This window comes from Adiantum capillus-veneris, chromosome 20 (genome assembly GCF_014529385.1).
Source record: "Adiantum capillus-veneris isolate H3 chromosome 20, ASM1452938v2, whole genome shotgun sequence".
NCBI classification, from domain to species: domain Eukaryota; kingdom Viridiplantae; phylum Streptophyta; class Polypodiopsida; order Polypodiales; family Pteridaceae; genus Adiantum; species Adiantum capillus-veneris.
Window position 1 is genome coordinate 33,970,354 of NC_140950.1, and position 72,089 is coordinate 34,042,442.

Genomic DNA, 72,089 nt, shown 5'->3' on the forward strand with positions numbered 1-72,089 from the left:
CTTTCATCCTTATAATTTTTAGGGAGACACAACATAGACTGGCCACCATACTTTTGTATGATATGCACTATATGCTCTCTAATTTGTATCATTTCCTCATTGTATGATGACAAGTCACATGGTTTTCAAAACGACGTTCTCTGCCTTGCACGCTCGGATGCAACTCACAAATAAAGGATTGCTCAAATATAAATTGATGATGACTGATTAGGTTGTGCACATGGCTCTCAGTTGGAGCATGGTACCCACCACCAAGATGAGCATGATGATCAACACATTTGTAGTCCACCGTCAAATTACAAGTATTGTTGAACGATTGCAACATCAACCTCACACATTGCAAAAGCAAGAACTATACAACTGATCAACCAGGATAAAGATGTGGAAGGCTTGGCAATAGCTCATGACAATGAAGAGCTAGAGCTAGTAGGACATCCATGTATGACTTACATGGTGCTCAAAATTGTGAAGGGTGGAGCCACATGTTCGACAACCATGACCGCACAAAAAATAAAGAACCTTACCTTTGAGCACATGCTTGACGAGGATCGACTTCATCCACAAGAAGATCGTTGCTGCTCAACAAGAATGAAAAAATGACACACCACCCAAAAGGTTGTAATTGAAGTTCTTGAATGACAAGAATTTTGAGCAAAATCAGGCAGTAAAAAATGTAAGGGGCTTGAAAGATGTCAGATTCAAATAATGTCATCAGGTTATTTTTGTCTTATAATCTGGCTGAGCAAAACTTGTATGTTGATGTGGTCTAAGCTGTTATACAAGGGTGATGGTACTATTCTTTCTCTAAACCAAAATTCCCTTCCACGTTCTTGAAGCAGGGGCTCTTTTGCACATTCACCACCACCACAACCAACAGAGGAAAAGGATCAAAGGTGTTTCTCTCGGGACTCCAAACTCTTGTTCCCGGCCACACAAATGCTGTTTTCTGGAACCTCATAAAGTCTACAAAGCAGGTCCTTCCTGCTGAAGAGCCATCGTATATGCTAATGTGCACATGATCAGATTGGAGGTGAGGCTCTCATGTAATGTCAGCAATAACTGAGTTGGCAAATAATCAACAAGCAGAGATTGCCATCTGGAATCAAGCAAAAAGGCTCGGGCTCTGACTGATCTTTTGCATAATGATCTGCTGAGCAGCATATATGCACTCTGGGCTTCCACTGATGGTCACTTTGCTGGAAGTACATATTCAAATGTGCACATTGTTACTATAACCAAATCCTCTCATTACCATGAGAGTAAAATAACTTGGCTTAAAAGGCTTACCGATGAGTTGTGCCCGGTACAAAATCTCCTCGTTCCGATATTCTTATGTGGACTCCACTGCTCTGTTTAGATCAATCGACAGCAAAATGTGTTAAAACCGCAGTACTTCACGTGGAGGGGCATGTGCATTGATATGTGTTAAAAGACAAAACCTGTTGGATATCTAAAATTGTCTTCCCTCCACGGCCCAAAATTGCACCTATGCATTCATCAGGCACCGCTATCACTATAAAAGTGTTTGGAGTGTTTGTCGGGTAGAGAGGTAATGGCATGTGGAAAGGTGCATTGTGCATAACCATGTAAGGACCCATGACACCCTGAAGACTTCAAAGAAGAAATTAGTAAGAGTGCTGTTTAGCAGCTCTCTATAGCTAAAAACTAAGTTACATCTTAACCTGTTCTTGCTTACCTTGGTGTGATAGTCATTGTAAGGAATGGGTCCATAAGAATAAGGTGCCAAGGCAGGCGCAGATGTAAAGGGTCCTTGAAGCATCCCCTGCTGCATCCCCTGTTGAGCCATCCCTGTATGTTCCAATGAAAGCCAGGCTGTATTGTTAAAAGCAGAGCCATCATTATACATTATCGGAGTCAAGCAAACAGGAAAAAAGACTAAGAAGCAGCTAGCAAATTACTTATACAAATGGCAGGTGCAACTAAAGGACTGTAATATAAACCTCTCCCGGTTACCAGTGTGCAAGGAGCCAGATGCATACTGAAGATAGGTTGCATCCTCAGAGATCTTGTTTGTTATAAGGGACACCGCATGCAATTGCTCATCAAAACCTCCAGCTACTGAAACGATCCGATCTTGAAACCCTGGACCAGCCTGTTCTGGTGATGATAGTTTGATGGCTGCACCTGAGTTCTCCATAAACGTCCTATTGGATAAAGGTACATGATTCAAGATCTCAAAGATGTCGAATAGATGATTGTTATTGTAAAACCCAAGTAATGTCTCTCTTCATGCAGTGTTCATGCTTCAACACAAAATAACACTTCTGCTACATGTGTTGGAAAAATACAGTAATTAACAGCAAAAGATGGCACCACAACCGAGATCTCACAACTTGAATTGTTAGATTAGTAGTGTTAATAGAGCAATAAACGATTCAGAACATGAAACTGATTAATACTGTATTAAGATTCTACAAAACTGAAAAAGATACAAAACGAGAGTCCCTTTATATAGGGAGTACAAACAAGATCTCGTGGCCTCATTAACTCCTATATCTAGGGAGAGTACTTTTTGCCCTTTACAACAAGTACTAAAGCACTTACCTATATAAGAGTTACGAAAGTCATGATCAAATCCACGAGCATAATGGTCCCAAAAAGATAGGCTATTCTGTCCAAGAAAACATTAGAAGCTAGCTTCAAATAGAAGTATTTAAGACTACAAGTCTATCATAGGCTTCGTGTATGAAAAGGGTGCCTTTAACTCCTATAGAATCCTCAGATTTACAACAAAGATAGTGATGCCTTTCTCTATGGTGTTCAGAAGACAAAGAGTCATGTACAAGGGAGCCTATATTGTGCTTCCAGAGAAGAGTTATTTTAAGGAAGAATAGAGCAACCAAGGTAATTAACAGAAAATTGGTTGGTTGCAATACAATCTAAGTATGATGCTTTTATGAAGAAAGGTACGCGGTCTTTGAGTGACTTCCCTCCTAGCAAAAAGGCAATTGGCACCAAGTGACTTTTCAAGCTGAAACGTAAGCCTGATGGTAACGTTGATCACTATAAGGCTAGACTTGTGGCAAAAGGTAAGGGCATTGACTTTGATGAATTTTTTTCTCCCACTTATCGTATGACATATGAGTGGTTGTAGGAGTAATCTTTAAATTCTCATCATTGGACAGTTAATACCTTAGTAGCCTAGGTTGTCCGAATCATCTGGATTTCCAATAGCGGTTTGGAGATTCTCGCATGTGGTTTGTGACCAGAGGTACAGATTTCCAACTATTTTTTGGAAGGGAGAGTATTTGTGAGTTGGGAAATGATCTGGTTCCTGCAATTTATGCCATTGACCTCAGTTTTGATGCTCTCTTGGAGCGACAATTAAAGACTGCTCACTGCAGCTCACTAGGCCGTCTTCCTTTCCAGGAGCTGAGAGGGGGTGCTAGCATAGCATCTCTCTGGATTCATCAGGTCAGTCCAGTATCTCCCCGAGAGAGGAGATAGGGAGTGAGGGCTGTTTTAGGAATCTGATGGCCAAGTCAAGTACAAGTTTTCTCATGTCGGGTTATGTTTAGCCATGTGTAGCATGGGATTTCAGCACTCTCCGCCTATAGGGCACACCCTGTGCGCTGCCCTAGTAAGATGGGTGTTGGCAGCCCTACATGGAGGGCAGCCCCTAGAGTTTTTGGGGGGCAGCCCACCCTACTAGTGTTTTATGGGCAGGCTTTCAACCTCCCTAAAATGGCAACTATGGAGCGGCACTCTCTTGGTCAATGTGGAAAGGTACGTAGTGTATGGTATATAAGGTGCATAGTACTGAATGGTTTGAGGTATTACGTACCTAAAACTCGCATGATTTTTTGAAAAAAGAAGCCTACGATCTAGAATACTTTAGGAGATTTATGGTAGATTCATAAGTATCACTCCCAAAATGTTAAAACTCCAAACCAAGACTACCATAAAATATGAAGTTTGAGGCTTTCATACACTTGCAAAATACCGTAGCCGACTTGAGACATCCATAACTAAACAATTAGAATTGAAAATCAGATACAAAGCTTCAATTGACACTAACCTATTACATACAACAACAAACTCCAAAAACCAATGGACGTCAAACAAGACTCTATTCTCATCTATACCTTCATTTTGAAACCACCAAAAACAGTGAACACCAGAATCAACCATGAAAAGTGAAAAATACCTCATACGGCGTGAGACATAGATCAAAATGACAAAACCATAAAAACTAATACATCCAATGATCACAAATGACACCATACATGATCAATTTTTTAATATAAAAAAATCTTGATGTGAAGTATTACTTGAGTCAAATGACAATCTCCTATATATATGTACACACACACACACACACACACACAAGTCTATTAGGTCTGTTCTATAAGATCTTCCCTGATGGTCATTGCCTAATTTTCCAAGAGTTATTAACGATCACATACATGAATGATCAAGTGCAATGGGAAGGCACCACGTGCCAACTGAAAAGAATAGACTAGAACAAACTTTTAGCACGTCAAACAACTTGAATAGAGAGAGAGAGAGAGAGAGAGAGAGAGAGAGAGAGAGAGAGAGAGAGTGGTGGACTTCAACTCCTAGAGTGCATTGGCCCAAACCCTGGTGCCCCTTTCCGTATTTCTTTATATTGCTTCAACAAGGTACAATTACGGGGCTCTGCTCTGCTTCCCTTCAAGGTGGAATGCCATAGAGAGTGCTTTCCTTACATATTTGAAGGCCCTTGGCCTTGAAAAGCAACCTTTCCCAAAAGCACCTAGGCCTAAATCTAGCACTACCTGTGACAGGTTTTAGGGTTAGGGTTTTTGCGTCGACGTCATAGACGCATCTCATCCATGCGTTCCTTTGGCCAGTCTCACAGATTCACTCTCCCTACAAAGGTGGTCCATGCCAATCTCGTAGTCAAAGCGAGAATCCTCTGTGTTGTGAAAACAATTCTTTCTATGTGGTATTCGCATCCATGATCATCTACGTGGCACAAGGACATCTGAGTGACCTTCGGGTCATGGGCTAACTTGACTGTGTTTTGCAGATTTTGGCCGAGGGGCCTAAACCCTAGAGAAAAAATAAGTTGTTTTACAGGTGTTATCGAGGACAATTACTCTTCTTTGAGAGAGGGGTATGTGACAAGTCAATGACTCAGCCGCTGGATGGACGCCCAGATTTTGTGCCGATTGCTGACGTGGCAACCTATACAGAATTTCTGATTTTTGCGCTGGCTGAAATTGACAATTTTTAGCGCTAGATTTGTGGAGCAGTTGCTTTTGGGATAAGATGCTTTTAGACATCATGCTTTTGGGGCTTTGCAATTAGCATCCCTTGTACTCTTTGTTAAGTGCCCGAAGGGCCATTCTTTTAGGCATCTGGACGTAGAGCTCGAAGATTTGGACCCAACGGGAGTGTACTCTTTCAAATCAATAATAAAGAAATACGGAAAGGGACACCAATCTTTGGGGCCAACGTGTCTTGGTTCGAAAATGCGCAACTCTCTCTCTCTCTCTCTCTCTCTCTCTCTCTGTGTGTGTGTGTGTGTGTGTGTGTGTGTGTGTGTGTGTGTGTGGGAGAAAATCCGAACTGGGTAAAGGATTATGCGTAAAGACGTAGGCAAAAGAATAAAGATGGGTCCTAAGAAGCTTTTGATAAAAAGCAAGATACACTCTCAATGCAGACGGAAAAGCCATTGGATTGAGAGCTCCTCTTTCGGATTTCCCTAACAAGAAGGAAACGACCATCGAGTATAAGATCTAGAACAGAGAAGTTTTCTCCGGTTCTTATGCTTGTAAGATTCTCCCTGAACAAAGATTCTCTTTGAGGGGACGCAAGGGGAGGGTACAGTGGTATTAGAGCTCATTCACCTCTCTTTTTTGTTAAGGAGAACCATGATGAGTCAAGGGAGAAATGCTGAAGATGAACTTTAGCAAGTGCGAGTTCAACTCGGGAATTGGAGCAACTTCTCGCGTTGGCTGTCCATAAGATTTTGGATGGAATTAAGAAGCCGCAAGGATGGGCATCAGGAAACCCTACCAGTGGTAACCACCGGTAGAAGGAGAATCTGGAAAGAGGTGCCGAAGTGCACTAGGGATCTCCGCATCGGAACAAATGGCGTACAAAAGAGCAAAGGCCAAGAAAAAGAACTCTCTCTGCTGAATGAAAGTAAGAATGTCTCTATCTCTTCTCCATCATACTATCCTAATTATACTACTACTACTACTACTTATACATTATCTAAACCTTCTTCCAAGAAGAAAATGCCTACTACTTCCCTACATAACACTAAGGAGAAGCCCAAATTCAAGAAGGATAACCACATGCGTCACCACAACAGGTGCGTTTTCAAATCCGGTGACAATTGTCAAGTTTGACGGTTACACAGGACGGAGAGATATCTCCATGGCACTGTCTTTTATCAGAAGAGTAAAGTTGCTTTTGCCAACGAAAACTTTACTGAAAAATCCAAGTTGTGTCATGTTGGGATGTATCTCAAGGAGACTGCAAGCAACTAGTGGTTGGCCAAGATTCTCGAAGGTACTCAAGCCAGAACATGGACTCAGTTCAAAGCTGAATTTTATGAGCAATTCCTTCCGCCCAACTTTGAGGAGGACATCCAAAAGGAATGGGATTGGCTCGCCTAGAAGGACCATGAGAAAGTCACAGCTTATGTCAACAAGTATTGGTCGGTTCTTCTGAAAGTTACTCCTTTCATGAAGGTTTCCGACTAAGAAAAGATGAGGAAATTCGAAGCATTCCTTCAACCACCGCTTTGAAAGAGTATGAAGGTGTATCCCCATGATACCCTTCAGCGGATGATGGAATCATCGATCGTTGCCGAGGATCTATATTACACTAGTACCCCCAGAAGGATGGAAAAAAGCACGTCTCGTACGAGACAAAGAGCGGTCTGTCACAAACTGGTGACGTGGCAACCCTATAAGTTGTCCCAACCTATGGCCAAGTGACAAAGGGACCCAAGGGACACAAGAAAATAAAGCAAAGCGACTGCTGACGTGGCTAGCGTACGGATTTCTGCAAAATACGCTGACTGTACGAATCTCCGCAAAACGCACTTGACTGCCGTATGGATCTGCCGGAAATTACGCTAACTACTTTTTGCAGAATTTGGAAGACCAGTTTCTTTTAAAACTTATTGCTTTTGGAGTTTGAAGCTTTTGAGGGCTCTGCTTTTAGCAACCCTATGTAATCTTTATAAGTGGCCATAGGGGCTCACTTCTCAGAGCATCTGGACGCAGAGTCTGAGAGTGAGCACCCACGGGCCCTCTTTGTACTTTGCAGACAGATTAATATAAAAAGAAATATCGAAAGGGGTGCCAGTCTTTGGGGCCAATACCTCTGGGCACGGAACTACACATGGCCATGTTGTCTTTGTGGACTATTTTGAAGGAAATCTCTGTTGTGTCACGGTAGAATCTTGACTTGGGTGCCCAAGTTTGTTATAGTGGTATCAGAGCGCAGTCGATTTCTCTTCTACCGGGAAATCCGATCCTTTTCTTGCGATTCTTATGGATTCCAACAAGAATCAATCGATGTAGCAGGCTACAGTGTCACTTTCACAGGACAAGTTACAGTTGGCCGAGGTTGGTTCACACCGGACTGGACGGATTCTATTGGCTGGGCAGTGACACGTGGCAAGGGATACGGACGGTGGTCTAGTGGACATCGTGGCCAGGTCACCACCACTCAGTTATCAATTGGGGATAGATTTAGATGGCTGACATTTATGAGCCGTTGGTGGCTCTTTATGATTATACATATGGCTAGCAGCTGTTTGGTCATCATTATCTAAACGTAGTCGTCTAGAGTGAGTCTATACACAGAGCACGTCTTCACCATCCAGGCACATCTGAGCCTCGACACCCCCATTGTACCTGTGAGTCCTGGGCTGGAGCTGAGTGTGTTGCCACGCCAGAGTCTGTATCAGTTCTTTGAGATAGTCGAGTCATATGTTCTGGTCTGCTGTTGTGTCTTTGTGAGCTCAATTGATGTCTATTGTTTCCTTTCTTTTCAGTCTGTTTGAGTGAGATTGTCATGCACATTGCACTGAGGACCACCCACTGTAGAGAGCACGACACATTATGCACGCTACAGTCGACTTCTTCTGCATCTGCTAATGCGGAAGGAGATCACGAAGAAGATTTTGATGATCAAACGAAGGAAGAGTACGAGCCACCTCGACCTACTCAGTACGAACTTGAAGAGATGGAACGTCAACAGCAGGTTGACGAGTGCACAAAGCAGATGATTAAATTTGCAAAGGATCCGCAGTTTCCAAAAATTTTGTCTCAACAATCCATCGTACAAGTGCACACCCAGTGGCAAAAAGCCACAGAACCACCCATCAAACCGGCAATCAAGAAACCTCCTTCTCCGAGGATGCTTACAGAGCAAGAATTACAAGAGGTGGTTCAGACACAGATCAGTCGCCTTTTGGATGCAAACAACCAATCCAAAAAGCAAGAGAGAAGGAGACGGACTTCCCAAGTTATTTGGGTCGTCAATCTTCTTTTGCATCGACAAGAAAGCAGAAGAAGCGTGTACGATTTGAAGGACTACCCAATTCTTCTTCTTCTTCTAACAGTTCTTCGAGCTCTTCAAACACAGATTAGTCAGCTTTTGGACGCAAACAACCAATCCAAAAAGCAAGAGAAAAAGCACAAGAAGGGGACTGACTTCCCGCGTTATTTGGGTCGTCAATCTTCTTTTGAATCGACAAGAAATTAGAAGAAGCCTGTACGATTTGAAGGACTACCCAATTCTTCTTCTTCTTCTTCTTACAATTCTTCGAGCTCTTCTGACTCGAGTGAGGAGGACCAAAAAGGCAAAAAGCAAAGCTTCGGAAAGGGCAAGAAAAAGGCAAAGAAACCCAGATTTCGCCCAATTTCTAACAATTCTACAGAGGAGTCATCCTCTGACAGTTCGGACTCCAACGACCACATGTTTTATACAAAGAAGAAGCATTTTTACAGGGCCAACCAATATGACTTTCTCGAAGACAAAAGCAAGAAAGTAAAAGAATTCAAAGAAGGTGGATGGTCAATTAAATTCGAATCCTTTTCTGGGTTCCGAGATGCTCCGAGGGCTTTGGCCTTCATTTAGCAGTTTGACATAGCCTTCTCTGGAGGGCATAACTCACAGCACTCCAAGATTAGGAGGACTACATCTTTCTTCAAAGGAAATGCTCGAACATGGTGGTCCACACTTCTTCTGAGGAAGGAAGCTCCAGTTACATGGTTGAAATTCAAAGACTCTTTATTTCTTCTTGGCTGACTAGGAGTACGAACGAGGTATACAAACCGCTTGGAATCATCTTCGGATGACCAAGGGAGATTCTTTGGACGCTTATTGCGAGAGATTTTGAAACTCTTTCTTACCAACCTCTTCATTTAAGAAGGTCTCTTTTAAGGAACAGATTGAGCGGTTTTGCTGCAGACTCCCTACAGAGATCCGAGACTACTGCTTGGAACAAAAGTCAAATTCTATTCAAGAATTGATGGGTCATGCGAAACGAGGTTTTGCGATACATTCGGGAAAATTGACTTACCCCACTGATGAGATCTTGACTCAGAGAACCCAACAGACTCCTCACAATGAAAGTAGAAAGAGAAAGAGTTTCCAAGAAAAGAAAGACAAGGATACACGACCCCGGCTCACTCTTCGAGAGAGGGCCAATTACATCAAAGAAAAGAAGTGTTTTGGATGCGGGGAACATGGGCACGTCTCCACAAAGTGCCCCAAAAAGGCACAGCAAGAACAACATGAAGACAGGCCAGAGAGTTCAAGAGCAGCAGAGGAACGTGGCGCTGATTGATGAAAGTACAAAACTTTGCCGAGCTTGGGGCAAAGTGAAAGATCAAGAAGCCCTGATTTTCTTCGATGGAGGAGCCAAGGCCAACTTCACTTCACCCGAATTGGCGGCGCGGCTCGAGATTACACCCGATTGGATGGGACCACCAGCAGAGGCAGTTCTAGCGGCACCCGGACGGGACATAGCCATTACACCTATCATTGGCAAACTTCGGTTGCATTGTCAGGGGTATTTGGGGCACGAGGACTTTCACATAATGCCCTTGGAAGGTTGTGACGTCCTCCTAGGAGTCCCTTGGTACCATAAGAACAACGCCGTGGTCAATTATTGACAAATGAAAAGGGCCGGAAAATTGTACTTGATGTAAAACTGAAGGGCGAGTCTGTTTCTATTGTATCAGCTTCGGCCATTTTCAAATTAATGAAATCCAGTCTCTTTGTTTACTCAATCTACTTGAAAGAGTTAAATGATGAACACAGAACGAACACGTCTGAACTTGATAAAGAAAGCCAAGATTTTCTCCACACTCATGCCGATTGCTTCTCTGAGGGCCTGCCAGGCGAGTTGCCACCATCTCGTCTTGAGGATCACACTATTGATCTGATACCTAGAAGCACACCACCAAACCGGCCACCTCACCTGTCACGTGACACATCCAACCCTATGTGTCCGTGGACAAGCTACAGCATGACCACGGTTCAGTTCAGTCAAGTCAGTCTAGAATAGGAAGTGATCTGGCACTTTTGTGAGTCTGTTCGCAGACCGTGCATGTCCAGACAGTTAGATTAGATGCATATCCTCTGGTTGCACACAGCATGACCATCAGATTCCAATCAAAACCCATCAGTAGCATTTTTACAGTACATAGACCTACTTTCCCTATTTTTGACATTTTTCACTTATTATTTTTAAGTGACTTTTGTTGGAAACTAGGTAGGGCAATTTTGCTAAGTTTGTATATATAGAAACCTAGCGCTAGCACTTTCTCGCAGAAGAGGCAGCAGGAGCTTTGCTCAACACGCCAATCCTCAAGCAAGAACAAGGACCCCTTCAACCTGGCGTTTTTAACAAGGGAAAATCCAGCGTTTTAGTCCCAGCAGCTTGGCGTTTTTCAGCAACAACTCCAGCTCTTATCAGCCCCTATATTGGCGATTCTGCATCAACAAATTCCGCCCTGCACTTGGCGCTTCCATGAGCATTCCTACCAGCGTTTTTCAGCAGGGATTCCAGCGTTTTCAGCAGGGGATTTTCAGCAAGCAAGTGACCAGCAAGACAGCGTTTTTGCAGTGTTTTTGGACAGCAAATCAGCGACGGAAAGGAAACTGCAGGCAGCGTTTTCCATGAGCCATTAAGCCAACATTTCAAGCATCAGTTTCAGCATTAGACTCGTCCACACCGTCGACCTTGACATCGCAGTATTTAGACTCATTGCATCAGCCCTTGTATCAGATTGTGCAATCAATAGTAGACCACTCTCGCCATCGAGAGTGGGGCCCTTGGAGGAGGGTTTTACAACATCCCTAGTGTCGTATTCTCTTCTCTCTCTATCTCTAAGTCTCATGCACCTTCACGCATAGTATTCATTCACTTTGTTTGTGTCCATTGCACTCTCTCATTAAAGAACAGAAGGCTCTCCCTTCCCTAAGTAAAAGGAACCTTGAGCACAGTTCGGAGCACTCATCTTGAGCAAAGTTCAACATCCACTTCCGCTGCACCTTACATTGGTATCAGAGCTTTGGCAGTGTTCTGTATCACTCAAGGAAAGAACCACAAGAATTTATTTATTTTTTCTTATTGCGGTCGCACGTAACCCAAGTCTACTTGGGCGTGTCGATTCCTAATCGTGTTTTTGAAGAGTGACAGGAAACCCAAGAAAGAAGGGCTTGTCCAGCCTCCCCTTGTGCCTCTTTTCACTCATTGAGAGCAGACTGTGCACTTAGCGGCTGGCCAATCGATGTGAGGTGGGAAAAAGCAACCTTGGTGTGAGCGCAAGGCCGCCAAGGGGTGCGCCCGTGGAAAAGAGCAGAACTCGGGTGAAGAGAAGATCCTTCTCTAACACAGATTGCAAGCGAAAGAAGAACCTCAAGACTCAAGACCCTCAAGAATCGCAAGAACCTCAAGACTCAAGACTCTCAAGAACCACAAGAACTCAAGACCCACAAGAACCCAAGTTCCTCGTGAACTTAAGAACCCAAGACTTCAGTGGATGGTCATCACTCGAAGCGGAATGGATACTTCGCTTGGAGGTGATGAGCATGAGAGAGATGAAGAAGAATTTTCCCCACCAGAAGGTTTTTCCAACCCTCCCCCTTCCCCATCTACGCCAAGGATTGCACTAACTCCTATGAAGGAGTTGAAGCAGTTGTTTATGGAAAGAAAGTCGCGAAGAAAGAAACGCAGAAAGAGAAGCAGAAAAAAAGGCCTACAAGAAAGGAGGACAGCCATAGATCGTGAATACAAAGAAAAAGTAGCAGAATTTGATCGCGAGAACAAAGAAAGACAAGCAGCATTTGATCGCGAGAACAAAGCAAGACAAGCAATGAACGACCGACACATGAAAGAGATGTTGCGACTCTTTTCTCAAGTACAGGCACAGATGCAAGAGATACGGAAAAAGGAGACTCTCTCAGTCTCTTCTTCTCCAAAGCAAGACACACAGGCTTTGCATGATAATGATTTGCATGATGATTTGAATGATAATGATGAGCATGATGATTTGGATGACAATCACAAGCATGATGATTTGCATGATCACGATCTGATTTCGCACGAGCATGATGATTTGTAGGAAAAAGATGTGATTGTTCACAAGGATGATGGGTTAGTTGATGCTTTTTCTAGCGAAGCTAACCTCGTTGCAGATTCGATCACTCACGAAGAACCAATCTTGGCTCTCGAGCCTAGGTCCAAAGAACCCCCACAGGGAGTACTATGTATTCGTATGATTAGTCAGCATGCATTGTTCGAATGTTTCATTTGTGATCGTTTCCTGTATTTTAGTCAGCGTCTTTATGTGATCCCATTTCCTAGGCATGTCATATTGTACGTTGAGCACAATTTACTCATGAATGAGCACGGATGTATGCGGATGATTCATGAAAAGATGAAATGTTTGCATTCAAGGAAGTCACATTCCATGTCTCTTCCTTGGCATGACACGGTCGTAGAAAGAGCACAAGAAGGATTGAGCATCAAGCATCGGCATTTACATTATGATTTGCCACAGTTGATTGATTTAGATCAGAAAGACAAGATTCGACCCCATTGTTTGCGTGTGTTTGATGAACGGTTTGACACTCCATCACTTTGTTCATCGACATTGCATGCACAATCTATTAGGAAGAATAGTTTTTTTCCAATCACTTTACATGGAATGGGTATGTTCATGTTTTTGTGTTGGAAGTGGTTTCAGGAATATTCAGCCTCGGAGATTCTTGAAGAAGGTAGACGCATGACTATAGACGAAGTGGAAGCATTGAAGATGACTTTGTGTCGCTTTCGGTGCGGCCCAAACAAGAAGGCGTTGCATACCTTTATGAAGTTCAAGTATCGCATGACCCACGCATTAGAGTGGGCCGGCGAAGAGTCCTTTCCAGGATTCGGGATGTTGTTGGCGATCTCTCTCAACGCCATACAGTTCAGTACCAGTACCTCACTTTGAAAAGAAGGGGATGTCGCGTGACACATCCAACCCTATGTGTCCGTGGAAAAGATACAGCATGACCAGGGTTCAGTTCAGTCAAGTCGATCTAGAATAGGAAGTGATCTGGTACTTTTGTGAGTCTGTTCGCAGACCGTGCATGTCTAGACACTTAGAGTAGATGCATATCCTTTGGTTGCACACAGCATGACCATCAGATTCCAATCAAAACCCATCAGTAGCATTTTTATAGTACATAGACCTATTTTCCCTATTTTTGACATTTTTCACTTATTATTTTTAAGTGACTTTTGTTGGAAACTAGGTAGGGCAATTTTGCTAAGTTTGTATATATAGAAACCTAGCGCTAGCACTTTCTGGCAGAAGAGGCAGCAGGAGCATTGCTCAATAGGCCAATTCTCAAGCAAGAACAAGGACCCCTTGAACCTGGCGTTTTCAGCAAGGAAAAATCCAGCGTTTTAGTCCCAGCAGCCTGCCGTTTTTCAGCAACAACTCCAGTGCTTATCAGCCCCTGGCGATTCTGCATCAGCAAATTCCGCCTACACTTCGCGCTTCCATGAGCATTTCTGCCAGCCTTTTTTCAGCAGGGATTCCAGCGTTTTCAGCAGGGGATTTTCAGCAAGCAAGTGATCAGCAAGGCAACGTTTCTGCAGCATTTTTGGACAGCAAATCAGCGACAGAAAGGGACCTGCAGGCAGCGTTTTTCATGAGCCATTAAGCCAGCATTTCAAGCATCAGTTTCAGCATTAGACTCGTCCTCGTCATCCACACTGTCGAGCTCGACATCGCAGCATTTAGACTCATTGCATCAGCCCTTGTATCAGATTGTGCAATCAATAGTAGACCACTCTCGCCATCGAGAGTGGGGCCCTTGGAGGAGGGTTTTACAACATCCCTGGTGTCGTATTCTCTTCTTTCTCTATCTCTCAGACTCATGCACCTTCATGCATAGTGTCCATTCACTTTGTTTGTGTCCATTGCACTCAATTTTAAAAAAAAAAACAGAAGGCTCTCCCTTCCCTAAGTAAAAGGAACCTTGAGCACAGTTCGGAGCACTCATCTTAAGCAAAGTTCGACATTCACTTCCGTTGCACCTTACATTACCGTGTTAGTCGAGCCCAGAATGAAGAAATTATGAACCAAGTGAAAGACCTTTTGGAAAAAGGTCTTATCAAGCCGAGTACTTCAGCCTATTGCTCTCCAGTGTTGTTGGTTTTAAACAAAGACGGATCTTGGAGAATGTGCATTGATTACAGAGCTCTCAATAAAATCACCATCAAGAACAGATTCAATTCCAAGGATCAATGATATTCTTGACCGACTTCAAGGATCCTCTTGTTTCAGCAGGATTGATTTGAAAAGCGGATATCATTAGATCAGAATTGCGCTAGGGAGATGCATATAAGACAACCTTTTGGATGAGCTTCGGTTTGTATGAATTTTTGGTGATGCCTTTTGGCCTTACCAATGCTCCAACGACTTTCAACCGAATGATAGAGAGGATTTTCAGAGAGTATAGATCATTTTTCGGCACTTTCTTTGATGACATTATAGACTTCTCCAAGGATGAAGCAGAACATAGACACCATCTGCTACAGTTCTTTCAGGCATTGCAAGATCACAAGTTAGTTATCAATGCCAAAAAAGAGTGAATTTTTCTTGCCGGAGATACACATCGTCTCAGTAGCAGGAGTACAGATGGACCCGGCCAAGATTGAGACTACATGATTGGCCCGATTAGAAGCTTCTTGCGCTTATGTTCTTACTACCGGCGGTTCATTCGAAGGTTTGCAGAGGTAGCTTCCCCTTTGCACATTCTGACACCAAAAGGAGTCCCTTTCTCGTGGGGACCCACAGAGGTGATTGCCTTTTAGACATTGAAAGAGAAATTGACTACGGGACAAATATTGACTTTGCCAGATTTGCAAAATTCATTCGAAGTGTAATGTGATGCTTGTGGTCGTAGTCTGGGTGCCGTCTTAATGCAAGAAGGCCATGTCATTGCCTATGAGAGCCGATTGTTTTCAAGGCCGGAATTGACAACACAAATTTATGAGAAAGAGCTTTTGGCGGTTATCCATGCTCTTACTCAGTGGCGACATTACCTACTCGGAGCCGATTTTATGGTCTTCATTGATCATCAGAGTTTACGCTACCTCTTGTCACAAAGCAGCTTTTGAAAAAGCAGATGTGGTGGGTTAACATCTTGTCACAGTTTCACTTCCAGATTGTCCATGTTCAGGGACAAAAGAACTTGCTGGCAAATGCTTTGTCCCGGAAGCCGTTAATCTTGGCTATTTCTGCGATTCATCATAGAAGCTTCAAGGACATGGTTGATCAGTACGCCACAGATTTAGATTTTTCGGACGTATTCACTCAAATACAGAATGGGGAGGTAGTAGCGGGATATTCCATATGGGATGGCTACTTGATGAAGAAAACGATGTTATGCGTTACACAGCCGTTGAGGGAAAAGGTTTTGACTGAGTGCCATTGTCCACCTTTTACGGGTCACCGCGGCATCGACACCACCTTGAAAGGTGTGGAGTGTTACTTCTTTTGGCCAAGACTCAAGAAGGATGTGGACGACTTTGTACGCAGTTGCTTGGTATGCCAGAAGGTCAAGTTTGACAGACATAAAGCACAGGGATTGTTACAGCCTTTACCCATTCTCACCCGCCCTTGGGAAAGTATTGCTATGGATTTCATTTTTTATCTACCGAAGACACAAAGTAGACATGATGGCATTTGGACTGTCATTGACAAATTTACCAAGCAAGCTCACTTCATTCCACTGAAGAAAACAATCAAGCCGGATCATTTAGCGAGACTGTTCATTGCACAGATTTTCAGATTACATGGCATGCCTGAGACAATCATCTCTGATAGAGATCACCGCTTCACGAGTTTGTTTTGGAAGGCTATTTGGGAGAACATTGGCACACAGTTGCAGTTCTTGTCATCTTTCCACCTGCAGACAAATGGGCAATCTAAGATTGCGAATTCAGTCATTATTGAAGTCTTACATTTCTAATCAAAAGACTCAATTGGAAAAAAAAAATTGCCCTTGGTGGAATTTGCCTACAATAACATGATCCACTCTTCGACAGGGAAGGCGCCATTTGAGATCATTGAAGGTGCTCCGAAGGTTCCACCCTTCCTTAGCACGAAAGATAAGATTTTGAAGCCGACCATTACACAAGGGACTTGGACACTGCTTCTACCAAGGTCTTTAGCGAAATCTCAAGAAAGACACAAGAAGGCAGCAGATCGACCCCGTCGCGATTTGAAATTAAAGGAAGACGATTGGGTGCTCTTACGTTTTGAGAAGGCAAGCTTAGCATGAGATCCTATGGCCCTTTCCAGATTTAGAAAAAAAGATAAATGATGTCTACTTTAGACTGAAGCTGCCCGATACTTGTAAGATTCACAATGCATTTCATGTGAGTCTCTTGAAGTCTTTTAATGGCGATGTGCCAAATGATGGGAAGCCAGATGAGCAACCAAAAGTGGAGGAAAGCGAGGAGATACTCCTTCCAGAACAAATATTGGCACACAAGGATAGAAAGATTAAAGGTAAAGTGATTAGGCGGTTCTTGGTTAAATTTAAGAACTATCCTGCATTGGATGCAAAGTGGATGGAGGAGGAGGACCTAGCAGATACTCCTCAAATTTTGGAACTTTACCTTGAAGCATTCGATTTAGTCTACTCTGATAGAACCCCGATTTCAGCATGGGTGAATCTAGTGCAACGGGCTTGCACAAGAGGGGAGTCACTCCGCTCCTTTGTCAACGGATTACCCCAATTTTTTAATAGAGTCACTGATGTCCCTTTGGGTTTCAGGGATACTGATGGCTGACAGTATTCTGCTGTATGACTTTATGAACTGGAATTTCTGAAAATGAAAATGATTGATTTGTACTTGACTTGTGTGAGTGCAAGAACTGAAAGACGAATTGATTGTAGCATTTCGGTCTCATAAATCTCTATAGACATGATTGCAATAAGGATTAGTTAACCGGGTAGGTCCCGACTGGATCTAGATTCTATTACTAAATACGTTGCCGATTAATCATGGTTTGAGATTTGGAATGCATTTACATGTGATGTCCTGTGATGTGACTGTCGATTTGTACAAGTGCTAGATGTGTTGTGTCTAGTGCGTCGGTACTAACAGTAAGTGTCTACTAAGACAATTTATGGCCTTTGTCTGTTTTGCAAGCGTAATCAAGAGCGATTACAATTCTTTCAAGAGGGGGGATGTCACAAACTGGTGACGTGGCAACCCTATAAGTTGCCCCAACTTATGGCCAAGTGACGAGGGGACCCCGGGGACACAAGAAAATAAAGCAAAGCGGCTGCTGACGTGGCTGGCGTACGGATTTCCGCAAAATACGCTGACTGTACGGATCTTCGCAAATCGCGCTGATTGCCGTACGGATCTGCCAGAAATCATGCTGACTGCTTTTTGCAAAATTTGGAAGGCGAGTTGCTTTTGGAACTTGTTGCTTTTGGAGTTTGAAACTTTTGGGGGCTTTGCTTTTAGGCTTTAGCAACCCTATGTAATCTTTATAAGTGGCCTTACGGGCTCACTTCTCAGAGCATCTGGACGCACAGTCTGAGAGTGAGCATCCGCGGGCCCTCTTTGTACTTTGCACACAGATTAATATAAATAGAAATACAAAGGGGCGCCAGTCTTTGGGGCCAATACCTCTGGGCACTGAACTACACCGGGCCGTGTCATCTTTGAGAACTGTTTTGAAGGGAATCTTTGTTGTGTCGCGGTAGATCTTGACTTGGGGTGTCCAAGTTTGTTACACGCTCTATAATGACCATGGCGACCAAGGCAAAAAGCGCCCCCCTGAGGACCCGGATCAACCTAAGAAGCCAGAGGGTACTGAAAAACGGCTTAAGTATCTCACACCCAAACAAGTACAAACCTTCAAAGAGCAAGAAAGTTGCCTTTACTATGTTGAGAAAGGACACATACGGCATGAACAAAAATCTTCAAAGAAAGCGCTCAAATTCTATTCCTGATGTACAAGGGAATACGAAAACGGAAAAAGGGAAACATCAACTTCTAAAGGGCTGGGGATCTCGGAATAATCATCAAGTATTGATCCTTTATGATCTAGGGTCAATGGACAACTTCATCTCACTGAATACTACAGAACGCTTCGGCAATACACTGGCTCAGCTCGGAACTCCAATCACATCCAGATTGGCATTTGAGGGGTTAACCACCAATCTAACTCTCATGCAAGGACGGTCAATCTTCGAATTGGCGAATACAAGGACCACGAATCATTCTTGATGGCACCCATCAAAGGATATGATATCATCTTGGGTATGACACGGCACTTCTACATGCAACTGGTTCCAAATTATGTGGAAAAGACACTTTTTTGAGACGAGGACAAGAACATTAAATTTTTGCTGATGCTGGAGATTGGCTATTCCCTATTGTCAGCCATATCTCCATTTAAAAGGAAATAAAGAACTATGTTTCTACTTACTTGATTTTCGCACGGGAAAATGATAAATCTAACGAGGGTTCGCTCTGCAGTTTGGCAATTAAAAGTTTTCAATTTATTGAAAGATATAAGGACTGTTTCACGAAAACTCTTTCTGATACGCTACCTTTTGTCAGGTGCAGCAGAAGTGTTTATGGATTTAGCTCAGATCTAGTACTCCGCACAAACACAAGGAAAACTTTACATCACTTGAAAGAACTGAACTCAAAGAAAGAGAGAGACAAGAGAGAGAAAAGAGACGACATAGGGATGTCAGGTCCCAACCCTCAAGGACCCCTTTGCTCTGTTGCCAGAGCAAGTACTCTGTTGCCAGAGCAAGTACTTTCTTTATTCTTGCACAAATGCTCATACAATGACTGAATGCTGATGCTAATGGGTATTGATGTTGTGGTACTTGATGACGACGATGACGATGGCAATGTCGACAACGAGATGGTGTCGACGACGACGATGACGATGCCAAAGCTGAAATCTGAAAACGCTAGGTGTTCTACTATGGATCTGCTACTATGGCAGTTCCTACGGTGAGGATCTGCAACAGCCGATGTGCGACACTAGGATGCAAAAACGCTAGCTGATCTGGGCTGAATCTGCAAAGCACTGGCTGCTTTGAGCTGAAACCAAAAACACTAGGCTGATCTGGGTGTTGATGGTCGATGCGGCGAGGATCTGCAACCTGGAAGGGTGCGGTACGACAAGGTTCAGGGTTGATCTGAAAACGCTGGTTTTATGGGCTAAAAACGCTGGTCTTCTGCTGCTGAAAATCTTGGGCTGAATCTGAGAAAATGCTAGAGCTCTTGAGGTGCTGCCGATCGGGTGCCTGCCTCCTTGTGTCTCTGCATTCATCTGCTCTCTACTGGCGCCCCATGCTTCCTTGTATAGTTCCTTTAGCCATTTGCCCTATGTCACAAAGTGATGACGTGGCGGACAGCAAAAACCCTAAAATTCCTGCAAACCCTAATTTTTGCCAAAAACCCTAATTTCCGAAAATCGCGGAGGTGAAAAAAAATTAAAAATTGAGCGACGCAAATCTCTGCTTTTTTGCTATGATTTGGGAGAAAGAGAGAAAAAGAGAACTTGCTTTTTACTGGCTCTCATTGAGAGAGAGAGAGAGAGAGAGAGAGAGAGAGAGAGAGAGAGAGAATCTGCTTTTGCTTTCAAGCTTTTGGGGCTCTGCTTTTGGGCATCCCTTGTAACCTTTAAATAAGTGGTGAGGGTCTCACTTCTTAGAGCATCTGGACGCAGAGTCTGAGAGTGAAACCCTAACCGCTCTCTTGTACTTTGAAAATTGATTAATACAAAAAGAAATACCGAAAGGGGCGTCAATCTTTGGGGCCAATATCTCTAGGCACGGAACTCCGCCGGGCCAGTGCAAATCTATTGTGATCTGTGAATTGTTTGAAGTGGTTATTTGGTGCTGTCGCAATCGATTCTTAACTTGGAGTGTCCAAGTCTGTTACAGTGGTATCAGAGCACGGCCGATTTCTCTTCTACGGGAAATCCGATCCCCAAATATTTTTTTTCCGCGGCACCTATGGCTTCACGCAAGGATCAATCGACTCCCTCTGCATCTGGAGATGCGGGCAGGGATCACAACGAAGAGTCAGACCGCCTCGGCCTACTCAGGCGGAGCAAAGAGAGATGAAGCGTCGTCAATTGATCGGCGATGCAACAAAGATGATGCTCAATTTTGCGAAGGATTCGAAATTGGCAAAATACATGAGCGAGACTTCTTTTCAGGAAGTGCATGCACAGTGGCAGAAAACCACTACACCACCCCTGAAACCCGCTCTCAAGAAACCTTCTGATCACAAACAGTATATAGAGAAGGAATTACAAGAGGTGGTTGATGCACGGATTGCTCACCTTTTTGACGCGCAAAAGAGCGCCAAAAAGCACGGCAAAAACCAGAAGAAAAGCACTGACTTCCCGGGATATTTGGGTCGTCAGTCGACTTTTGACAAGGCAAAGAAACGGAAGAAGCGTGCTCGATTTGAAGGAGTACCCAGTTCTTCTTCTTCTTCTTCTGACAGTTCTTCTAGCTCTTCAGATTCAAGCGAAGAAGACAAAAAAGGTAAAAAGCGAAGCAAGCAACAAAGCTTCGGAAAGGGCAAGAAAAAAGGCAAAGAAGGCTAAATCTCGCCCAGAGACTGACAATTCTATTGAGGACTCGTCTACAAACAGCTCAGATTCCGATGACGGAAACTTTTATGCGAACAAGAAGCTTCAAGATACTCAGATGCTTCGAAGGCTTTGTCTTTTATACAGCAGTTTTACATCGCTTTCGCGGGAGGACGCTATTCAGAGCACTCCAAGATTCGGAGAGCTGCCTCTTACTTTAAGGGGAATGCTCATACTTGGTGGTCCACGCTTCTTTTAAACAAGACTGCGCCAGTTAAATGTCTTAACTTTAAGAAGCTTTTTATTTCTTCTCAGTTGACGCAAGAATATGAATGAGATATACGAGCTGCTGGGAACCATCTTCGGATGACCAAGAAAGATACACTCAATGCTTACTGTGAAAGATTCTGGAGCTCTTTTCTACCGGCCTCTTCATTCAAGAAGATCTCGTTCAGAGAACAGATTGAGCGGTTTACCTTGCGTCTACCTACAGAGATCCGAGATCACTGCTTGGAACAGAAGTCAGCTTCTATTCAGGAGTTGATGAGTCATGCGAAGCGGGGCTTTGCCATTCACTCTGGCAGTCTGACCTACCCCACAGATGAGGCCATGACACAACGAGCCAAACAGACTTCTGGGAATGAAAGTAGAAAAAAAAAGAGCACCCCAGAGAAAAAGGATGCACGACCCAAGCTTACTCCTGAGGAGAGAGCTCGCTTCATCAGAGAGGGGAAGTGCTTTGGATGTGGGGAACATGGACATATCTCCGCGAAGTGCCCTAAAAAGGAACAGAAAGAACAGAATGATAAAGACGACGACAGGCCTGAGAGTTCGAGAGCAGCTGAGGAACGTGGCAGAAAAGGCAGATAGAAAAGCAGAATTGGTACCACATGGCGTGGGACCTGCACCGAATCTAATGAATGAAAGTACAAACTTTGCCGCTTTTAGGGCAAAGTGAAGGACCAGGAAGCTCTTTTGAAGGAGCCAAGGCCAACTCCTTTTCACTTGGAATTGGCGGCTTGATTTGCAATTACGCCCGACAGACTGACGCCACAGGCGGAGGTAGTTCGACTGGCACCTGGATGGGATGTTGCCATTACACCGAGCATTGGCAAACTTCGTTTGCAATGACAGGGGTGTTCAGGGCACACGAGTGACGTTCTACTCAGGATCCCTTGGTACCACAAGAACTACGCCATGGTGGACTCCGAGAAAGCGACTTTGATAAATGAAGGGCTTAGAGATTGTACTTGATGAACTTCAGTTTCTTACTCATTCTTTTGGGAGAGAACTGAACGATGGATAAAGGTTGAATATGTTTTGACCTGATCAAAAGAACGCCAAGATTTTTCTCCACACTCATGCCGATTGCTTTTTAGAGGGCCTGAAGATCAAACCATTGATCTGATACTTGGAAGCACGCCACCGAACCGGCCACCTTACCGTGTGAGCCGAGTACAGAATGAAAAGATTATGAACCCAGTGAAAGACCTCTTGGAAAAGGGTCTTGTCCAGCATAGTACTTCACCGTATTGCTCTCCACTATTGTTGGATTTGAAGAAAGACGGATCTTGGACAATGTGTATCGATTATAGCGCTCTCAACAAAATCACCATCAAGAACAGATTTCCGATTCCTAGGATCGATGATATACTCGACAGGTTACAGGGATCCTCGTGCTTTAGCAAGATTGACTTGAAGAGTGGATATCATCATATCCAAATCGCGACGGGAGACGTCTACAAGACAACCTTCCGGACTACTTTTGGATTATTTGAGTTTTTTTGGTGATGCCTTTTGGCTTTACCAATGCTCCTGTGACATTTAACGAGATGATGGACTGGATTTTTCGAGAGTACAGGCTATTTGTTGGCACTTTCTTTGATGATATCATTCGTTTATCCAAGAATGAAGCAGAACACAGAGATAATATGCTTCAGAGATACATTTTTTTGGGGACACTTTGTCTCAGCAACAACAGGAGTGCCAATGGATCCGGCCAAGATAGACACTACCCGTGATTGGCCCGATTTGAAGAATGTCCATGAAGTTGAAAGCTTCTTGGGACTGTGTTCGTACTACAGACGGTTCATTCGAAAGTTTGCAAGGGTTGCTTCCCCTTTGCATATCTTGATACAGAAAGAAGTCCCTTTCTCGTGGGGATCCACAGAGGTGACTGCCTTTCAGACATTGAAAGAGAAATTGACTACAGGACCAGATTTGACTTTGCCGGACTTGCAAAAGTCATTTGAAGTATTTTGTGATGCTTATGGTCGTAGTCAGGGTGCGGTCTTGATGCAAGAAGGCCATGTCATTGCTTACGAGAGCCAATTGTTCTCTAGGCCGGAGATGATAGCACAGATATATGAGAAAGAGCTTTTGGTGGTTATCCATGCTCTTACTCAGTAGCGGCATTACCTACTCGGAGCAGATTTTACTGTCTTTACAGACCATCAGAGTTTGTGCTACTTCTTGTCACAGAAGCAGCTTTCGGAAAAGCAGACGCGGTGGGCGAACATCTTGTCACAGTTTCACTTCCAGATTGTCCACGTGCAGGGACAGAAGAATGTGGTGGCAGATGCTTTGTCTCGGAAGCCGTTGGTTCTGCCTTTTTCCGCGATACATCAAGGAGCTTCGAGGATATGGTCGATCGGTATGCCACAAATACAGATTTTGCAGATATTTTTCACATGGATACGGGATGGGGAGACAGTAGCTCGATACTCCCTTCGGGAAGGCTACTTGATGAAAAAGACTATGTTGTGCGTTACACAACCGTTGAAGGCAAAGGTTATGACTGAATGCACTGTCCACCTTTTACAGGTCACCGCAGCATTGCTACCACCATAAAGGGGTAGAGAGATACTTCCTTTGGCCAAGACTCAAAAAGGATGTGGCAGTGTAATGGGGAACGGGGGGAACACGGCCCAAACGTTCCGAAACGGCGTTCCGCACAAGTCCCGTTCCTGAAACCGAGGTGGGAACGGAACGCCGTTCCGGAACGGGCGGCATTCTGGAATGGGGGAATGAGGCGGAACAACGAAACGCGGGGCGGAACGGGCAAAAGTAGGCATTTGGGAGGGAAAAAGTGGGCTTTTGGGGGCAGATTTGGGGCTGTTCGGGGAACATATTTGGTGCAATTCGAGGATAGGTTAGGGGGTAGATTTGGGAGCAATTTTGGGGTTGTTTAGGAGTTTATTTGGGACTAAGCTGAATGGAGGTAATTCAAGCCTTACTCTAGGTGGACCGTTCCGGCCCCGTTCCCGTTTCGCGCCCCCCTCCTCCTTCCCGTTCCCGTCCCGTTCCAGACCCTCCCATTCCCGTTCCCCGTTCCTGTTCCGGGTAACTATGGGATGTGGAAGAGTTTGTGCGCACTATGCCAGAAGGTCAAGTTTGATAGGTATAAGGCACACGAATTGTTACAGCCTTTACCCATACCCACCCGCCTCTGGGAACATATTGAAATGGATTTCATTTTTTATCTCCCGAGAACACAGAATGATCACGATGATTTTCCAATTACATGGCACGTCTGAGACGATTGTCTCAGACAGAGACCCCAGATTTATGAGTTTGTTTGGAAGGCAATTTGGGAGAACATTGGCACGCGGTTGCAGTTCTCGTGATCGTTCCACTTGCAGACTGACGGGCAATCTGAGATTGCCAATTTAGTGGTTTTAGATTTATTGAAGTCTTGTATCTCGGATCAGAAGACTCAATGGGAAAAGAACTTACCTTTGGTGGAATTTGCCTACAATAACAAGATACACTCTTCCATGGGGAAGACGCCATTTGAGATTGTTGAAAGTGTTGCGAAGGTTCCATCCTTCCTGAGCATGAAAGATTAGATATTTGAAGCGGATGAATATTCGCGAGATTTGGATACGGCTTTTGCCAAGGTTCGTGAGACTTTGCAGAAGTCTAAAGAACGACAGAAAAAGGCAGCAGATGGCCATCGTCGCGACTTGAAACTGAAGGAGGATGATTGGGTGCTCTTACGCTTTGAGAAGGCACGCCTAAGAAAGAAAAAGGGAAAGGAGAGGCTTTTTTCCAAAGCTTAGTATGCAATACTACAGACCTTTCCAGATTACTGAAAAGATAAATGATGTCTCCTTCCGATTGAAACTGCCAGATACTTGGAGGACTCACAATGCATTGCATGTGAGTCTCTTGAAACCTGTTAAGGGTGATGTGCCTGATGATGGGGAGCCTAATGAGCAACCCGCAGTGGAAGAAAACGAGGAGACCCTTGTTCCTGAACAGATTTTGGCACATACGGATACGAAGAAAGGTAAAGTCCGAAGGCGGTTCTTGGTTAAGTTCAAGAACTTTCCTGCATTTGATGCGAAGTGGATGGAGGAGGAGGACCTAGCAGATACTCCTCGGATTGTGAAACTTTACCTCGATGTTTTGGTTTAGCATAGTCTACTCCAAACGGAACCCAGAAATTCAGCTTGGCCGGAGATCTGGTGCAATAGGATGCATAAGAGGGGAGTTACTCCGCTCCTTTGTCAACAGATGCCTTGATTTTGATACTAAAATCACTGATGTCTCTTTGAGCTTCAGGGATACTGAGAGCTGACAGTATTCTGTTGGATGACTTTATGAAATGGAATCCCTGATAATGATACTGATTTGTTCTTGACTTCTTTTGAGTGCAGGAACTGATAGACGAAATGACTGCAGCATTTTGGTCTGATTGATCTCGAATAGATATGGTTGCAATAGGGGTTAGTCAATCGGACATCGATGAGGTCCCGATTGGACCTAGATGTGATTGCTAGCTACATTGCCGATAAATCATGGTCTAAGATCCGAATGAATGTTGAATGTCATGTGATGTCCTGTGATGTCGTGTGATGTGACTGTCGATTTTGTACATGTGCTAGATGTGTGTTCCTAGTACGTAGGTACTAACAGTCAGTGTCTGCTAAGACGGTTTATGGCTTTTGTCGGTTTTGCAGGCGTAATCGCGGTCGATTACAATGCTTTCAAGAGGGAGGTATGTCACAAAGTGATGACGTGGCGGACAACAGAAACCCTAATTTCTGCCAGAAACCCTAAAATTCCTGCAAACCCTAATTTTTGCCAAAAACCCTATTTCCGAAAATCGCGGAGGTGAAAAAAAAATAAAAATTGAGCGACGCAAATCTCTGCTTTTTTGCTATGATTTGGGAGAAAGAGAGAAAAAGAGAACTTGCTTTTTACTGGCTCTCATTGAGAGAGAGAGAGAGAGAGAGAGAATCTGCTTTTGCTTTCAGGCTTTTGGGGCTCTGCTTTTGGGCATCCCTTGTAACCTTTAAATAAGTGGTGAGGGTCTCACTTCTTAGAGCATCTGGACGCAGAGTCTGAGAGTGAAACCCTAACCGCTCTCTTGTACTTTGAAAATTGATTAATGCAAAAAGAAATACCGAAAGGGGCGCCAATCTTTGGGGCCAATATCTCTAGGCACGGAACTCCGCCGGGCCAATGCAAATCTATTGTGATCTATGAATTGTTTGAAGTTGTTATTTGGTGCTGTCGCGATTGATTCTTGACTTGGAGTGTCCAAGTCTGTTACACCCTACCTACATTCCAACAAGGGTAAATGAAAAGTCACTTATTAAAAAATGACCTATAAGAGGTGGTTCACGTGGTAAAATGCCTACATGATGAAATGTTTTCCTATGCAAGAGAGGGTATGCAACTATGACCGGCCTGGACATGCACGTCTTGCTAAAGGCTCAGAAAGGTGCCAGGCTCAGTCCTAAGCTACTGGATCACCCTAAACTATGGCAGAACATGTCCACGTGGCGGAAGTGAATTGCGCACGTGACACTTTGGAACCTCCGAAAAATCATCGCATTGATCCCATACCAGGTAGCTCTCCTCCTTACCAATCGCCTTACAAAGTAAATCTTGCTCAACAAGAGGAAATTTTGAAGCAAGTCAACACGATTCTGGAAAAAGGTCTAGTACGACCAAGTACTTTGCCCTACTGCTCTCCAATTTTACTGGTGTAGAAGAAAGATGGCGTGTTTCGAATGTGCATTGACTACCGATCTCTAAACAAGATCATCATCAAGAATCAATTCCCGATTCCTCCGATTGATGATATTCTCGATAAGTTGCAAGGTGCAAGTATCTTTAGTCGTATGGACTCTATGAATTTTTGATAATGCCTTTTGGCTTGACTAATGCTCCTACCACATTCAATCAAATGATTGAACCAATTTTCAGCCTACACCAAGCTTTTACACGAGTCTTCTTTTATGACGTACTCATCATTTCAAGACAAAAGAGGAACGTCGGAAGCATTTGGATATAGTGTTTAAGGAATTGCGAAAGCATGAGTTGCATGTAAATTCAAAGAAAAGTGAGTTCTTTCTCACAAAAATACACTATCTCGACCATATAGTCTCTCGCAATTAAGTGAGTATGGATCCAACAAAAATCCAAGTGGTACAAGACTAGCCGACTCCCACTAGGGTACCTAATGTACATAGCTTTTTGGGACTGGGTCCCTATTATTGGCAAAGATTCATCAAAGGCTTTGCTCATGTAGCAAGACCACTTTATGACCTAACAAGGAAGAAGATTCCCTTCAGGATCAAGACAACAAGGTGCCTTTGACAGGCTCAAGTATTTATTAAGCCATGGTCCTATTTTGATAGTGCCAAACTCACGAAAACCATTCAAGGTTCACTGCAATGCTTCACATGATTGCATTGGTGCAGTGCTTAACCAAGAAACCCCTGCAATCGCTTATGAAAGTAGATGGCTTAAGGATGCAGAATTTCATGCCTCAATCTATTTTCTTAATTTTTTACTGATTTCTATTTGATGAAATTAGGATATTTAAATGTGGACACTTCAATTGTTAAAGTTAGAAACAGTAGATCTATTGGAATTGATAAAAACCATCATGAATGGACAACTCTGATGTGTCATATGATGGGTGACATTAAACATCTGAAAGCAGTTGTTCCGTCAGTTCGGTGGGAGAGACTAGGAAACGAGTAGTCTTGATGCGTCATGGGATGGGTGACGGGAGCATCGAATAGGAAATATTTCATTGGTCTGGAGGAAATCCGAACTGGGTAAAAAATCACGCGTAAAGACAGGCACAGATGGTAAACTTTAGCTTTCACCCGATCTTTGAGCTGTTAAACTTTACTTGAACTTTACGACGCAAAGGAACTTCACAAAGAAACCTGTGACAAGAACTCAACACTTTAAACAAACCACGGCTTGGCAGCTAGAGTGCTCCTAAGCAGACAGCAACACACTGTTGGCCCCAAAGACTAGCTCCCCTCCCCTTTCGGTATTTCTTTATTCTTATTACACTTGAGAAAACAAGCTGTCCCACTTTTATCGCGCTGAAATACCCCTACTCTAACCCAATTTTGGCAGCATAACCACAGTAGAAATCCCACGAACAAAGACCCAAGTAAGCAGTGACTTTCCACGCACTTTACAAAACCTGGCGAGAAATTACAGAACACTGAATTCTCTGTTTTTGGCCCCCAATTTGCACCAGAACACTTGTTAGGTGATTTCCCTAGCTTCCCCGAAGCTCTTGGGACCTGTAGGCATCAAAATTGGCCAAAACCCTAAACCTGCAAAAAATTACAGCAAACTGTAATTCACTGTTTTACACTCCGATTCGCATGCCAATCACTTTTGTGGGTAGCCCTGGAGCTCCCGCTCCTGTAAGGTCACTTGCCCTTTGAATTAGACGAAATTCCTCGCGGGAAATCTCTCTAAATTTTCCTGTACAAGCACCCAAGGCTTTCCCGAAGCTCCCCTGGCATTACCTAGCAGTTTAGGTGTGAAACCCTAAACCTGCAGAAAAGCACAGCAGGCTGTGATTCCCTGTTTTGCATCATTTTGAGCGGACCAAACATGTCTACGCGTGTCTTGGAGGCTCCCGCACGCAATAGGACAGTTCCCCTTTGAATTGGACGAGTTTTCACGCGAGAAAACCCTCAGTTTTCGCAATTCTTTGCAATGGAACTACGCATATTTGTGGGGGATTAGCAATTGGCTAATCCGGTTCCCGTACAAGGCTCTTGCCTTGGCAAACGCGCATAAAACCCCTAGAACTCTACATGATAATCTGAGAAGCCCAACAAGAGGGGCATTACCATATGTGCAAAGGAGAGAGAGAGATGCACAAGAGCAAATCATCGCGCTACATGAGTCAAGGGAGAAGGCAAGCTTTCCCTTAAAGCTATGAGCACCTGCACCCACTACTCACTCACATACACACACACACACACACACACACTGTGTAGCACTTATGATAAAAAATCAGTCCCAGCCTCAATTTTGGGCGCCCACTCTTGGAATGAGATATTTTGAACTGAGTGTTGACCTGCAGGTTGCTCTCCTACTGCCATGTGTCTAGTTTGCTCCTTTCTATTTAATTCCTAGTACCCACCAACTTAAAAAGTCTTGCCTAGGGGCCTAAATGACTTTAACTGAGCCTAGCCACTTCTTTACTAGTCAAATTCCAGTGCCGATCGGCCCAACCATCTCGTGGCTGCCAAGCCTTCACTCTTGCAGTGAAAACTCTCGGCCAACAACCGTTTCACACTGGCCATGCAATGTCCGAGCATTTGTGATTTTAACAAGAGGGTCCCAAAAATTAAATAAAAAACAAGGAAAAGAAACCAGCAAATATATATAGTGGTTGTCACAGTCTCGTGACACACAAGAATAAAGATGGGTTTTGGGAAGCTTTTGATAAAAAACAAGATGTTTTTAAGTGCTTTCCAAAAAAGCAGATGTTTTCCCATGAGGAAATCTATGTCTGCATTGCATCTGTGCATGAGGCTGCATCCAAGGACGCTTGGGGAGTGTTGTGTAGCATCAATTTTCAGCTCACAAAGTTTCTGTTTAAGTTTAAACACGTTCGCAATTTTTTAATAAGTGATTGGCTGCCCACTTAATAAGTGGACAGCCACTTAATAAAATTAAAGAGAGAGAGAGAGAGAGAGAGAGAGAGAGAGAGAGAGAGAGAGAGAGAGACCCGATGGGGTCCCAACCGACCCTCTCAAGGGCCCCCCACACAATTGCCGACGTGGTATTTGCTTTGATTACAGGCAATGGCTCGTTGGATTCCTCTTAACCTAAAACTACAGGCACGTCATGCCAGATGCCCACCATAGTGTGACAACATCTGTCAAATCACTTGTACAAACCATTTATGCAAGAGGGTTCCAAATCTGGAAAACCTAATCTAATGGACTCGTCCCGACGTGCAGATCCTCAAACACTCATAAAATTGCCGATACTAATCCTCCTAGGATTCTAGACACTCCTATCTAGTAATAGGTACAGAATTTGCTCTGGAAGTTGATGAAGCATGTCCACAAGGCACAAAAGGCGTTGTGCACGTGACAGAGTGCCCTCCTTATATATTTAAAGGCCCTTGGCCTTGAAAAGCATCAACAATTGAAAAGCAACCTTCCCCAAATGCAACTAGGCCAAAATCTAGTGTTGCAGCCTGCCTTTTAGTTCCGCAAAATACAAGCTATCCATATAACGCTGCCACGTCACCATTTGTTTCTGCAAAATGCGGGGAGGTCTTCATAGCCTGGCTATGTCATCAATTTACACAAACCTGGGGTCTTTATCTTCCTTCACAATTTTAGGCCCCATGACCATAGAAGATTGAGAGTCTTAACCCCCCCTTGATCTTCAGTTAATGCCATGTCATCAACTTGTGATATCTAGTATATGGTATGACCAATTCATGTACCGTACATTCCGCATGGTATGAACAATCTGTACATTGTACATATCCCACTTGCTCTTGGTGATGCCACCTAAAGCAGTCCCTATCACATGGCAATGACCACACAAGAAGCGTAAAGGGATAAATGGAGAACAACCCGAAAGCTACCTGGACATAACCTTCTAGGTGCATTGATCCCAGTTGTACCTAGGATCCAGGATCCAGCCCATAGCCAGCCTAGTAGCTAGGGCACATACATGGAAAAACAAGCCAAGGAAAAAAATGTCTAATTCACTTATAGTCGGGCAAAGCCACAAAACAGCCCTCACTCCTCACACATGCTTCTCGATACAGAAATCTAAGAAAGAGGCTTCGTGAAGATGTCAATAGCATTATCCATTTAGGACAGTACACCAGCTGAACTCTACTTGTTTGAATAGATAATAGTGGTCTGCCTGCGAAAATCCCATCTCCAATATTGCAAATAGCACTAAGCAGCACCATACTCCACTTTTGTGGAAGATAAGGCAATTGTGGGCTGCTTCATCTACTTCATAAAACAAAGAGTGACAACAAAACATCTAGAGTCTAGACAAAAATCTAGTACCTATTTCACCGCCCCAATCTGAATCACTCCATACTCAAAAGAGTGACCTTGGAGTCTATACCTCCATAAGCATACCAAATGCCTACAGACTTCAATGACCGAAGAAACAGCAAGATTTGAAAAGCTTGCCACTAATGTGACGTTGTGGGCATTTGCATGAGTGAGCTAAGAAGTCCCACCAAAAACTGAGGTTGAAAAGCATGTTCAGCAACCTTAGTTTGTTACATGCTCTAAAAAATATTTCATTCGTTCCATCTGCTTTTCCAATACAAAGAGTAGCAGAAACATAGTAAAACAGCTCCAATCTCTGCTCCTTACAAGAAGCGATAAAAAAGTCTCTATTTTCCATGCCTGAAATGGCAGTGTCAATGATGTATGTTCTGTAAACTGCTATGTTAATCTTTCTGTAAATGTTGTTAAGGCCTGGCCATGTGTCCCATGCGTCCAAAAATAATATCAGGCGGTTTCAAACATTGTTAACTCACAAGCCTAAAATGATGATTTCAAATTGTGAACATTTGTTCCTGAAGGCTATTACTTTGCTTTAAACCTAGTGCTAACAGTTGTACTCATCAATGCTCATTTTAGTGTTGAATGGTATGACATTTTAATATCAAATATGGAAATGTTAATGAATTGCTAGGATCACGTCTGGTTCAACTCAAGGTCATCATAGTTTTCCACATCTAACATTTATTGTCATCTGAAAAACTATCCTCGTCACAATTCAAGACACATTATGAAGGGCAAATTCTTGTAAGCTTTTCAACCTTCCCCGCAAGTATCCTCCTCCTGGTAAGATAGATATTTCGAGAACGAGGGTACGTGACCTTACCAGGACCAATAACCTTGGTTTGTTTTGTCTTCAGCTTTTAGGCCACTACAATTTTGTAACACTACATGAGGCTCCCCTCAATCAAAATCAAGGCAAAAAAGTTATGTGCGATGGTTTGCATCTGAGAAAAGCTGTATTGAATTCTCCATCAGGCCGGTAGAAGAACCCAATAAAATTCATCAGATGGAATGAGCAATTGTACCCCACCCTTATTATCCAACCCCCACGCATTAGACTCCTAAATTACTGAAACCACAACACCGACACATAGTGATTCAACTTGACAAAACAACCACCTACTCACATAAACAAAACAAAAATGCTAATTCAGCTCATTTCCCACAACAAATAGGCGCCATAAGACATTCCCTGTCTCACGCTGATAAACAGCTGTTTCGAAGCATAAAAACCTGTAACACTCTTCAAAGAAGCAAACAAATTTCACATCAATACCTGATTGTTGCTCCCCCCTTGCCAATGATGGCTCCACAAAATACGTGAGGAAAGACCAATTTGATTTGATTGGCCTTCGATTCAAGATCCTCGGCCTGAATAAATATTGTCTCTTTAAGTAATGCTGAAGAAAAGTTTGCAGACAGACAGCTCATGCATGCAGCCAGAATACTGTTAAGTTTGCTGATGTTTTTAAAAGTGAGGTTAACTAAAGCTAAAAATCTTTGCAGCAAAAGGAAACATATTAATCTCAGCAATAATAACAACAATAATGATGATGATATAGACAATCAACTACACCTGCAGGCCTTAGATAGACTAAGTATAAATGCCACACAAAGTTAAACATATCCCTATCAAAGGCATCACCTCGCCATGAATCTTGGATAGAATGAGCTTGAAAGCTGCCATTATTTGGTCCATGGTGCCACTCAAAAGTACCACACGGTCAGTCGTTCCAGGAAAATACTCATGATTTCTGGATAGTTGAATTTTTGCACCAGACTGAGCCTGAAGTTCGCATATTGTGGCACCACCCTTGCCAATTACTGATCCTGCTGTTGCGTTCGAGATCAAAAACCTCAAAACGGATATAGAACTGTTGCCATTTTCTGAAAAGGTCCACAAAGCCTGAGTTCAATTTACATGAATAATTTAAGCCCATACGCTCAATCATTGGCACGCTTTAGCTTTTCATGAAACCATTTGATACGTTTGAACAGTCATTCACAAGAAATACATGCCCCATAGCTTTTCATCCAGTAGTATCTCAAACTGGAGGAGTACAGATTCTTTGGGTAGCATGTTTCATAATGTAGGTGTACAAAGGTAAATCATATGTCAGACACATCATTTGGGAAAAAGGCCATAGAAAACACACCAAAAAAACTGCATGCATTAGCATCAAAATTTCCTATCAGAGTTTTGAGATCGATTATGACACTAAGTTAGAGGCATACCTACGATACGATCAGATGGCATCTGGCCCATCGGGGAAGGCTTCAGAGCGTCACTTGTGCTTGGAGAGGAATCCATTAGTAAATGTCACGAAATGAGGTGCAGGATCTGTGCCAGTTTACAAATGCTAATTGTGTGAGATGGGCAATGAAGCATTTGCCCCTGGCATTAACACAAATAGCATTCAGCGCAGATGTCCAAGAAGCCAAGAGCAATCAAACTGTTATTCCTTGGTGATGAACTAGCCCAATGCAAGAAAGATGAAAACAAAAGCATTTCGTTGCAAGATCAGCAGTAAAACTCACCGGGAGAGTGATGGGCGATCACATTATGGCTGCGCGCATCCAAGAAGAGAAGAATCAGAGGTTTGTAATGTGAGATCAACCCGAACTCGCAGAACCAGCGTCGTACCTCGCTCCAGAATCGCAAAGATGAGCTCCAGTCTCGACTTTCTTGAGCAGTACTTCTCTCCTCAACTCGGACCGAAATTTTAACAAGTTGACAATTTTTTAAAAACAATTTGCTTTTTTTAGGTGATTTTTGAAAGTCAATGTGGAAACCTTTCCTCCTCCTCTTCCTCGCATTTTAAGCAATAGGGCCTTGTCACACATGGCAAACTTCAAGGAGCCATGGACCTTTGAAATCCTTTAAAGTCTACACCCACTTCAATTAACTCATCCACGCATGCAACGACATCTCTTTCTTCGACCACAAACACTTCTCGAAGTGCTAAGTTATCTTTTGGTATGGAACCATGATAAGCTTGTCTTTGCAAGAAGATGCCCTTTGTAACCATCATCTATCACGATAAAGGAGTAGCTGGACCGGTTCACGAAGGAAGGAGAGAGAGAGAGAGAGAAGGAAAAAAAGTGCATAATTGAAAGTAAATTATGCATAGCTAAAAGTAGCCATGGCTAAAATGGACATACTCTGTAAGAACACCTACAAGCTTAGTACATGTCGTTAACAAAGGCATACACTTTAGTGACATTTAACTACCCTTTTACTCTTCATTTATCGTCTACACTTTCAACACCTTGTTCACTGTGTGTGGAGACAAAGAACACTATGTTACCACCTTCTTGTCACCTAACAAAAGCTTTACTTACTTTATAAGTCTTGTGTGCTATTACAAAACTCCACTTTTGATTTGCATATAGATTTTGAGCTATCGACTCATAGTGGGGTCTAGCAACATGTGTGTGTGTGTGTGTGTGTGCGCGCGCGCGCACACGCACTACGATCTTCTTCACATGGGTTAGATTTTGGTCTCTACGATCTTTGTGGCGCCAACACAATTTTTGCATGTTCCATCAATCTAATGCGGATCCCTTTCCTTCATTCAAGATCTCGCTTAGGCAATCCTTAAATTTTGCCCTTGATGTTGGGGACATATTCCTAGATATTCTACAGCTCTCCTATGTTTGCTTTTAGAGCGTTCACATTACGAACACTTATGTGTTCTTCCCTTTGTATCTGATCTTTTTCTCGGTTTGAGGTTTCCCACTTGTAAATTAATAAAAAAGATTGACAAAAAAATTGTGTGTGTGTGTGAGTGTCTATGTGCGTGGAAAATGAAAGTAAACCAAACAACATATCCGGATTTGAACAAGCATAGGGGGCAATTAATCATCCTTTATTAGAAAAATGGGTTCTTGTACAACGTACAACAATGGGTGTATGTGAGCATTAGTTAAACAATTTGCACGCCCAAAGCATAAGGCAAGCTTTGTGTATGAAACTTGTATTCATCATGAAAAGAAAATACACGGATTGTAGGTATCTTTTACAAAAAAACACTTGTTTTCAATGTTCCCACCAAGTGCTAAGCATATATAAATTAATCTACAACACATTACCTAAGGAGGGAGCTCCATGGAGTAACGTGAGAAGAGTATGGACCGATGGATAATCTTTTAATATCCAAGTCTCCTCATCTACCATAGCAACTCTTAAGTAGAAGTGTTGTTACCACATACATGTGGTAGTGATGTGTGTGAACACACTAGGACCGTCGAGGCATTTTTTCCCTCTTTAAGAGGTTTTTTCCCCCGTGCATTGTATATACGCCCATCACTCTAGGGCTATCTATCTTTCCATTGCACACTAAGTAACACACTCTCTATGTGTGCCTTGAGCTTCCTTCATCTTCTCCAAGCTGTGTGCGTTTCTCTGCAACCCTAATTCCATCAATTGGTATCAGAGCAGGTTACGTCCTCCCGAGCTTAATCGCCAGTTGCTCTAGCACACGCCTGCTCACTTTCTCTGATTACAATGAGGTTTGGCAAGCGTTCGCAGGTCGACAAATATTTTGGGAAAGCTCGAAGAGCTTAGTCTGCTAAGATTTTTGATTCGGGCTCATTTCGGCCTCCGTTTCCACTACAGGTAGGTCTGCACATGCAATTTTGTCATTTTGTGCAGAATTTCTGTATCAATGCCGTTTTTTGCATAACAGGTGCCTTACAGTCTTCTACGGTTTGTGCTATATAGATGTGTTGTTCCCACTCTGTTTCTCCTATTTTCGAGCAGTTTTCACATCAGGTACAGCGTTTACCATGGCTGACAACAACACAGATGTGTTCAAGATGTTTGCTACTAAGGACAGGTTGGATGGTGACAATTACCCTATGTGGGCTTATATGATGCAACTCGTCTTGTGTCAAAGGGCGTTTGGAATATTGTGCAAGGCATTGATGTACGTCCTGCTTCTGAGGATGTAGGCGATGTTGAGGATGTTGCAGGTCTCGCTGCAAGGATTGTTGCTATTAGAGTTGTTTTGCCTACGGTAGAACAAGCTCGTTGGGATGTAAAGGATGCGCAGGCTCATGCATTGATTGCGTTGTCTGTGAAGCGCACCATTGTTTCTCACATTCGTTCAACAAAATCTGCAAAACAGAATTGGGATATTTTGGCTGGTCTTTATGCAAGTCGCAATGAGGCTAAAATTGCTTTGCTGCGTAAAGAGTTGGAGTCGAAGATTATGCATGAGGAAGATGATATGGACACTTTCCTTGCTAGTGTCAAGGATATCAATGAGCAACTTATTTATGCAGGTGAAGTCACTTCAGACAGTTCCCTTGTGCAGACTGTTCTTGATGCCTTACCAGATTCTTACCAGACTTTTGCTAGTACTTGGAGACTTATGACCCAAGGAAATCTAGAAGTTGTCAAGTTTGAGGCATTATGCACATTGCTATTGCAAGAGTCACTTTCCAGAAAAAAGAGGACTAGATAGCGTGCAGTTGAACAGGCTTTTATTGCTTCTCAAAGAAAGGGTGGTATAACAGCAATGCACCACTTCTTATGGTTCTGCTGCGAGTGGCAAAACTTCTGTTCCCAATGCTTCTGCTGGAAGCACTTCGTCTGGCAATTCTGGTGATAAGGACAAAAAGAAGATGCGTTGCCATTATTGTAAATCTAATGATCACTTGATAAAGCAGTGTCCTAAGTTGAAGGCCAAAGAGGCTAAGAAGAAAGAGGGTGGTTCCACTGCAAATGCTGGTTCCACTACAAATGCAGCCATTGTTGAGTCTTCTGTGAAAGGAGACTGTGTTGCTAATGTTGATGCAGAATGGGCTTTTAGTGCAGAGTGCACTTACAATCCTATTGTCCATGATGCATGCTTGTCAGTTGCTGCAGATTCACATGTGTGGTATTTCGACAGTGGTGCTAGAAATCACATTACCTTACATCGTGAATTGTTCACCTCTCTCGAGTCTGTCCCTAATGGGAACTCAGTCACTTGTGCCAACAATGCCTCTTATCTGGTTCAAGGAGTTGGAAAGATTGTGCTTACTGCTGCAAATGGCAGTTCCTTCACACTTGTTGATGCACTTTATGTACTTGGGATCAAGAAGAATCTCTTGTCTGTATCCGCACTTGCTAGACTTGGACTGGTAGTCAAGTTTGTCAATGACGGGTGTACAGTTCATGATCTCAGTTTTGGTGATGAAATTGTTGCATTTGGCCTTTTGTGTCGTGGGCTGTATAAGCTCACTTTGTATGACAAGTGTGGACAAAATTTTGCAAATTCTATTGCAGATTCAAGGGCTATTTCAGATGCAAAACTTTAGCATGCACGTTTTGGCCATCTGAATTTTGCCAGTTTGCTGCGTTTGCAGAAATCTGATATGGTTGCTTCTTTGCCGCCTCTTGAAGCACTTGTCAAACATGTTTGTGAAGGCTGTATTTTGGGTAAGATGCAGCGTTCTAAGTTTCCAAATGATGGTTCAATTCGGGCCACATGCAAGTTGCAACTTGTGCATAGTGATGTTTGTGGGCCCATGCAAACTCCGTCCTTGGGCAATTACCTTTACTTTGTGACTTTCATTGATGATTACTCTAGGCATGCATGGGTATTTTTGCTTAAAGTGAAGTCCGAAGTTTTTATGTACTTCAAACAATTTCTGGCTATGGCTGAAAAATGTCTCGAAATGTACTATGGGCACCCTCCATTCCGATTGAGGGGGGGAGTATATGTCTCATGAATTCAATGCATTTTTGGCTAGTCGTGGGATAAAACACCAATGTACAATGCCTTATACAACTCAGCAAAATGGCGTTGCTGAGAGGAAAAACAGGTAACTTACGGAAATGGCATGATGTATGGTCAAAAGTCAAGCTTTGCCGCATTCTTTTTGGCTTGAGGCCATCATGTGTGCCACTTATGTTCTAAACAGGTGTCCTACGAAAGCTTTGCAGTCTATTACTCCATATGAAGCATGTCATGTTAGAAAGCCTTCTATTGAGCATATGCATGTTTTTGGTTGTTTGGCATATGCTTTGGTGCCACAAACACAGCGCAGAAAATTGGATGATAAGGCTGTCAAATGTATTTTTGTTGGTTATAGTGCTGAAAGCAAAGGTTACAGGTTGTATCATCCGCAAACAAAACGTATTCTGGTTTCACGGGATGTAGTGTTTGTGGAAGATTCTGTTCAGCCCTTGCTGTCATGTACTAGAGACAGTAATGTAAGCTCATAGGATATTTATGACACTTTGTTGCCTCCTTTCAGTGGTGGAAATACGAATGTAAGTTCCAATGAGGCAAATGTACAACCTATGGGGATTTATGAAAATGTTATAGATCAGCCTATTACTAGTGCATATGTACATGATGTACTTGATGAGGAAAGGGATGAAAATGAGCAGGCTAGAGGTATGCCAAAATGGCTGGTGCACATTGTGCGTGAAAATAAATTGGATGCACCTTTGTCTAGTTGTACTCGTTCAGGCTCTCGCCATGCATCTTATGCATCAGATTGTTATGCTTTGGCTGTGTCTAGCTGACATGATGTTGAGGAGCCTCTGTCTTTTGATGAAGCACAGAATTCAAAAAATTGGATGGCTGCCATGCAATCAAAATATGATGCACTTATAGAAAATGACACATGGACTTTATGTGATTTGCCTCCTGGCAAAAAGGCCATTGGTATGAAGTGGGTTTACAAGTTGAAACGCAAGCCGGATGGTGAGATCGATCGCCATAAGGCTCGACTTGTTGCAAAGGGTTATGCACAGCAAAAAGGCATAGATTATGAAGAGACTTTTGCTCCTACTTGTTGTATGACTACTGTGCGTTTTCTATGTGCATTGGCAGCTCATTTTGGTTGGGATGTACATCAATCAGACATTGTTATTGCTTTCTTGAATGGTGACATATTTGAGGAAGTTTATGTAATGCAGCCTCGCGGTTTTTTCATAAAAGGACAAGAGGACAAAGTGCGCAGATGTAAGAAGGCTTTGTATGGGTTGAAGCAATCTCCTCGTGCTTGGTATGAGAAAGTTGACACTCACTTGGTCAAACGAGGCTTTCGTAACAGTCCAACAGAAAGCACATTGTATGTAAAGCGTGAGGGTGATGTACTTCTCATTGTGGTTCTTTATGTTGATGATCTGCTGATCACTGGACCAAATGAGAGACATATTGCTGAATTTAAGGCTGATTTGAATGCTACTTTCAAAATGAAAGATTTTGGGGTTGTTGCATCATTACTTGGGTATACAGTTTAAGCAGTGTGATGGTGGTATTTCCTTGTGTCAAAAAAGTTACATAGAGACATTGCTATGTAAGTTTGGACTTGAGGATTGCAAACCTATTGCCACTCCCATGGAAACAGGTTTGAAGTTGAGTCTACATGATGCTGGCGATCCTGCTGATGTCACTCTTTATCAAACTACTATTGGCTGCCTTTGTTAGGAAATAAGAGGTAGCTAAATAGATTTTTTTGTAGATTACTTAATGGAGAGAGATAGATTTCACACACAAGAGATTATAGAGTAGAGAGAGAGAGAGTACACACGATATACGTGGTTCACCCAATGTGGGCTACGTCCACGGGAAAGCAGCCACTCAATGGCTTTAGCACTTCAAAAGAAGAAGTAGTTTACAAAGGGATTAAACCCTTGATAGAGCTCCCGCCTTGCTTCACTCTCACCACCTCACACTCACCTTGTTGCATCAACTTCACACTATGAAATGTGTGTAGAAATGGCCTCCTTTTATAGGCCAAAAGGGCTGCCCTCTCTTATGAGAGACAGCCATGTGTAGCCGCCCTTGTGCGAATAAGTCCAAATCGAACCCTCCAATCCGCCCATGTGTGGCCACCCTTGAGAAGACAAGTCCACTTTTGAATTCGGCCACCGGCCATTGACTTCCGACCACCGGCCAACCGACCGATTGTTTTCCGACCACTTTTCGGCCGCCGTCCGACCATAATATTCCGGCAAAAAGGAATATTCCGGCCAAAAAAATAATCTCGGGGGCCTCTGCCCCCGAGGCCTCTAAAGTTGCCCCTGATTCTTGTCCGTGAAAATTTTGGTTTCCGGTGAGTGATTTTCCTTCACGCACGATGGCTTCTCCTCATAATGGGGGCCTTACAAATGTGCGCTTTTACCACAGAAAATTACAAGGGCAAATCAGGCTCCATACTTAACAATCTCCCACTTGGAGACTGATCTCCAAACCAAACCTGTGACTGCTTTCCATCCTAGCTTCTTATCCTTGAATGCCGATTGAAGATGAGCAAAAGCTCAACTTCTCCTTGTTGAACACCTTTGTAAACATGTCTGCAGGATTTTCACTTGTATGCACCTTTCCTAGCTTTAGATGTCCCTCTTCCAAAAGAGTGCGTATGAAGTGATATCTCACCTCAATGTGCTTTTTCCTTGAATGAAAGGTTGAGTTCTTCACAAGATGGATAGCGCTTTGGCTGTCACTGTACAAGACACAATTGTCTTGTTTGAATCCAAGCTCTTCTAAGAATCTGTGAAGCCACAGAATTTCTTTGCTTGCCTTCGTCATTGCTACATACTCTGCTTCCGTGGTAGAAAGTGAAACCACTTTCTGCAGCTTTGAAGCCCAGCTTACTGCTGTGCCTCCAACCGTGAACACATAGCCAGTAGTGCTCCTTCGAGTATCTTTGTCACCTGCCATATCTGCATCAGCATACCCTTCTAGAAAAATATCAGTTCCTCCAAAATACAAAGCATTTGTTGTTGTCCCTTTTAGATACCTAAGTATCCACTTCACAGCTTGCCAATGCTCTTTACCTGGGTTGTCCATGAACCTACTCACAACTCCCACTGCATGTGCAATGTCTGGCCTTGTCCAGACCATAGCATACATTAGAGAACCTACCGCTGCAGCATATGGAACTTTAGACATATAGGCTATTTCCTCTTGTGTCTTTGGACACATATCCTTCGTTAGTTTAAAATGACCAGCCAAAGGTGTAGAAACTGGTTTTGCATTTTGCATTGCAAACCTTTCTAGTACCTTCTTGATGTAATCTTCTTGAAATAGCTCCTCTTTTAGGTCTTTGATGTCCTGCATGTTAGCACTTGCAATCAACATGTCATCAATATACAACATTAGGATGATGAATTTCCCATCTCCCAAATTCTTCGTGTAGACGCAGTGATCCGAGTTGCATCTTGTGAATCCATGATCCAACATCCATCGATCAAACTTCAAGTACCATTGTCTTGATGCTTGCTTTAAACCATACAAGCTCTTCTTTAATATGCAAACCATTTTCTCCTTACCTTTTACTTCATACCCCTTTGGTTGAAGCATGTAGATTTCCTCCTCTAAGTCACCGTGAGGGAATGCCGCATTTACATCCATTTTCTCGAGATTTATATCATGAGCAGCCACAAGGCTTAAGACAAGCCTAATTGAGTTCATTTTTACAACATGAGAAAATATTTCATTGAGGTCAATACCTTTCTTTTGAGAAAAACCTTTTACCACAAGCCTAGACTTGTACCTTTTCTTCCCACCTTCTTCTTCCTTCAGCTTGTACACCCATTTGTTTTGAAGTGCCCGCTTACCTTTAGGCAACTCAACCAACTCCCATGTTTGGTTGCGATGTAGTGAGTCCATCTCCACTTGCATGCTCTTCGTCCATTCTTCTTTGGATTCATGTTGCATAGCTTCTTCGTATGATTCCGGCTCTCCAGAATCTGAGATCAAAAGATGGTTGAAGGAAGGAACAAACCTTTTTGGAGGTCTACTTGCTCTTGTAGATCTTCGGGGAATAGGTTGAGGCTCCTCATTTGGTTGACGTTGTTGCACATTGTCACCGTTTGCAGTCCTTGAGTCTTCACCGTCCTCAAGCTCCATGTACTCATCACCTGTTTCTTTTGTTTGTTTTCTTTCCAAGTAATCTTTGTACATATTTTGTTCGTTAAAAATTACATCCCTACTCCTTAAGATTTTACCATCTTCAGGATTCCATAGGCGATACCCAAAGTCTCCTTCTCCATAGCCAATGAAGAAACACTTTTTGGACTTTGCATCTAGCTTTGATCTTAGGCTTCTATCTATGTGCATGAAAGCCTCACACCCAAACACTTTGAGAAATGCATAATTCACCGGTTTACCTGTCCATGCCTCTTCTGGAACTCCCCCATCCAATGCCGTTGAGGGTGACCGATTGATTAAGTACACAGACGTACTTACAGCTTCCGCCCAAAGCTCAAGCGGTAGGCCTGCATGTAGCCGCATGCTTCGTGCTCGCTCCATGATTGTCCTGTTCATCCTTTCCGAAATCCCATTTTGTTGAGGTGTCCTTGGGGTTGTCCTTTGCCTCCGAATGCCATTGCTAGCACAAAAGCTTTCAAAAGCTTGGCTGCAATATTCGCCTCCATTGTCAGATCTGAGGCATTTAACCTTGGTACCTGTTTCATTCTCCACAAAAGCTTTCCACCTTTGAAATATGGAAAATACATCGGATTTATTCTTCATGACATAAACCCATGTTTTTCTAGTCGCATCGTCTATGAATGTTACATAGTACAATGAGCCACCAAGTGATGGTGTACTTGCAGGACCCCAAACATCAGAATGAACCAACTCAAGTTTTTTATTTTTTCTTTCATTTCCTGATTTTTGAAATTTTACCCTCTTTTGTTTACCATAAACACAATCTTCACATAACTCTAAGTCCACTTCTTTCAAACCTGGTAGAAGCTTCTTTGTTTGAAGGATTTGCATTCCTTTGGCACTCATATGCCCAAGTCGGTAGTGCCACACGGCACTGTCAACTTCTGTAGTTGCTGCACAAGCTGAAGGTTGAGTGCTAACAGTACACAAGTAAAGTGTACCGACTTTTTCTCCCTTGGCAACCACCAAAGATCCCTTTGAGATCTTCCATCGTTTGTTTCCCAATGCAATGTTGTGACCTTCATCGTCCAATTGTCCTGTAGAGATCAAATTTTTGCGAAGAGAAGGAACATGCCTAACATCTTTAAGCTTCCATTCATTTCCGTTAGCAGTTTTGACAGAAACTGTACCTTTGCGGACAATCTCACAAGCTTCATCATCTCCCAAGTATACATACCCAAAATTACCTTTGGTGTAGTCTTGGAAATGTTGCTTGTGTGGTGTCGCATGGAATGAAGCCCCGGAATCTACTATCCAGGAATTAGACACATTGTCTAATGAGAGAATTAGAGCATCTTGCTCTACTTTACCTGCCACATTGGCCTCCGATGTTGGCTTGTTGTCTTGAGACTCTGTCTCCTTCTTCTTCTTGGACCAGCAATCCTTCTTGACGTGGCCCTTCTTGCCGCAGTTCCAACATTCAAGAACTGACTTTGTGCGTGACTTGCTCCGCCTTGAGCGATCACGACCCTTTTGGTTTTTGAACCTCTCCTTAGGCCTTCCTCTTGTTTCCACTGATAGTGCAGCACTTGATGATTCTCCTGTGCTTCTCCTTCTCATTTCCTCGCTTAGGAGAACACCCACAACATCATCAAACTTAAGAGTATTTGTGCCAGAGATAGAATTACTTACAGCCATCACAAGGCTGTCCCAACTATCCGGTAGAGATGATAGTATAAGGAGAGCTCGCACTTCGTCATCGAAATTGATTTTCACTGATCGAAGTTGACTTATGTTTGTGTTAAAGTCATTTAGGTGTTCTGCAACTGAACCATTCTCTGCAATCTTTAGATTGAACAAGCGCTTCATAAGAAATACCTTAGTGGATGCCGATGGTTTCTCGTAGAAGTCGTCAAGTGACTTCATCAAGTCCTCCGTGGTCTTCATCTCCGAAACATTGAAGGCCACCGTTGACGCCAAGATTAACCGGATTGTTCCCAGTGCCTTTCGATCAAGGACAATCCATGCTTCATCTGCCATTGTTGCGGGCTTCTTCGCAAGACCGCCTAGTGGCAAATAGAGGTCCTTCTGGTAGAGATAGTCTTCAATCTGCATCTTCCAATGTTGGTAGTTTTTGCCGTTGAACTTCTCAATCTTGAGCTTCCCTTCCTCCGCCATAACTCCCACTCAATTCAAGGAATCCTTTCCTTGAGATGATTTAGCTACGAGCAAACCTTGCTCTGATACCAGTTGTTAGGAAATAAGACGTAGCTAAATAGATTTTTTAGTAGATTACTTAATGGAGAGAGATAGATTTCACACACAAGAGATTATAGAGTAGAGAGAGAGAGAGAGTACACACGATATACGTGGCTCACCCAATGTGGGCTATGTCCACGGGAAAGTAGCCACTCAATGGCTTCAGCACTTCAAAAGAAGAAGTAGTTTACAAAGGGATTAAACCCTTGATAGAGCTCCCGCCTTCCTTCACTCTCACCACCTCACACTCACCTTGTTGCATCAACTTCACACTATGAAATGTGTGTAGAAATGGCCTCCTTTTATAGGCCAAAAGGGCTGCGCTCTCTTATGAGAGACAGCCATGTGTAGCCGCCCTTGTGCGAATAAGTCCAAATCGGACCCTCCAATCCGCCCATGTGTGGCCACCCTTGAGAAGACAAGTCCGCTTTTGAATTCGGCCACCGGCCATTGACTTTCGACCACCGGCCACCGGCCATTGACTACCGGCCACCGGCCAACCGACCGGTTGTTTTCCGATCACTTTCCGGCCGCCGGCCGACCATAATATTCCGGCAAAAAGGAATATTCCGGCCAAAAAAATAATCTCGGGGGCCGAGGCCTTAAAGTTGCCCCTGATTCTTGTCCGTGAAAATTTTGGTTTCCGGTGAGTGATTTTCCTTCACGCACGATGGCTTCTCCTCATAATGGGGGCCTTACAAATGTGCGCTTTTACCACAGAAAATTACAAGGGTAAATCAGGCTGCATACTTAATAGCCTTATTTATGTATGCAACACGAGGCCAGATATTCCGTTTGCAGTCTCATAGGTCAACAAATTTATGCATAGCCCAGGGTCTAAGCATTGCCAGGCTGTCAAGAGGATTTTTTGCTACCTTAGTGGCACTTTACATCTTGGCTTGTTTTATCCCAAGGGGGGATCATTGCCGCCAGACTTACATGCTTTTTCGGACTCAGATTGGGCTAGTTGTTTTGACATGCGAGTGTCCACAAGTGGTTTTTGTTTCATGCTTGGCAGTTCATGTATATCATGGTTGAGCAAGAAGCAGCCTACTGTGGCCACTTCGAGTTGTGAGGCTGAGTACAGGGCAGTCTTCACAACTACGATTGAATGTGTATGGCTCAGACGCCTTATGGTTGATTTGGGTGTAGGACGTTGCCACAGGACGTTGCCAACACTATCTACATTGACAGTCAGAGCGCATTGGCAGTTGCAAGGAACCCAGTTTTTCATGCTCGCATAAAGCACATTGAGGTGCATTACCACTATGTCAGGGAGAGGCTCTCTTGGCTAATGTGCCAACACAGGACAACCTTGCATATCTTTTCACAAAGGCATTGTCTCATGAGAAGCTCGAAGCTTTCCGCAAAGCTTTGGGCTTACTCCCCTTTGTGGAATGATCATATCCTTAGGGCATGGCACTTCCCTTTACTCATGTGCCAGCTCTCATTCACCGCATCACTCTAGGGGGGATTTGTTACCATATACATGTGGTAGTGATGTGTGTGAACACACTAGGACCGTCGGGGCATTTTTTCCCTCTTTAGGAGGTTTTTTCCCCCGTGCATTGTATATACGCCCATCACTCTAGGGCTATCTATCTTTCCATTGCACACTAAGTAACACACTCTCTATTGTGTGCCTTGAGCTTCCTTCGTCTTCTCCAAACTGTGTGCGTTTCTCTGCAATCCTAATTCCAACAAGTGTATTGGGGGTGGCATGGTTTCCCAATCAATTCCTTGCAGTTTTCTTCAGAGAAGCGGGGAGGTGGGAGATTGGGGTCTCACCCATGGAGGGGTTAAGAATTTTAAAAGGTAGCTACCATGAAACTTCCATCATTAATCCCTTGGGGCTAGTGGAAGTGTGTGAAGGGATGAGATGAGTGAGAGGAGAGATCCCATAAGTAAACCCCATGTAAGCAAAAGGGATAGATCCAAGCACCCAAGTAATTTTAACTTATAAACTAATAATGTGACACAAATTTCCTATCATGTGAATTTCTTAGGCAAGGCCTATCTTTGCCGCTTCATAGAGTTAGATGCATTGCCTTAATTTACTATTAATGAAATTTATAATATCACTTAATTATTCTTAAAGAGAATGCCACAAATTGCTTTGGAAAGATCTATTTACCATGTATGAAACAAGACTACTGCCAATCGATAATAACATCTACTGAAGAAGTTGCTTGATTGTCCATAGCTTGCTTAACGCCACATTGGATTCAAGATGGAAGTCACTGCGTAAAGACCATGTACCTGCACCTAACTATCCATGTCCAATTGATCACCCTCATACTGACATTAGTATTGACCATTTCTATTATTTCATCTGTAATAAAATAAGGAGCCACTATACTGTAAAATTGTGCTTTATCCCAATTATGTGTCATTCCTAGGCCTATGCTTGAGGTGTTTTTTGTGCTTGAGCCGACTGAGGTGCTTGAGGTGCTTGAGCTCATTAAGGTGCTTGAGTTGTTTGTTGTGCTTAATGATTAAGGTGTGTCTCTTGCTTCATGACTAAGGTACTTGAGATGCTCGATGACCAAGGTGCTTGAGGTGTTCAAGTCAAAGATGAGTCCTACAAAGGAGGGGGCGAGCCCTAAAGGTAAGGGCATGAGAAGAAGTCTCTCTCACACACACACACTCAAGGCAAGCCCAAGACTCAAGAGGCATTAAGGACACATGTCAAGCCCCTAGCCTTGCTGCCCTCATTGTGTGCCTGAACCCTATTGGATGGCCTTTAGGGAGGTCCAATGAGAATTTAGATGCATTTAAATAATAAATTAAGCTTTCTCTCTCTCTCTCAAAGGGGGGAAATAAGGACACTTGTCCAAATGCTACCTCTATTGCTTGATTTGACTATAGCTTGTGCTTGGTCAGCCTTGGTATGAGCCAATGGGGTGCAAGCTAGTGGTGCATGAAGCTTACCATCTTCATGGCATCAACAAGGTCCATCTTAGGGAACACAAAGTATGTATTGTACCAAGTCTCTCTTCAAGGGAGAATCTATAATACAAAAGCCTTTTCGAGGGGGGGACCGGCTCCAAGTAAATTCGGTCCTCAACTGTTGTCAATTTCTATGATTCTCTCTCTCTTTTTCTTTTGGAAGTATTCTTCATGCCAAGCTAACTATGTATAATGTTTATTTTTTTACCTTCAATAAAGTGCTCTCCTTATGTTAATTAAGAATCCTCTTAAGGAAATGCTCACTATAGTTATCTTAATTCTGCTACAATCAACGTTATTAGCCATATTTTGCTACATTGGTATCATAGCTATTTCTTGCTTGAGAGAGAGGTCCTTAAGTTTTCCATGAAAGGTTGGACCTGTTCATTGCAAGAGGGTAAGTGGGATAGAGATTTATTATCCCGGTTAGATTGAACTAAGTTCGAGGTACACCATTGGGAACTATAGGCTTAATAATGGAGTCTTTCAGGGCTTGCCTTTGGCTTAACCATTATTGAGCTACTAGCAAGCTCAATATGAACCATAATCAACCAAGCATTGTTAGAGCCTCTCCACTACTCTTTGCAATCAACAATCTCTAAACCATGGGTTTCACTCCTTGAGCTAATTTTCAAAAGTTAAGAAAAGTAGCAACTAAAGTTTTGAAGTTTCCAAAGCACAAAATAGTATATATATAAATTTAGTTAGCATGACTAACAATAATAAAGAGAGTAGAATGAATATTGACAACTTTGATTTTGCACATGATGGTGCTACTAATGATGCCCCTATGTTTGTGAACTATCTTGTTACTAGGTTGCAACAAGCTATGGGAAACCTTGTCTTGTAACCCAAATTTAACCAACAGCTTCACACTCATGGGATCCTCCAAACTCCCCAAGAAGAGAGAGATCTTAGGAAGTTTCTTGTAGAGACTTCCAAAAGAAGACTCTCTCCGGTGAGAGAAGAGAAAGAGTCCTATGAAAGAGAAAGAAGTGAATCTCCGAATTCTTCGAAAGATGTGGCTCCTCAAAGACGGCAGTCTTGACGATCCCCAACTCCTCCCAAGAGGACAAGATCATCATATAGTCCATCTCCTCGTTATTCTGAGAAAGAAGAGAGGAATCAAAAGAAGAAAAAGGCGAGAAAGAGGTCACCCTTTTCTCCATCTTCCTCCTCTTCTAAAAAAGCAATGTTTTTTCTCCTATTATAAGAGGAGAGGACATCACAAATCTTATGATGCTTGGAAAAGGTCCTACAAGATTAAGAAGTTGAAGGAGGGAGTAAAGAGCATCTCCTTTCTCACCTATGATGGCACCTTTGGTGCTACGGACAAAGTTTTGGCCTTCATCCAACAATGTGATGCGGCCTTTGGAGATGAGGACTTCATGGATTCCTCTAAGCTATGTCATGTAGCTATGCATTTTCAAAATTCTACCCGACAATGGTAGGCTAGTTTATGAGGTAATGATGAAGCTCCAAAGCCATGGAAAACTCTGCGAGTTTCCTTAATGAAGCAGTTTCTTGCAAGCGATGCCAAAGACAAAGTTCTTATCGAATGGCGAAGTTTAAATCTATCGCCCAATGAGTCTATCCACAAGTATGTGGTCAAATGTTGGGATTTACATCTCAAAGCTCTAGTCTACCAAAAGATAGACTTTGCCAAACAAAAGAAACAATTTGTGCGAGACTACCTGAAGATATGGGCGAGTATGTCAACTCTCAAAGGCCTAAGACCATCACTAAAGTGATTCACCATACTATGGTCGCTTCACTATAATTAGTTTTCAACAAGTGGTTAAAAGGAATTTTAAGCCCATGGAAACCAGAGACCGAAATGAACCAATAGGGAAGAACAATGCTCAAAATTCTTCCCAAGGCAATTCTAGCAACAACAACAACAAGACCAAGGAGAAAGGAGCTTACAAAGGTAAAACTTAACTCTCTCCTGAAGAGCTAGAGGCTTTTCGCATAGATCATAAATATTTCAAGTGTGGGGAGCAAGGACATGGCTATCATTCTCGCCCCAAAATAAATTCACGCAATGAGATTCCTAGAGCTTCCATGGTCGAAGCTCCAAACAAGGATACTCTTTGCAAAGGATCATCCCTTTCTTATGCTTGGGGAAAGGTGAGGGAGCATGATGCCTTTATCCTTTTTGACCCTGGCTCTACTCACAACTTCATATCAATGGAGTTGGCCACTAAGTTAGGCATACAAGCTCATGAGATGGGAGACACCGTTATGGGCCGATGGATATTTCAAGGACCTAGGATCTTTAGGTACTTTTGACCTCAGGCAAGCTAGGCATGTGCTTGAGGTGCTTGAGCTGAGTAAGGTGCTTGAGGTGCTTGTCGTGCTTAATGACTAAGGTGCTTGAGGTGCTTGTCGCGCTTGATGACTAAGGTACTTGAGGTGCTTGATGACCAAGGTGCTTGAGGTGTTCAAGTCAAAGATGAGTCCTACAAAGGAGGGGGCGAGTTCTAAAGGTAGGGGCACGAGAGAGAACTCACACACACACACACACACACACACACACACACACACACTCACTCACTCACTCACTCAAGGCAAACCCAAGACTCAAGAGGCATTAAAGCCCCTAGCCCTGCTGCCCTCATGGTGTGCCTGAATATTGGATGGCCCTCAGGGAGTCCAATGAGAATTTAGATGCATTTAAATAATTAATTAAGCTCTCTCTCTCTCTCTCTCTCTCAAAGGGGGAAGAAGGACACTTGTCCAAATGCTACCTCTATTGCTTGATTTGACCATAGCTTGTGATTGGTCAGCCTTGGTATGAGCCAATGGGGTGCAAGCTAGTGCTAGGAGAGAGAGGGGTTGACCAAGGCATGCTAGGGCTCTCCTTTTTGCACGTTCTCACACTCACACTCACAAAATCTCTCATGTGTTGAGCAAGAACTCCATCTCCTTCTCCAAGCTTGAGAAGTAGAGTGCCTACACCAACACCTCTTGGCTATGGAATGCAAATCCAACCAAGAGTCAAGCTTCAATCACATGCTCATCTTCTCTACCATCTATATTACTATGCTAAGCTAAGCTCTAAGAGTAATCTATGGTGAGGAAAGTACTTCTTTCTCGTATGTTACATCTTCTTCCTCTTCCCTCCCCTCACTCCTGAAGGTGTTTGAGGTCTTGGGATTGAGGCCGGAACAAGTTAATGTTTTTTCAAGTTAGTTACGTGCATACTTTTTGTGCATAAAGCTTACCATCTTCATGGCATCAACAAGGTCCGTCTCAAGGAACACAAAGTATGTATTATGCCAAGTCTCTCTTCAAGGGAGAATCTATAATACAAAAGCCTTTTGGAGGAGGGACTGGCTCCAAGTAAATCCGGTCCTGAACTATTGTCAATTTCCTAATTCTCTCTCTCTCTCTCTCTCTCTCTCTCTCTCTCTCTCTCTCTCGCAAGTATTGGTCATGCCAAGCTAACTAGGTATAATTTTTATTTTGCTACCTAAATCCGATCGTCAATTGTTGTCAATTTCCCTAATTCTCTCTCTCTTTTGCAAGTATTGGTCATGCCAAGCTAACTAGGTAAATTTTTATTTTTCTACCTTCAATCAAGTGCTCTCCTTATGTTCATTAAGAATCCTCTTAAGGAAATGCTCACTATTGCTACCTTAATTCCATATTCCATTACACAAATTAAGGATTGTATGCATACAAAAACGTTTGAATCTAACGAGCAAACTTTCTGTAAAAATTGCCTAGGATTAATTGGTAAAGCCTCTGCTTCACCTTCAGCCTATTCAATATAGTTTTGTATGATCGAAGGAAAAGATCATCATCTTTGATAATGATAAAATCTTTATTGCACTATATGTAATAATGGATGATCATACAAAACCTAGACCTGAGGTTTTACAAAGCAACTATGAGACAATAAAGCTACATGCACTTGAAAAGCAGTTGTCTGAGTTGCATAAGCTGGTCAATAGCATGCAAAATCTATTTCAAGCCTATCCTTCTTCTTTGCATACAGATCTCATTGTTCATTTCTCATCTCCCAGTATATCTAGCTTCTCATTCACCAAAACATCCGTGCATAAAACTTTTGGTCACTCTGAGAAGCATTTATTCTTAGATGTTGTTAAGTTTATCAATGAACAAGAGAATTCTTGAGACGAAGAACCACGGTGAGAAGATTGGGAAGTTGCAGAGTGGCTTGTTAACAAGCTGCAAAGCTACTTGCCTAATTCTGAGTTCAAGGTGGAGAGAGATTTATACACCATTGCTCGTTTTCACAAAATCCGCAACATTCTTATTGACAACACATGAAAAAATCCTTCCAAATTCCCAACATGTGTATCATTTGAAACAATTGATTATGCTTGGGAAGAAGACTCAGATGAGCCAAGATGGGAGATGACAAATGAAGAGACTAGGGAAAGAATCAAAGACTAGTTCGAATGCTACAATGGAAATTGTCAACAACTTGACTATATTGTCAGCAAGAATTAATTTTTGATTACATCCTCCTTCCACTAGTAGTGACAGTACTGTACAATATGATTCAGAGATAGATCAAGAAGTGCAACACCCATTACAACTAAAAAGTAAAAAATATGCTTCAGATACAAATTCCTCCAATGAAATCTCAAACTTTGAATTTGGCATGACACAGTTTGAAAGAGAAGCCTCTTCTGCAAACAGAAGATTCTTGAAGCTCCGAATCTGATTCAAGCTTCGATTCAAAATTTGAAGATTATCTTATTGAAGATTTCATGCCAACACCCTTCAATCCTAAAAATTGAAAAAAATATACTACAAGAAAAAACAGGATTGAAGAATCAAAAGCAAGTGATCCAGCTCTTCAAATCAGGTAAAAAAGGCCGATCTGAAACATCAATTTTGCAAAAGCAGATAAAAGTAGCTCTTAAAGAAGCAGAATAAGCCAATGCATGAGTATAAAAAAGAATGGTGATACCAGCCTTGGCCAATATAATGAAGATAAAAAAAGTTAAAGAAATTAAACCTTTCTTTGATAACAACTTCATCAGTTATCTAGCAAGTGGAAAAGTCAAAGCTAAATCTGTCTATGACCTATCACTAGGAAGACAATCCTCCTCTTTATCAAGTTTAGATTACAAAGATCTCTTAGCCATGGCATCAACATCCAAGCAACCCATTCCTTTCTTCTATGATGCATTACTTCAAAAACAAAAAGAGCTTCAACAGAGGAAAGAACTTCTCTCCGAACAAGAAGCATTGCTCAAATGGGAAGCTAATCTCCGGGTTAAAGAGCACATGTGCTCGTCACTCTCTACGGTGGGGTGAAGTAAGAGAAATCTTGCCTACAACAAGAAACCAACTCTCAACCCCAACTACAACAACTGCAATCGGTATAACTGCTTGAGTCCTTTGGGATATTTTACTCCCAAAAGATACACTAGTTAAGCATCAATCAATAGATGAGCGGCTATCCAAACGTAACCCTTTTACCCTTGAATAAATTCAGAGACTTAAGGAATTACTAGCTTTTCCTAAGAAGCCAAAAGATCAATCAATAAAGGATCAACCACTTAATGAAGAATCCACAGAGTTACAAATGGCCAACAAATACCAAATTGGCAACAAAGATATCCTACCACCAATGGTAGATATTGAAGTAATTGGCGGAACCTCTACAAACAAAGAATCATATCCAGCTACTCCGACCACCAACAGGAAAGGTAAAGAGTCTCAAGCTAAAGCTCGTGTCTCCATAACACTAAAAGAGATAAGTGAAAAAGAGAGACATGATATCGTAGAATCTCTGGCAATCATCTTTGATGGTATTCCTGTAGAAGATCTACCATTTCTTACTTTTGAAGAAAAGGTAAACTCGTTTATCCATTATTCATACAAAAAAGAAAAAACTATTCTGGATCCAGAATACCCTCTCAATATTCAAGCTGATAAAGATAAGGCCAAATGGATTAATACCAATGTAGCAATACAAAGAGTATCAAGGTATAATGAATGGAGAAGGTTCTTTGTCAACTATGCAGACTCTGATTCAGAATCAGAAATCTTTGGAGAAGCTAACCCTCCTAAGCAATTGGATGCTGAGCAGATTAAGCCAAATAATCTAAAATTCATGCGAAAAGTAGGGGTCAATCCTATTAATAGGCAAATTGAATAATGGATTGATGATCCAACAAAGCTTCAAGTCCTTGCTCAAACACTAGATGATTATGAAATCCAGAATCATATCCTAGAAGGATTATCTACACAGAGAAAGAGAAAAGATAAGCAACCAATAGAAGAAAGGTTCTACCCCCAACGATCTCCCAATTAGGAACACAAAAAGATAAAAGTCTGGTTCTCTCCAAACTTGACAGGCTTTACGAAAAAATTGCTGACATCCGAACGAGAGTATGTCATAACACAAAGTTAATTAGCAAGGATTTCAAAAGAGGTAAATGATTTTTTCCTATCACAAGAAGAAGAAGTTTAGGAACCAATTAATGGAGATAATAATCTTTCACTAGTAAAAGGAGTCTCCATTACTATAATCTCAATACTAAATTTTAGAATTCCCTCAATGCTATATTATTGGATAGAGGAACCAGTTTGACACTCCTCAATGGAAGGTTCATCCCTGAGAAATTTTGGGAAAAGCAGAAGAACCCTTTCTCATCAAATGTTCTAACAAGACAAAAGAGCCAATAAAATATCGGGCTCAAATATGGTTAATGCTTGGAAAATCCAAAATCCCTATCTTTGCCTATCTCTGTTTTCAAGTCGGGGGGTCACTATGTATAAATTGTGTATATCGTGTGCGTTCATGAAGTATTTTTAAACCTCCTTACCTATGAATTTTTGACAATTAAAATACACCCTTTTCCTATTCAATCTGTAAATTTTATTTCCAAATTAACTTTATGGTGCCCTTTTGTACATGAAAATATAAGAAAAAGAAAAAATAAATAACCCACTATGTTGCACTCACGTGATAGTCACATAGTTATTAAGTGAACCCCCTGAGGTTTTCAAGCAAGCTATTATATGATCATTAACAATGACATTCTGGACCAATTGCAACCTATAAAATTTGACAATGGATATTTCAAACTTCAAATGGAAGAAAATCGATTTTTATACCGCTATCCTACACCAAATTCAGTATACTATTCCTTCATATGAATGGCCAAATGTATATATTAATCTAAGTAATGCGGCCATCCAAGTCAAAGCTGCAAACCTAACCCAAAAAGATACATGTTTGGCTATGAGATGCACATTCTTCAAAAATAAAAAATATAAAAATCCAATGGAGAAAATGTCGGACTAGACCAAACAAAGATCTCAACTTCCGGGTGATGAGTGGATAGTTTGAGCCATCTTATTCTAGAGGCAAGGTAGGATGACATAATCGCTTACTAAAGCATGAATAATCTTATTGATGACATAATCATTTATGTCATAACCCACATGGCTGTGCTAGCACTCAGTGTCTAGAAAAAAGTGTGTGCAATAAGATTCTCCACCTACCAAATCAACAACTATGAACATAGACTTGTCATAAAAAAGGACTTCATAACTAGCACTAAAGGAGGTAGAGTCATCTGACGGGTGCTTATGATCACTAAAAGCCAAATCGGCAGTTGGAAGTCATGCTAGGTAGCAACGGAGCTGATCGTGGGGGTCGAGCAATGAGTGCATAATGAAACCAATGGTAGATAGCGATGCCACACCACACACTCTTCGACGTCATGGCTAACGGCTCATGACCCACGATAATAGCAGATTTGGTGTTTTTTTATTGAACTTTTTATTTTATTATCAAAAAATTTAATCACTTTATTATTTAGTTTAAGAGGATGTTCACATTACAACCATGTAATGATGAAGATGATACCAACCCTTAAGCCAATTTTTTTTTTTGTGAAACCTTATGTCAAGGGATTAGACACTACCTCGACACATGAATATGGTCAATGGTAAGACCATTGTGATGCAAAGACCCATTCTTTGTGAATCACTACTCGTGAGGTTGATGGGTAAATCTAAACCCCAGGTTTGGGAGTAAACCAAAAACCAAATGTGGATGATGCCTCTATCAAAATTTTGAAACATTTTGTCTTTGTATTGTTGTCAATGTGATGCTTCTCCTCCCCTCAAAGTTTGTCACTAAAATTTTCAAAGTGGATGCTAATGACAACATTACATACATGTCAATTTTTTTTTTAATGAACTTCATGATTGTGTTGGAAATAGGGTTGCAAGGAAACACACACAGCTTGGAGAAGACGAAGAAGCTCAAGGCGCACAATAGAGAGTATGTATTGCTTAGTGCACAATGGAAAGCTAACATTGCCCTAGAGTGATGGGCATATATATCATGCACAGGGGGAAAAACCTCCAAGTGAGGAAAAAAATGCCCCGATGATACTAAATGTGTTCATACACATCACTACCACATGTATATGGTAAAAGAAATCTCCCCTGGGAGTGATGCAATGAACAAGATCTAGCACATAGTGTCTAGGAAAGTGCCATGCCTTGAGTGCATGATCAATCCACAAAGGGAAGCAAGCGCAAAGCTTTGCGGAAATCTTCAAACCTCTCACAAGGCAATGCCTTTGTGAACAGATCTGCAAGGTTGTCCCGCGTTGACATATAATCCAAGATGATCTCTCCTACTGAGAGTCTCTCTCTAACGCACTGATAATGCACCTCAACATACTTTGTGCGAGTATGAAAAATTGCGTTCCTCGCAACTGCCAATGCGCTATAACTATCAATGTAGATGATGTTGGCAATGTCCCATCCAACACCCAAATCATCCATAAGGCGTCTAAGCCATACCCACTCAATTGTAGCTATGAATACTGCCCTATACTCAACCTCACAACTAGAAGTGGCCACAATAGGTTGCTTCTTGCTCAACCATTATATGCATGAACTACCAAGCATGAAATAAAAACCACTTGTGGACACTCACAAGTCATAACAACAAGCCCAATCCGAGGCCAAAAAAGAGCATAAATCTAAAAAAACTCCTAGTGAGGAAAAAAATGACTCGGTGGTCCTAAGTGTGTTCACACACATCACTACCACATGTATATGTTAACAAATCCCCCCTGTTGGGAGTGATGCATTAAACAAGAGCTGGCACATAGTGTATAGGGAAGTGCCATGCCCTAAGTGCATGTTCAAATCCACAAAGGGAAGCAAGCCCAAAGCTTTGCAGAAAGCTTCAAACCTCTCACAAGGAAATGCCTTTGTGAATAGACCTACAAGGTTGTCCTGTGTCAACACATAAGCCAAGCTAATCTCTCCTGCTAAGAGTCTCTCTCTGACATAGTGATAATGCACCTCAATGTGCTTTGTGTAAGCATGAAAAATTGGGTTTCTTACAACTGCAAATGCACTCTGAATATCGGTGTAGATGATGTTGGTAGTGTCTTGTCCAACACCCAAATCACTCATAAGGCGTTTGAGCCATACACACTCAACCATAGCTGTGAAGACTGCCCTAAGTCTCACAACTAGAAGTGGACACAATAGGTTGCTTCTTGTTCAACCATGATGTGCATGAACTTTTGAGCATGAAACAAAAACCACTAGTGGACACTTGCTTGTCATAACAACAAGCCCAATATGAGTCCAAAAAATCATGTAAATATAGTGGCAATGATCCCTTCTTGGTATCGAACAAGCCAAGATGTAAAGTGCCACTCAAGTATAAAAAAATCTTCTTAATAGCCTGCCAATGCTTAGACCCTAGGCTATGCATAGATCTGTTGACCTGTTAGACTACAAATTGAATATTGGGCCTCGTGTTGCATACATAAGTAAGGCATCAAAAAGCAGTGACATCGGTAAGATCACCAGCATCATGAAGACTCAATTTAGAAGATAAAGAATGAAATCGATATGATCACCCACATCATGAAGAGTCAATTTTAAAATTGACTACATGGGAGTAGCAATAGATTTGGAGTCCTTGAGTCCAAACTTACATGGCAATGTCTTGATGTAGCTTGTTTGACACAAGGAAATACCACCATCACACTGTTTAAACTATATGCCCAACTAATGATGCAAAAGATCAAGACTTTCATCTTGAAAATAGCATTTAAATCAGCCTTAAATTCAACAATATGTGTCTCATTTTGTCCAATGATCAACAAATCATCAACATAAAGGACAACGATCAGAAGTACATCACCCTCATGCTTTACATACAAAGAGATTTCTGTTGGACTGTTACGAAATCCTCATTTAACCAAATGAGTGTCAGCTTTCTCATACCGAGCACAAGGAGATTGCTTCAACATATACAAAGCTTTCTTAAATTTGCACACTTTATTTTATTGTCCTCTCTTGACAAAATTGCAAGGCTGTGTTACATAAACTTCCTCAAATATATCACCATTCAAGAAAGTAGTAACAATGTTTAATTGATGTACAATCCAACCAAAATGACCTACCAATGCACAATAGTCATACAAAAAATGGGAGCAAAAGTCTCTTTATAATCTATGGCTTTCTGTTGTGCATAACCTTTTGCAACAAGTCAAGCCTTATAGCGATCAATCTCACCATCCAGCTTACATTTCAACTTGTAAACCCACTTTGTACCAATGGCTTTTTGCTAGGAGGCAAATCACATAAAGTCAATGTGTCATTTTCTATGAATGCATCATATTTTGGTTGCATCCAAGTTTTAGAATTCTGTGTTTCATCAAAAGACAGAGATTCTCCATATCACATAAACTAGAAACAACCAAATCATAAAAATCTAGTGCATAAGATGCACGGCAAGAACTTGAATGAGTACAGCTAGACATATGTGCATCCAATTTACTATCACGCAAAGTATGCACTTGCCATTTGGGGATACCTCTAGCCTGCTCATTCTCAGTCCTTTCCACATCAAGTACATCATGTACATCTGCATTAAAAATAGGTTGGTCTGTAGCATTTTTAGAAACCCCCAAAGTGTGTACGTTTGTCTAATTGGAATTTACATTTAAGTGTCCACCATTCATAAATGTCATGTGATCTTACATTATTGTCTCTAGTACATGACAACAAAGGCTCAATAGAATCTTCCACAAACACAACATCACATGAAACCAAGATACATTTTGTTTACAGATGGTATAACCTATAACCTTTTCTTTTAGTATTATAACAAAAAAAAAGCATTTAACAGCCTTATCATCCAATTTTTTGTGCTACATTTGTGGCACCAAAGCACAAGCCAAACAACCAAAAACACATATCTGATCAATAGATGGCTTCTTATCATGCCATGCTGCATAAGGAGTCATAGACTGCAAAGGTTTTGTAGGACACCTATTAAGTACATAAGTAGCACACATAATAGCCTCAAGCCAAAACAAATGTGGCAAAGCTTGACTCTCGGCCTTACATCATGCCATCTCCATAAGCGACCTATTTTTCCTTTCAACAACACCTTTTTGAGGTGTATACATCACTATACATTGTTATTTTATCCCATGACTAGCCATAAATGTATTAAACTCATGAGACATCTACTCCCCCCCTAATCTAAATGGAGGGTGCCCATAGTATATTTAGAGACATTTTCAAGCATAGCCAAAAATTGCTTGAAGCACATAAACACTTCGTGTGAAAGAACTACCATTTGCAATAGTCAGCACAATCTTTCCAACTCCCTAGACTGGATAAGTGGCATTGTTGACACAAGTGATTGTATTCCACTAAGGAACAGACTCGAAAGAGGTAAACAAGTCATGATGTGAGGATATGTGCTTTGTAGTACCATTGTCAAAGTACCACACGTCTGAATCTATAGCAACTGATATATATGCATCATGGACAGAAGGATCATAAGTGCATTCTACACTAAATTCCCACTCTGCATCTACGTCAGCATCACAATCTCCTTTCACATAAGATTCTGCAATAGCTGCACTTGTAGTGGAACCAACCTCTTTCTTCTTGGTTTCTTTGCCTTTAATTTAGGACAATGCTTAATCAAGTGATCATTGGCCTTATAATAATGGCAATGTATCTTCTTCTTGACTTTTTCACGAGAATTCCCAGAAGAAGTGTTGCCAGTGCAAACATTAGGAGCATGTGATTTTCCACTTGTGCTGAAGAACCATGAGAAGTGGGTACATTGTTGTTACCACCTTTTATTTGAGCAACAACAAAAGCCTATCCACCTACATGTTGTTTAACCATGTTCTTTCTTGAAAGTGAATCTTGAAACACCAATTTGCATAATGTATCAAACTTGACAACATTAGGATTTCCTTGGGTCATCAGTCTCCAAGCACTTGCAAAAGTCTGCTAAGAATCTAGTAATGCATCGAGAATAGTCTGCACATTTGAACAGTCAGAAATGACTTTGCCTGCAAAATGAGTTGCTCATTAATATCCTTGATACCAGTAAGAGAAGTGTCCATGTCATATTTCTCATGCATAATCTTTGACTCCAGCTCTTTATGCAACAATGCAATTTTAGCCTCATTGTAGCTTGCATAAAGACCAGCCAAAATATCCCAAGTCTGTTTTGCTGATTTAGTTGAGTGAATGTGAGAAGTAATAGTGTGCTTCACACATAATTCAATTAATTCATGAGCTTGTGCATCTTTTACATCCCAACAAGATTGCTCACTCGTAGGAAAAATAGCCCTAGCAGCAATAGTCCTGCCACCAAAACCTGACATCCTCAACAAAGCCTACATCCGTAGAAGGCAAACGTTCATCCATGCCCTACACAACATTCCAAATGCCCTTTGACACAAGAACATGTTGCATCATGTAAGCCCACATTGTATATTTTTCCCCATCTAATTTATCTTCAACAATAAACATCTTAAACACATCTGTGTTGTTGTCAACCACGACGAGTGACTGCACCTGATGTGAAAACTACTCGAAAAGAGGTAAAATAAAGTAGAACCAACACGTGGTATATATCAAAACCCAATGAAGATTGCAAAGGACCTATTATGTAGAAAATTGCATTGACAAAATTTCCGCACAAAAGGACAAAATTGCTTGCATAGTACTACATGTAGTGGAAACAAAGGCCAAAATGAGCCCGAATTGAAATTTTGAGCAAATTGAGATTTTTGAGCTCGCCCAAAGTATTTTGTTGCCTTGCTGACGCTTACCAAAGCTCACCCAAATCAGAGAAAGGGAGCAAGGGTATGCTGGTGATGCTGGCAACTATGCCGGGACGACGTAACCTACTCTAATACCAATTGCTGGAAATAGGGTTGCAGGGAAACACACACAGCTTGGAGAAGATGAAGAAGATCAAGGCATACAACAAAGAGTATATATTGCTTAGTGCACAATGTAAAGATAAGTAGCCCTTGAGTGATGGCGTCTATACAATGCATGGAGGAAGAAACCTCCTAGTGAGGGAAAAAATGCCTCAACGGTACTAAGTGTGTTCACACATATCACTACCACATGTATATGGTAACAGATTGTTGCTCCAAAATCTTCAAAAGCTTCTTCAAATCTATATTTTTACACACAAATCTCCACAAAAATCCAAAAAACAAGCAAAGAATCCTTCAAAAAACTTGCTTTTCTTTGAGGTTGAGAAGGTTCTCTACCCTTGTGTGTGAAACTACCCTTGGTAACGATGGCACTAGTGTTGTAGAGTGTAAATTACCTGTTTTCAAGAGATGGCACTAGGTCTCTTATGGAAATGTGCCCTCGGAAAGAATAGCACATGATGCTTATGGAGCTAGAGTCCAAGGGTCCTGAATGAAGTCTTTGGCAACATGGGAGCCCGGGGCAGTCACTTATCAAAAGACCCCTATATCACGTGCGTTCAAGAGGTAATTAATAATACCCCAATATACATACTATACTTAAACTGTGAGGCTATTTAAAAAACCCCCACCCCCCTCTGTATGTATACATTTTTATACATTTTGGTCTTTTAATAATCCTCTCCGGTTAACTCACATGATATCATACACATTCTAAAAAGTGATCGCCCCGGGCATGGGAGCGGAGCAGCCACTTGTGGAGTCACTTCAACTTGAAGTAAAACTTACATGGTGGTGGACTACATGAATGAATGGTAAGACAAGGTCTTTTAGTCATGCGGGGTAGATCTTGGGTCAGGCATCGATTGGTTTTGGGTGGCCAAACAAGGCCATTGGATGGCAATCAAGCAAGTGTCAATCAGAGACCCACCTTGCTTATGCAATCCACTTGAGTGCTATTTTGAAGTCCTTCATAGGGCCATTGGTGTGAGTGACCCTTTTTGAGCTTTGAATTCCTTTACCTCCTATCTTGGGGAGCTCCCACCCACTTGATTTGCTAGCAAACTCCACAAAATAATAGTGTGGCTTCAACAATATTGGGAGAGCATTTAATGCTCAAGCTTCACTAACACTTGTGAGCTTCAAATCTGTAGGAATTCCAAAGATTAAAAAAGCACTAAAACTTGCAATTATAATCGAGAAATTAATTGCTCATATGGAATCCATCTAGAGAAAATGGATAGTCGATGGATAGCTCTTGGCAAGGGGCTCATTAGGAGATGATCATGCAAAGAACAACAAGGCTATGTGCAAGTATGTGCTGCATAATCCAAATGCAATGCAAAGAGGTTGACTGACAATCACATCAAGCAAAAGATACAATGCACACTTGACATGATCTAGCTTTGAAGATATGCAAATGCAACTAGGATCTAGTGCTAGATTAGGAGAAATTCTAGGTTTAAGCTTTGATACTAATTCAAAGGGACCTTACTATGCTAAATTGAATAGACTCTAAATCATGGTGGGATTAAAGAGTTAATTACAAGAGATAAAGGAGAGATTTAAACTAGTGAGAATAGTAAATCATTAGCTAGATTAATCACAAACTAAATGCAAATCATGCTTACAAACATCACTCAAGGAGATGGGGTACAAAGTGTGTGTATATGGCTTCTTTATAAGGAGTTAAAAGAGAATATTCCCGTGACGTAGGTAACAATTTTATTGGAAATCTAAATGTTATTGAGTCTAGGCTCATGTAGCTAAGTTTCTAGGTAGAAAGAACTCCGATATGTATACTTGGTGGTGTGGAGTATGGCACACACCCGAGCAACAACAAGGACAATGTTTGAATGAGTAAAGACTGCTCTGCAACATACAGGTGCACATGCTCAATGGCTACAAGTGCAACTTGATGTGACCAACACACAGCTAGGCCAATCAACATACATAGCTCCTCAATCAACTCTATGGAACAACCTGCCCATCTATTCTCACATTGCAAAGCATTGATGAAGCTTATCAATCCCTAGAAAAGAAAAGCATGGATTTAGAGATGGGGTTGAAGATGGAGTGTATAGAAAGGAGGGAGATCTCTATGAGTTTCATGCACAAAGAGCAAGCATTATCATGTCACTCTGCTTCCATAGTTGGCATGCAGAGAGGGGGGGCGAAGGTTATAAAATCAAGGCAAAACTCTTTTTTTAAGGATCTGTTAGGTATTATTAATCGGAAGTCATAGCCTTGAGCTGGAAGGTCTCTCAAAATCTCTTTCCCTCACACCCAATCCCTTAGCTAGCTCCCATAGCCATACCTCCATAACTCTCTCTCCCTAAGCTTCCATAGTTAGCAAGCCTAAGCTATCTTGCTCTGATCTTAGCAACCGAAAGCCATAGCTTTGACCTCAAATAGCGACCATTCTCTCCCTTATGCTAAAACTTCTCATCTCTATCTATCGCTCTTACACTTAGGCATATATATCTCTCTCTTTCTTCCTCATACACATGATAGCTCTATCTATTTCACTCAACGGCACCATAGCTTTAATTCATGCTCAAGGCCTAAGCTTTTGGCTCTCTCTTATGACCTCACATAGTGAAGGTTATCAAAGGGATTCTCTCGTTGGCTCTTATAAGGAAAGAAGGCTAGGCTATAGCCTCAAGGGTGGATACCTCTCTCATAATCAATGGCAAAAACTCTCATAGAAGAGAATTAATCTAAACAGATTCAGACTCTTTGGTCTTTTGACCGTGGTGATGGACAACAAGAAGAAAACGGGTTTGCAAAGCCTTACAAGGAACCATGCTTGAGATGAACTCCTCAAATGTGGAATGTGAAGCCGACTACCAAGGAAAAGCTAAGGGTTGATGTCCCCCATTGCTCATGGCCAACTAAATCAAAATTTTGGGACCTCTTTTGGAAGGTGAACAAGGTCAGAGGAGAAGAGAAGCTAGAAAATAATTTGGGTTTTTTTGTTGGGTCCTTTCTCCATTGCTCTATCCCTCTGGCTATCATAACTTTAGGGAATATATTCAAGAATACTGCTTGTATAATTGTGAAGCATAGGGGAATTTGACCACTTTTCTCTCTTAAGGGTGATGAAGGTATGACTTAAATGTTATGTGGTGATTATGAGGGTCGATTTCAATTGTTTCTTGTACAATTTCTAAAGTATTAATTAAAGCGATGTGCAATTGGGTGACTATTGCAAAATTTGCCTATGTTTGTGCTCTTCTCTCTCTACCATCTCTCATAGCCAAAGGCCCCATGCCTTTTTGGTCCACCTTGGAGACACATATACCCCAATAGTGTATCTAAATCAAGAATTTGAAGACCAATTTGAAGAGCAAGCATATATAAGGAAATCAAGAAATTGAAGAATGATTTGAAGAAAGCACAAGACATAAAGCGTAAGCAACTAGAGACTGATGACAAGAAATTTGAGAAAACGATGGGAGACTCCAAAGCTCTAAAGTGTTGCAATGCCTAGAGGATCTGTTGGTGGATCAACATCAATGCCAAAAATAGCTCCTATAGAGGTCGAGGCTGGCTCTTCTAAAACTCACAAAAGCTTAAGAAGTGAGGCTAAGAAAGAGCTAAAGGAAACATCCTCAACGAGATAGAAAAATTCTAGAAAGAAGCCATGGAATAGATGGAAAGAATCCTCCATTCAATCAATATGACCCAGCTTACACCAAAGATAAAGGATAGATTTTTGGAGGAGCACGATGCAAATACAACCCACACACACCCTACGTGGAGCAAAATTTGGCTATCTTGACATCCTAGATATCTAATTGAAAATTCCAATGCTCTAAAAGACATAAGGAAGTATCCCTCACATCGCCTTGTACTACATGTGAGGTAAGTCCATACAGATATCATCGATGAACACATCTTGGAATCCTTTTAGAAAATTAGACAAGTCTAACTCTTCTTGATTCCTATCATTTACATTTGATGAAACATTAGTATCTTTTGGAGACTCTTTGACAAAAATCATGTACGCAGAAACAGAGCTCTTCATTGACTTATCAAAAGAAAGAGGATTTACAAGTGGAATAGTGCGACCACGCTCACTAGCATCTATATACATGTTCTTTCCCCTGTAAGTGAAGTAAATTCTCCTTTCAGGGAACTTCATGTTGGCAGCCATGCGATCAAACCATGGTGCCCCTAGGATAACATCCTGATGTTGGAGAGGAGAGATGAAGAAGTCTTCTTTGTCGACATAGCTTTGGACATGAAGCCTCAACTTCCCAATCAAGGGAGTAACGGAGGCTTGTTGTCCCTTGAAAGCTGCATCAGCGACTACTATATCTCCCATCTCAAAAGCTTGAATGCCCAACTTGGTGGCCAACTCTATTGATATGAAGTTAAGAGTAGAGCCAGGGTCAAACAAGATGAAGGCATCATGTTCTCTTACCTTTCCCCAAGCATAGGAGAGTGATGATCCTTTGCAATGAGCATCCTCTTTTGGAGCTTCGATGGTGGAAGCTCTAGGAGTCTCATTGCGAGTATTCTTCTTGGGGCAAGAATGATAGCCATGTCCATGCTCTCCACACTTGAAACACTTATGGTCCTTGCGAAAAGCTTCAAGCTCTTCAGGAGAGAGTTTGTTTTTACCTTTGTAAACTCCCTTCTCCTTGGACCGATTGTTGTTGTTGTTGTTGTTGTTGGAAGTGCCTTGGGAATTATTTTGAGCATTGGATTTCCCCTTTGCATCATTTTTATCTTTGTTTTCTATGGGCTTGACATTACGTCTAGCCCCTTGATGGAAATTGATGCGTGAAGCAACCATGGTGTGGTGGATTACTTCGGTAATAGTACCGGGCCGTTGAGAGTTGATGTATTCGGCCATCTCTTCAGGTAATCCCACACAGAATTGCTGTCTTTGCTCGGCAAAGTCTATCTTTTGAAATACAGTAGCTTTGAGATGTAAATCCCAAAACTTGTCTACATACTTGTTGATAGACTCATGAGAGAGAAGCTTCAAGCCGCGCCATTCGGTAAGAACTTTATCTTTAGTATCGCTTGGCAGAAATTGCTTCATGATGGAAACTCGTAGAGTTTTCCATGTCTTTGGGGCTTCTCCATTGCCACGAAGGCTAGCCCACCATTGACGAGCTGATTTTTGGAAGTGCATAGCTACATGATGTAGCTTGGAGGACTCTGTGAAGCCCTCGTCCCCAAAGGCCGCGTCAAATTGCTGGATGAAGGCCAAGACTTTGTCGGTAGCACCAAAGGTGCCATCGTAGGTGAGAAAAGAGATACTCTTTCCTCCCTCCTTGAACTTCTTTCGCTTTTGTGACCTTCGCCATGCAGGAAATGATTTGCGATGTCCTCCCCTCTTGTATTCTCTAGGAGAATAACCATAACTTTCATCGGAAGAGGAGGAAGGTGAAGAAGAAGGAGAAGAGGGTGACCTCTTCCTAGCCCTTTTCTTCCTTTGTTTCCTCTCTTGCCTTTCAGAGTGATGAGGAGAAGGACTATGGGTTGCTCTTTTCCTCTTGGGAGGAGTAGGCGATCGTCTAGACCGCCTTCTTCGTGCAGCCACATCTTCAGAAGAACTTAGACTTTCATTGCTTTCTTTCTCTTTGGATTCCTCCTCTCGAATGGGAGAGAGTCTTCTTTTGGGGGTCTCTTCAAGAGGCCTCCTAAGCTCTCTCTCCTCTTGGAGAGGAAGTGAAATTCCATAGGCACGAAGTTGTTGAGTAACTTCGGCTTGCAAGGTAGGGTTGCCCATAGCTTGTTGCAACCTAGTCACAAGACAATTCACAAACATGGGAGCATCATCATTAGCACCTTCATGTGCAAAATCAAAGCTATCAATGTTCATTCTACTCTCTTGATTATTGTCAGCCATGTTAACAAAATTTTATGTATGTACTTAGTGTATGCTTTGGCAATTCAAAACCTTAGTTGCCACTCCTCTTAGCCTTTGAAAATTGGCTCTTAAGTATCTACACCCACGGCTCAAAGTGGTTAATTATAGAGAGTAGAGGAGTAGGTCTGACATAGGAGAGTTGCCAAGGGCTAGCTCCTTTCGGACTTCTTATGGCTCAATAATGGTAAAGCCGTAGGCAAGTCTAAAAAGACTCCATTATTAAGTCCAAAGCTCCCGAGGTGTGCACCATCCCCCACATAGTGGGCCTAACAAAACCGATATTAGATCCCAGTTCCACTTACCCTATTATAATTAACAACATCAACCATTTATAGGCTACTTAAGGACTTCTCTTCTTAAGCAAGAAAAGAGAAACCAAATGCTCTGATACCAATGTAATGTAATTAGCCTATTCAACTTGACAATAGCGGAAATTAATGAGAATACTTTCGAGAAATAACTTTGTGAGCATAGCGGGTAGACATAATTGAAGATAGCAACATAATCATAGCAATTAGTTAACTTGGCATGAACAATACTTTTGCAAGAGAGAGAATTTAGAGAACATGACAACAGTTGAGGACCGGATTTATGTGGAGCCGGTCCCCCCTCCAATAGGCATTTGTATTATGATTTCTCCCATTAAGAGGGACTTGTTACAATACATTCTTTGTGTTCCTTGTTACTTAGGTGATGCAATGAAGATGGAAAGCTTCATGCATCACAATCATAGCATAACATGAACTTGAAGAAAGCTCCTCTTCCGATGAAAGTTATGGTTATTCTCCTAGAGAATACAAGAGGGGAGGACATCGCAAATCATTTCCTGCATGGCGAAGGTCACAAAAGAGAAAGAAGTTCAAGGAGGGAGGAAAGAGTATCTCTTTTCTCACCTACGATGGCACCTTTGGTGCTACCGACAAAGTCTTGGCCTTCATCCAGCAATTTGACGCGGCCTTTGGGGACGAGGGCTTCACAGAGTCCTCCAAGCTACGTCATGTAGCTATGCACTTCCAAAAATCAGCTCGTCAATGGTGGGCTAGCCTTCGTGGCAATGGAGAAGCCCCAAAGACATGGAAAACTCTACGAGTTTCCATCATGAAGCAATTTCTGCCAAGCGATACTAAAGATAAAGTTCTTACCGAATGGCGCGGCTTGAAGCTTCTCTCTCATGAGTCTATCAACAAGTATGTAGACAAGTTTTGGGATTTACATCTCAAAGCTACTGTATTTCAAAAGATAGACTTTGCCGAGCAAAGACAGCAATTCTGTGTGGGATTACCTGAAGAGATGGCCGAATACATCAACTCTCAACGGCCCGGTACTATTACCGAAGTAATCCACCACACCATGGTTGCTTCACGCATCAATTTCCATCAAGGGGCTAGACGTAATGTCAAGCCCATAGAAAACAAAGATAAAAATGATGCAAAGGGGAAATCCAATGCTCAAAATAATTCCCAAGGCACTTCCAACAACAACAACAACAACAACAATCGGTCCAAGGAGAAGGGAGTTTACAAAGGTAAAAACAAACTCTCCCCTGAAGAGCTTGAAGCTTTTCGCAAGGACCATAAGTGTTTCAAGTGTGGAGAGCATGGACATGGCTATCGTTCTTGCCCCAAGAAGAATACTCGCAATGAGACTCCTAGAGCTTCCACCATCGAAGCTCCAAAAGAGGATGCTCATTGCAAAGGATCATCACTCTCCTATGCTTGGGGAAAGGTAAGAGAGCATGATGCCTTCATCTTGTTTGACCCTGGCTCTACTCTTAACTTCATATCAATAGAGTTGGCCACCAAGTTTGGCATTCAAGCTTTTGAGATGGGAGATATAGTAGTCGCTGATGCAGCTTTCAAGGGACAACAAGCCTCCGTTACTCCCTTGATTGGGAAGTTGAGGCTTCATGTCCAAAGCTATGTCGACAAAGAAGACTTCTTCATCTCTCCTCTCCAACATCAGGATGTTATCCTAAGGGCACCATGGTTTGATCGCATGGCTGCCAACATGAAGTTCCCTGAAAGGAGAATTTACTTCACTTACAGGGGAAAGAACATGTATATAGATGCTAGTGAGCGTGGTCGCACTATTCCACTTGTAAATCCTCTTTCTTTTGATAAGTCAGTGAAGAGCTCAGTTTCTGCGTACATGATTTTTGTCAAAGAGTCTCCAAAAGATACTAATGTTTCATCAAATGTAAATGATAGGAATCAAGAAGAGTTAGGCTTGTCTAATTTTCTAAAATGATTCCAAGATGTTTTTGGGCTCCAGGGTTGTCAATTGCTGCATAAACCTTGCTCTCTCTTCTTCTTCACCAAGGGTAGGCTCTCCTAAGACTGCATGTATATGGGCATTCCTACCTTGACGTCTTCCAAAGGCTGTTGCTGCTCTTCCTCATCCTCTACCTCGTCCACCACCTCGTCCATTGTTATGTCCAAAAGGATGGTGTCTTTGATTTACTTCAATTGTTGCTGCTGCTCTATTAGTCAGACGTGGACATTTGTTCCGATAATGTCCCAACTCTCCACATTGAAAGCATCAAACATCCAAGCGTGAAGGATTTTGAGCATTAGCAGTATAAGCTCTTTATGGTTGTCCATTATTATTGGGAAGCCTTATTGGACGTTTGGCACCGTTGTCCTTCGAAGGTGTTTAAGGTCTTGGGACTGAGGCTTAGGTGAAGAAGAAGGAGAAGAGGGTGACCTCTTCCTAGCCCTTTTCTTCCTTTGTTTCCTCTCTTGCCTTTCAGAGTGATGAGGAGAAGGACTATGGGTTGCTCTTTTCCTCTTGGGAGGAGTAGGCGATCGTCTAGACCGCCTTCTTCGTGGAGCCACATCTTCAGAAGAACTTAGAATTTCATTGCTTTCTTTCTCTTTGGATTCCTCCTCTCGAGTGGGAGAGAGTCTTCTTTTGGGGGTCTCTTCAAGAGGCCTCCTAAGCTCTCTCTCCTCTTGGAGAGGAAGTGAAATTCCATAGGCACGAAGTTGTTGAGTAACTTCGGCTTGCAAGGTAGGGTTGCCCATAGCTTGTTGCAACCTAGTCACAAGATAATTCACAAACATGGGAGCATCATCATTAGCACCTTCATGTGCAAAATCAAAGCTATCAATGTTCATTCTACTCTCTTGATTATTGTCAGCCATGTTAACAAAATTTTATGTATGTACTTAGTGTATGCTTTGGCAATTCAAAACCTTAGTTGCCACTCCTCTTAGCCTTTGAAAATTGGCTCTTAAGTATCTACACCCACGGCTCAAAGTGGTTAATTATAGAGAGTAGAGGAGTAGGTCTGACATAGCAGAGTTGCCAAGGGCTAGCTCCTTTCGGACTTCTTATGGCTCAATAATGGTAAAGCCGTAGGCAAGTCTAAAAAGACTCCATTATTAAGTCCAAAGCTCCCGAGGTGTGCACCATCCCCCACATAGTGGGCTTAACAAAACCGATATTAGATCCCAGTTCCACTTACCCTATTATAATTAACAACATCAACCATTTATAGGCTACTTAAGGACCTCTCTTCTTAAGCAAGAAAAGAGAAACCAAATGCTCTGATACCAATGTAATGTAATTAGCCTATTCAACTTGACAATAGCGGAAATTAATGAGAATACTTTCGAGAAATAACTTTGTGAGCATAGCGGGTAGACATAATTGAAGATAGCAACATAATCATAGCAATTAGTTAACTTGGCATGAACAATACTTTTGCAAGAGAGAGAATTTAGAGAACATGACAACAGTTGAGGACCGGATTTATGTGGAGCCGGTCCCCCCTCCAATAGGCATTTGTATTATGATTTCTCCCATTAAGAGAGACTTGTTACAATAAATTCTTTGTGTTCCTTGTTACTTAGGTGATGCAATGAAGATGGAAAGCTTCATGCATCACAATCATAGCATAACATGAACTTGAAGAAAGCTTTAATTGTCCCAAGCCTCAGTCCCAAGACCTTAAACACCTTCGAAGGACAACGGTGCCAAACGTCCAATAAGGCTTCCCAATAATAATGGAAAACCATAAAGAGCTTATACTGCTAATGCTCAAAATCCTTCACGCTTGGATGTTTGATGCTTTCAATGTGGAGAGTTGGGATATTATCGGAACAAATGTCCACGTCTGACTAATAGAGCAGCAACAACAATTGAAGTAAATCAAAGACACCATCCTTTTGGACATAACAATGGACGAGTTGGTGGACGAGGTAGAGGATGAGGAAGAGCAGCAACAGCCTTTGGAAGACGTCAAGGTAGGAATGCCCATATACATGCAGTCTTAGGAGAGCCTACCCTTGGTGAAGAAGAAGAGAGAGCAAGGTTTATGCAGCTATTGACAACCCTGGAGCCCAAAGACATCTTGGAATCCTTTTAGAAAATTAGACAAGTCTAACTCTTCTTGATTCCTATCATTTACATTTGATGAAACATTAGTATCTTTTGGAGACTCTTTGACAAAAATCATGTACGCAGAAACTGAGCTCTTCATTGACTTTTCAAAAGAAAGAGGATTTACATGTGGAATAGTGCGACCACGCTCACTAGCATCTATATACATGTTCTTTCCCCTGTAAGTGAAGTAAATTCTCCTTTCAGGGAACTTCATGTTGGCAGCCATGCGATCAAACCATGGTGCCCCTAGGATAACATCCTGATGTTGGAGAGGAGAGATGAAGAAGTCTTCTTTGTCGACATAGCTTTGGACATGAAGCCTCAACTTCCCAATCAAGGGAGTAACGGAGGCTTATTGTCCCTTGAAAGCTGCATCAGCGACTACTATATCTCCCATCTCAAAAGCTTGAATGCCAAACTTAGTGGCCAACTCTATTGATATGAAGTTAAGAGTAGAGCCAGGGTCAAACAAGATGAAGGCATCATGCTCTCTTACCTTTCCCCAAGCATAGGAGAGTGATGATCCTTTGCAATGAGCATCCTCTTTTGGAGCTTCGATGGTGGAAGCTCTAGGAGTCTCATTGCGAGTATTCTTCTTGGGGCAAGAACGATAGCCATGTCCATGCTCTCCACACTTGAAACACTTATGGTCCTTGCGAAAAGCTTCAAGCTCTTCAGGGGAGAGTTTGTTTTTACCTTTGTAAACTCCCTTCTCCTTGGACCGATTGTTGTTGTTGTTGTTGTTGTTGGAAGTGCCTTGGGAATTATTTTGAGCATTGGATTTCCCCTTTGCATCATTTTTATCTTTGTTTTCTATGGGCTTGACATTACGTCTAGCCCCTTGATGGAAATTGATGCGTGAAGCAACCATGGTGTGGTGGATTACTTCGGTAATAGTACCGGGCCATTGAGAGTTGATGTATTCGGCCATCTCTTCAGGTAATCCCACACAGAATTGCTGTCTTTGCTCGGCAAAGTCTATCTTTTGAAATACAGTAGCTTTGAGATGTAAATCCCAAAACTTGTCTACATACTTGTTGATAGAC

At 42.1% G+C, this 72,089-nt stretch overlaps 1 protein-coding gene across 3 annotated transcripts; it reads right to left on the bottom strand.

The window, feature by feature from the left end:
- Window positions 1-660: 660 nt before the first annotated feature.
- LOC147432343 (protein BTR1-like) lies at window positions 661-34,242 on the bottom strand. 3 transcript variants are annotated; one of them, XM_086492325.1, is made up of 10 exons: window positions 34,122-34,242; window positions 34,016-34,044; window positions 33,713-33,818; window positions 33,123-33,364; window positions 32,754-32,848; window positions 1,975-2,165; window positions 1,697-1,809; window positions 1,440-1,604; window positions 1,288-1,349; window positions 661-1,196 (listed from the first exon to the last, which is right to left on the bottom strand). In XM_086492325.1, exons 3-10 carry the CDS (start codon window positions 33,786-33,788, stop codon window positions 1,103-1,105), a joined length of 1,038 nt encoding a protein of 345 aa, XP_086348451.1. In that variant the 5' UTR covers window positions 33,789-33,818; window positions 34,016-34,044; window positions 34,122-34,242; the 3' UTR covers window positions 661-1,102. The 3 variants fall into 3 exon arrangements, with proteins under 3 accessions (XP_086348451.1, XP_086348452.1, XP_086348450.1); XM_086492326.1 differs by having other exon boundaries at window positions 33,713-33,872; window positions 34,016-34,187; XM_086492324.1 differs by having other exon boundaries at window positions 34,016-34,186.
- Window positions 34,243-72,089: the final 37,847 nt, after the last annotated feature.

Coding starts and splice junctions, on each gene's coding strand:
- LOC147432343 (XM_086492325.1), bottom strand. CDS start 33,788: ATGGATTCCTCTCCAAGCACAAGTGACGCTCTGAAGCCTTCCCCGATG. Junction 32,849..33,122: donor TATCCAAGATTCATGGCGAG/GTGATGCCTTTG, acceptor ATATTTATTCAG/GCCGAGGATCTTGAATCGAA. Junction 1,350..1,439: donor CAATTTTAGATATCCAACAG/GTTTTGTCTTTT, acceptor TGATCTAAACAG/AGCAGTGGAGTCCACATAAG.